The sequence below is a fragment of the Uranotaenia lowii genome, chromosome 3 (assembly GCF_029784155.1).
Source record: "Uranotaenia lowii strain MFRU-FL chromosome 3, ASM2978415v1, whole genome shotgun sequence".
Lineage (NCBI taxonomy): Eukaryota > Metazoa > Arthropoda > Insecta > Diptera > Culicidae > Uranotaenia > Uranotaenia lowii.
The window spans coordinates 48,546,896-48,618,984 of record NC_073693.1 but is presented as its reverse complement, the minus strand read 5'-3'; the positions used below and the strand labels follow the sequence as shown (position 1 = coordinate 48,618,984).

The 72,089-nt window shown below is 32.1% G+C and overlaps 1 protein-coding gene across 1 annotated transcript; it reads left to right on the top strand.

The window, feature by feature from the left end:
- Positions 1 to 34,115: 34,115 nt before the first annotated feature.
- LOC129752152 (myb-like protein Q) lies at positions 34,116 to 70,653 on the top strand. Its single transcript, XM_055747944.1, has 4 exons — positions 34,116 to 34,190; positions 43,744 to 44,055; positions 51,078 to 51,508; positions 68,213 to 70,653. The coding sequence occupies exons 1-4, from the start codon at positions 34,116 to 34,118 to the stop codon at positions 69,339 to 69,341; spliced, it is 1,947 nt and encodes a 648-aa protein (XP_055603919.1). The 3' UTR covers positions 69,342 to 70,653.
- Positions 70,654 to 72,089: the final 1,436 nt, after the last annotated feature.

Below are 72,089 nucleotides of genomic sequence, written 5' to 3'. Positions count from 1 at the left end.
CCTGAAATTTCAACTTGCACAGTTCAATTCATTTCTCCACAAAAAAAAATCTCTGATGGAATGTTTTGGTCAGTACCCATCTCTGGGCCATAGTTTATAAATAAAATAAAATATAATAAATTGTAAAAACTTTAAATATCTAAAAAATTAAAGTAATTCATAAATTCTACAACTTGGCAAGAGAACAAAAAATTCAAACCCAAAATTTACGTAATTTGCATTTTAAATTGTTTGATGTTTTAATATTTTCCAATTAGCTATGGGAAAGTGGGGAATCATGGGCCATTTTTTTTTCGTTGTTCCATAACTTCTTTATTTTAAAAGATAAAATGAAAATAAAAAATGGTATGGTTTTCTACATTTTAAAGGTATCATAAGGTATTTTTTTTTAATTTTTAATAAGTTATTTTCACAAATTTTGACTGCTTGAAAAAAGCAATATTTTTTGGATTTTGAAAAATGGTGGGGAATCGTGGGCCACCAAATCCAAATTGACCAAATAACATGCAAAGTTTATGAATTTACCCAAAACTGTGATTTCCTAATTCATTTCGTTATTTAAAAGCAATTTCAGATGATGAAATAAAAAAGAAAGCTGTGTATGATCGCATAGATTCCAAAACCGGGCTCGCGAACGTTTTGGCAAAATTTCTTATATAGGATGGACAAAATATTTTCGGTTTTATTGAGTTCGTCTTTGGTTAGATAACCGTACAGACTTTGACTTAAACCTAAGGAAAACTGCTTAACACTAATTTAAATCCACGCTTACACATATCAAAATTAAAAAGATGGTACACTGAATTAAAAAGTTCACAACATTTATATGTAAGGGGAGTCGATATGATTTGTTAAGACATCAAAAATAAAAACTTGTTGTAGTTCAGTCCGACGTTTTTCTAGTGAAGCCATATTTATCAGGGCACACCTTTGCTCGTAAGGCGGGAGTCGAAGTGGTTCGTTCTAAGGAAGGCGCCGTAGAGCGTACCTCACGAAGCTTCGCTGGACACGTTCAAGGCGGTAGCAGAGTGTGCTCTGTGAGGAAGCCCACACCTGGGCGGCGTATTCCATATGCTACGAACAGAGGAGCAGTAAACTGCTTTGAGCGCATAAACGTCGTCCTTGGTGTTGCGACGCAAAAATCCCAGAGCAGCAAATCCCTTCGCGGACGTAAGCGCGATATGCTCAGCGAATGTTAATCTACTATCGATTTTCACACCAAGGTCGAGAATAGATTTCACATTCTCCAAAACAGATCCAGAGAGTTGATAGTCAAGATTCACAACGTTGCGTGCACGAGTAAAGTTGACTATCTTACACTTATTAACGTTTGCCGTCATTCCATTGAAAAGGCACCAGTTTTCTAATCGTCCGATATCAGTTTGTAGCATAACACAGTCAACAGCACTGATAATCTTTCTGAACAGATTCAGGTCGTCGGCATAGAGCAGTGTGTCGGACTGAAGCGTTTGACACAAGTCATTCACAAAAATTATGAACAGAAGAGGTCCAAGGTGACTTCCTTGCGGAACACCAGATGGCGTTGCGAATGTTCTTGATCGAGCGTGTTTAATTTTTGTGAAAGCATGACAGTGAGTAAGGTATGATGCAATCCATTCGAGGGACCAAGCTGGGAAACCTAGTCGATCCATCTTTGCAATTAGAATTCTGTGCGGGACACGGTCGAAAGCTTTCGCAAAGTCGATATAGATTGAATCCACTTGGCATCCTTTCTCTAAGCTATTACTGAGGAAACTAACGTAGCGCATCAAATTGGTAACAGTCGAACGTTTCTTCACGAATCCATGTTGGGATTCCGAGATTAACGGTTTTACAGCAGCATACAATCGTTCGTGCATCAGGACTTCAAAGATTTTCGAGTTTGAGTTTAAAATTGAGATGGGGCGATAATTTTCTACACAGTGAGCATTACCCGATTTATGTATCGGAGTTATGGCAGCAATTTTCCAAGCACTAGGAAAAATTCTTTCAGCTAGAGAGCGGTTTAGGATGCTACAAATCGGGGCAGCTAAAAATGCAGCGCAATGTTTTAAAATCACTGGAGATACTATCAGGAACAGAACCTTTAGTTGCGTCTACTGTGGACAACTTCTCATACACGTCTTGTTCACAGAAGCGTGGTATGGGCAAGTTTATATCATGAGAATCCAACGTTGCGAGGTAGTTTCTATCAGTGCCAATACTCACCGAACAGTAGACGCTTTGGAAAAAATCAGCAAACATGTTTGCTGATTCAGTCAGGTTAGATGCAGTGACACCGTTAAAACTCACATAGACCGGAATAGTGGCGTTACGCTTCCTGTTGTTGAAATGTTTCCAAAACGATGACGGATCATTTTTCAGGTTTACTTGGAGACGCGAGACATACTGTCGGTGGAGCAGGTCATTTAAATCTTTAAACTCGCGTTCCAGCAGCCGCAGATGACCACGATCAACTTCAGAGCGATTTCGATTGTAACGTTTACGAACCTTTCTTAGCTGATTCCGGAGGCACCTAAGTTCAGAGTTCCACCATGGATGTCTCGTTTGTTCGAATCTCTGGGGACGTTTTAAGGGTACGTTGTTTTTCAAAACAGAGTAGAGTTTCACGTAGAAAATCTCGACGGCGGAGTCCACATTGTCAGCAGCTCCTACAGTTGATCCGAATGAAGCGGCAACCAGATCTAAGTCGCACTGTTTAAAATCAAAGTCGAGCTCTCCAACGGGCGCTAGCTGAGTACTTTTATAGTGATCGACCTCAAGACATAAAATATACGGCTTGTGATGGAACGATCGAAGTGGGTGATTCAAAAATGTTCACGTTGACGGGGTCGTTTGAAAAGGCAAGGTCCAAGAAACGCATATTGTTGTTCGGTATACCGCAAAGTTGATGTAAACCAGAAGAAAGTAAAGTTTCAGTTAACGCGATTTCGACTTTACTTGAGGTGTTAGTCGGCAGGAAACTATTGAGATCGCCATCAAAGGTCCAGTGAAGGTGTGGAAGATAGTAATCACCCACCACGATGACGGAATCTCGTGCAGAAATCAAGCTCATAATTGTGTTGAACGGCGGCGATATGAGATTCGTAGTTGCTGAGGCAGCTATTTGGTCTTAAATAAATGCAACATAGATAAAGAAATCTCCAACCTAAGTCGATTTTCAGAGCGGTTTGGTCTAAATGTTCACAGTTATCTAAAACCAAATGAATTGCGTTTAGTCCATTTTTCACGGCGATCAAGACACCTCCTTCTCTTAGTGCTGGGCTCGTCTCTAAGCTGCGATCACAACGATAAATGGAGTAATTCGCAGCTAACTTACTGTTACGTATACTATCGTTCAGCCAGGTTTCTGTGATAAGTATAAAGTCATGGTCGCTTGCTGAGAGTGCGTTGTAGAAAGCCGTAGTCTTGGTGCGCATATTACCAGCGTTTTGATAGTACAACGAGATTGTTCGGCGAGAAACTTGAGTTGGAGAAGGAGTAGTTGAAATGACATCATTAAAATTCGGGTGAACGGGAGATATAACCGAGGGTTCCGTCAATACTGGGGCTATTGAGTCGGGGTTATGTACGGAGTTGTCTGTATCGTCGTGTTCAGGGTCAGGGACTGCTGCTTCGGGGCCCAAAAAACCTCGCTGTTTCCATTTCCGGTAAATCTTAAAATACTTAAAACTTAACTTTTATGTAATTCAGGTGAAATGTTATATTTTGTTCTTAAATATATTCGTTCTTTCTTCAGAAGAACCGAGCCTTCTAATTTTTTTATACTAATTTAATAATATTTGAGGATATTTTCTGTTTAAACATTTTTATAAGATCCAAATTTCATATCTATTTATTACCGAACTCGGTAATTTTCGTTTACTGTGTAGGTATTTCAAAAAAACTATTTCAAATTTGTCCTCGTTTGTTTTAAATTTTCTTTCTTTAGAATCAAACTCATAATACATTGTATCAAATGAAAAAGAGTTTGTTTCAGTAGAATATTTTTTTTTTTAATCAATATCTTTTTTCTTTTGGTTCAAACACCAAGATTTCTCTGCGTGCACATAGGCACGGAAGGCGCGCAACTAAACGAATCTTGCGCGTGATACAGGCGAAAAATGTCCTGATCACTCGAGTTAAGGCAATCATTCGAGTACCTTGATTCTATAGGTGCAGACCCCGTTCGTTTTTGGCAACATTCGATTTTATATGGGCTTGTGATATAGCTCAGTTGGTAGGTCTATTGTCTTCTGAGCCGATGTCCGCGAGTTCGAGCCCAAGAGTAAACATCGAGCACAGTTGTACCGGATGAGTTTTTCAATAACGATCCGCCTAAACGAACGCCTAAAATCGAAACAAAAAAAAACATTCAATTTTGGCACATGTGCCAAAATCGAACGGTTTTAAGAAACAACATCACCTTGGTTTTCGTGCAATGTTTTGCAGTCGCAGTTATCCGTACAAAGATTGACTGACAAGAGCTTAGCGTGTAAAACTCCGACAGATTTTACACTGATTTGACAGGTCGCACGAATGTACAAGTTCGCACAAATGTCGCAGTCATGAGTGCGCAGTCCAATTTAGTGCGCTGCGATTAATAAACAGAAAAGAACTACAAGTTGATGAGTAGGATTTCGTGTATTAAAAAAAACCAATTTAACTGTTACACTGAGTTATTGCTTGGAAAGTGTAGGCATGAAGAACAAAAGCTAATCCAAAAAAAGTTAATAATTTGGTACCTTTAAACCTACAGATGTGACATTTTCACCTTACTTTGAAAATTTTATTAAACAATTTGTAAAAAAAACAATATTGATTTTGAGGATATCCTAGAATAACGTTGCCAAATTTTTGTCAGTATGTATACGGGCCGGGCAAATCCATGTTATTTAAATAGCAAAACAGCAAAAACTGGCGAAATCCGGGCATTTGATTTCATGATTGTTGACCCGAATCAGGGCAATATCCGGGGGAATTTGGTCAAAACCTAGGAATTACTCATCAAAAATTAAGGAAAAAACTTGTAAAGAAAAAAATTTTCATCAAAATTTATCAGCAGATTTTAAATCGTATTTTAGGATTAAGAAAAGCCTCCCATGACTATTTTCATGAAACTTGATAGAAAATTTTCGATTTGGACGCAAAAATAAAAAGAATTTACAACACAATTTGTATTTTTCAAGTTTGATTTGAGAATATCCGGGCAAACCCGGACAAAACCGGGCCATCCGGCAACCTTATCCTAGTAGACTACATTTCTCAAACACACTGTAAACCAAAGCCCCCTTACTTAGAGTTAACTGGATGATGTGTGTGCAAACTGCCGCTACCTACTTCTCATGTTATTTATATTTTGTAAATAGCTTAAATTTTATTTTCTCGTCGCCACTCTCACTTCCGCCAGTATTCCTCTCCAATTGTGGTCTTCAAACCAGCAAGTGAACCACCATGTGCTGCTTTACGATGGCCAGAATATGTTTTGGCGACCCCTTCTTCCTGTAAGACGATCCCTTCTGACTAACTCTGCTGAAAGGGTACAGACCAGCAAATGGAAGAAAAAAAAATTCAAAGTTGCTGCGGGTCACAAAACTAAAGTTCGAAAAAAAATGAGTAAAGTGCCCATACGACATCGAAACGGTTCCAAGCTGCGCCAGTTCTCGGATAGCTTTCTCGTTGTTCTGACTGGGACTGGAGTGAGTTTTTTTGTTTGTGTCCGGTTGATTTTAATTTCCGTTTTGTTTCATTTGTAACCAGTTGATTCCATTTTTTGTGCTGCTCTCTTGTGGATTAGTGAAATCTGTTGTTGATTTGCAAATCTCTGTCAATCCGTGAGGATTAATGTGTCCAACTACAAATCGCCGGGCGCTGATTCAATCAACGATGGAGCAAATTTTACGAACACGAATCAAGGTAGGGAAGTTCAGAAGAAAGTGATTTTATCGGAAGCTTCATCAGTGGCCCAGAAAAGAAGTTATTAAATCACTTCTTGAAAGTAAATTTTTCTCCCATGTGTCACTTTCGGGTTATAAATGCGTCTGTGGGTGCAAAACGATATGCCTACATTGAAACACTTTCGTGAGCATAATTCATTGCAATTCATGCATTGTAAAAGTGCAAAACGGGAAACGTCCTCCCCGTTTTTTTTCTTCATTCCACATGACTTAGCAGCAGCACCACCTTCAAGATTCCGATGCTGCGAAAGATAAATTCTGTGCAAGGCCTTTCATGCAGAGCCCATTCATGGAACAATTCTCGCATGCAGACTGTTCCGGATTCCGAAACCGGATGGTGACTTTTAAAAGTATGCGAGCAATTTCTCGATGCGAAGGTTGGTTGAGGTCTTGGAACCTTTTAGCTTTGGGAAGGAAAACAACAACAAATTGCGGGCTCCAGTGAACCAATAAGTGGTTGATAAAATTTGCAATCGAAAGAAAAGCTAAAGGTCACCCACGCAATCCCGTAGGCATCGAAGTACATTTTTGCTAACATCTGTAGGCGTTTTGCCTTCGGGTGGCGCCAGTCAATTGACATAAATCACTTGAACTGGATCGATCCATCGTGGGGGATTGTTGCAAAAAATAAAAACGTATGCACTCTGGTGCGGCATTAATGAAATATGGCACAATTTGTCACTTTTGACACCCGGGTATTAATGGAAAACCATTATCGATCTGGGGCCCTGTTTTGTGTCAGTGAAATTGACAGGTTTGATAGGAGGAACTTAATAAATATAAAACGTCTATATAAAGCGTTCTATTTAAGGGATATGAGTTAATTCAATTATAAAAATTGGTATGCAACTGACGATTAGCCGATCCAGAATTGAAATGATGAGATAATAACAAAATAAAAAACAAAACATTGAAACATTATTCAATATCAAAACAAGAGAACACTTAGTACAAATATCTAAAAAAAATAAAAAGTTCAGAAATCATTTGCTAGATTTATCTACGAAATACCAACTTCTTTCTTTGGAAATTAAGGAATCTTTTTATTATCTATTTTTCCCGAGTTATTTCATAGTTGCGCTAGGTTTACAGAAAAAAATTTCAATCAACCTCCTTAACAAATTACTCGTGCGAAAAAGCAAATATTTGAGATAAGTTATTGACTACAATTGCTATAAATTTTAAACTAATTTTAAAACAGTAATATTTCATTGAAATTTGAAAAAAAAATTCTGAATAAAAACTCCGAAATAATGTGTTTTTTTTTCAAGCTCATTGTTAATTGTGAATTGAGGCCGAAAGATTTTTTTGTAAATCTAAATTTAAGCATGAAATAGATCTATTAATATAGATTCAAAGGTTTGAAGCTTTTGAAACTCTATTTTCATTGATTTGCTCTGGAATATTCAGCTGTCTTCTTGATTTTCAACTTTACTTATAAAAACCTGTACAACCCAACCCACGAATTTAAAATTGGTAATAACAAATCCAATTATTTTTATTTGCCTACTTTTTGCACAAAACTTTTCAAAACACGTTCACCCAGCAATCCATACTAATAAAAACTTTTTGACAAGCAGGTGTCAAAAGCAACAGACTTGTAAAAAAAAGCTTTTGATAGTAAGGAAGAAAATTTTCCATCGTTCTGATTGATTTTTTAGAACATATTACTTTAAGTTAACTAGAAAATATGAATCTAACATAAATCTCGTCTACAGGTGGAGTTGGAAAAGAACGACATCGAATCGAAAAACATGTCCAATATTCACTTTTCGTATAATGAATATATCTCAGTTATTTGTGGAACAATTCTGACAAATGTGATATCAAAATATAGGTATGAGTCAGTATCAATATGTATTGAAAATTTAGAAAAAAATAGTTGAAGTTTGTAAAACTTACAATCGCAAAAGTACTAACAGCTAACTTTTTCCGACACGAAACTATTGAAATGTTAACTCTTCGTTTAGAATAGTAAAAAAAATTGCAAAAAAATGTATGAATAAAGTTTGAAATTTGTTTTTGTATTCCTTGAAGAACACCCTATTTTCAGTTTTTAAAACCGATTTTTTTTAAATAGCACAAGCCAGCAAAATCCAAATTTTTCGGGTAACAAAAGTTATTTTAAACTGATTTGAGAGTGCTGATTTTAAATATGCATTGAATGTTAATATATCAGCTCTGGTTACAAATACATTGAAAATAAAGGGTTTGAATCAAGGATCAATTTTCTCGATGACTACATCTAGTTTTGACTCCTGAGAAAGTTTCGAATGTTTTCTTTTAGATTTTTTTCCAGTTCTACAAATAATAAGAAATTTCAAGAAAATAAAAAAAAAATTAATCCAAAATGAGTTTTAGATATTTTTGAAGGCAAAACGTTTTTGACGATATGACTGGTAAGAATCTTGAAACCCAGCCGTGTTGGTCAAAAATTACTTCAAAATCTTTCGAGTGTTCAACTCGAGCAATTGCCTCGTTGCCGAGAAAATAGTCCACTGAGAATGGGATAGCAGAAATAATTATTGTAAGTAAAATAATTTTTAGCTTAATTTAAATGTGTATCGCCAAAACACTAATTTCGTGATTTTAAGCAGTGATTTAAACACATATTATTCCTTCTTGACTCTGAATCATTTCAACTCGAATTATAAATCTTTAATATTTTATATTCGATTTTTCGATCTGTTTTGCAAAAGCTACGTTTTTTTCATTTAGATTATCATCATATGAATATTTAAAACATTTTAAAAGGAAACGTTTAGAGTTTCATTATTAAGTTGAAATTGCTTCACTAAATTAGCTGAATCTCTGACAATTTTCATTGAGAAATCTTGATACTAGTTCAACGATGTAAAAATGTTTTACCTAGTACCTGACCAAGTTCCTTCCAATAACGATCAACGCAATCCAAACTGATCCCAGTTTTAAATGAGCTTCGTTATCGCCCAACAGATTATTTCATTCTTTTTTGGACAGATGTTTGTATGGAAAACATCGTTATCAATATTTTTTTGGTTTTTTGTTTCACAAAATCAATATTTATAATAAAAAAATGTTGCAAATTGATAGAAACTTCATTCATGCTTGGTTTAGAAATAGAAATTGTTTCAACAGAACTGGTATTCGAACACAAGAGCAAATATAATACTCGCTTTAATTGTGAATCAAATTCGTTCATCAAAAAAATTAGCAAGTCATTTCTGAAACTCGGTTCTTCTTATTCTGAACTCTGTTGAAACATTTTATATTCCTAAAAAAAGCACGAATGAAATTTTTTTTTTAAACTAACAACATTATTTGTGATACATTTTAATGTTGTGAATGAAAAACCCCTAAATAAATGGATGACGATGTTTTTCATACAAACATCCGTCCAAAGAAGAATGAAACCGTCTGTTGCATGATAATGAACCTTATTTTCTACCCGGCACCAGTTTAGATCGCGTTGGTCGTTTTTGATGAAAATTGTCAGATATACAGCAAATTTACGGGAATAATTGTATCTTTGTTTTCATTTATTATAGAGATTTCACATTTTGTAGAGCGTTAGTTGGATAGTTGAACTATATTTTGTGAAAATTTCATGAAAAAATATCAACCGAGAGAGAAATGTCAGCTTGTCAAAATTGGAAAGGGATGTGTAGCTTCAAGCGATTTCATTCTGTTTTGAACCTAACTGTAACTAAAAAACACACAGCCCATTTTTCTCCATTAAAAGTGTTCCAAAATCATTTTTTTTCAAAATCGCCTTTTTCGCGTTCACTGCCGTATTTCTGCTTTCCCCGATGTATCTTTTATGGATTTTTACTCATTACTCATTAAATTTTTTTTTGATTTCCCCTAGTGAATTTTTTGAATTTGACTTTGTTTTTAATTCTCTTATTTAATTTTAAGGAATTTTGCCAAATTATGAAAAAATTAAAAGTAGTTAGTCAGTTTAATTTTATTTTACACAGAAAATTAGAGGCTTTTGAAATACTTTCTGTCAAAATCGAGACTTTCAATTTAAAGGGTATCGAAAAATTTAGAATTGAAAAATATTTAAAGATTAGTACACGAAAAAAATCCACAAATCAAAACCTTTCACTTCAAAGTTTTTAATTTTTCAATTTATATCATATTTAACAGGCAATAAAAAACATTTACGGAAAAAATTTAAAAGAAATTGTTGTTGCCAAAACTTGAACATTAAATTTTACTAACCCTTAAGAAAACAACTCCGCCTTTGAAAGCGGTTTGTTAAAATCAGCATTAAATTATTGTTTCAAGTTACTCCTGCAAAGAATGTGCCATTTAACCATTTTTAATTAATGAAAACTATTTGAAAAACAGTTGTCAAATGCTACACTTTAGAAAAGCTTAAGACATGAAAAAACTGGAAATGAACCTACTGTGCGAAAAAATGTCATTTAGGTAAGCGTCACAAATTCTTTGATGTGTTTTTTTTTTATCTAAAATAGCTGTTGACAGTTAGGTCTAAACCCTACAACCAGTCTGGATTGTTTTGTTTTTAGAAAAACATGATTTTATGTTAGTAGATATAATGAAATCCAAATGCGTTTAAAGGCGAGGTTGGGAAAGTGACTAAAAGTGACGAGTGTGTTTAATATTTGCGACCAATTATTTTTTTAGCCTCTGTGTTTATAAAATTTTTGAAAAAAAAACAATTATAAAATATTTCTTAAACGATAAAATTTATCGTTAAACTTAAATTGTATGTAACAGGGCTGTTACGGCCACGATTCCCTCGGGCTGCCATGACAATGTTTTTATATAACATTTTTGCTAGAAAAATGCATACATAAAGAATAGTTAGAGAAAAAGTGATATCAAGACTATATTATAATTTGAGTTTAAGTTCTGTTATATTATGATATGGTCAATAAAAATTATTACTTTCGAAAATAAGTTAAAAAGTGTTCAGATTTGTTGCCACTTTAAAAAATAAATGAGGGATCTTGAAACTATTTGGGGATCAAATCAGATATATTTTAAACTCTTTGAAACTCAATACAATCAGATTATAATTTAAATCATTGTTTATATCTTCAGCTGAATTTTCCTAAACTTGAATATTAAGTACAAGCTATTTTATCAACAAAAAATTATCACAAAAAAATTATTTTATTATTGAAATCCTGTGAAAAAAATCAAAAAACTTAAATTTATTTTTTAAAAAGAGCGAAATCATGAAAATGAGTTCAGAACTTATATTTTATCTTATTTAATAAAAGTGGGTTTTATCTGTTTTGCGTTTTGTTTTGGGTAGTTTGGAATTTAAATTCTGAATCTGAATTCTGGATTTTGAACCTTAATAAAAATTCTGAATTTCTAATTTGAAATTTCTTAATCCATATCCCAAACAAAAATTACCAATAATTATCAACGGAACAAACAGAATCGTGAACCAAAAATCTATTAATTGATTTTTTAATCTTTGTTTTTCGAAATAGACTGGCAAAATTTAAACAAAAAAATGAAAAAAATGATTGTTGACAAAATTGACAAAATTGACTAAATTGACAAAATTGACAAAATTGACAAAATTGACAAAGTTGACAAAATTGACAAAATTGACAAAATTGACAAAATTGACAAAATTGACAAAATTGACAAAATTGACAAAATTGACAAAATTGACAAAATTGACAAAATTGACAAAATTGACAAAATTGACAAAATTGACAAAATTGACAAAATTGACAAAATTGACAAAATTGACAAAATTGACAAAATTGACAAAATTGACAAAATTGACAAAATTGACAAAATTGACAAAATTGACAAAATTGACAAAATTGACAAAATTGACAAAATTGACAAAATTGACAAAATTGACAAAATTGACAAAATTGACAAAATTGACAAAATTGACAAAATTGACAAAATTGACAAAATTGACAAAATTGACAAAATTGACAAAATTGACAAAATTGACAAAATTGACAAAATTGACAAAATTGACAAAATTGACAAAATTGACAAAATTGACAAAATTGACAAAATTGACAAAATTGACAAAATTGACAAAATTGACAAAATTGACAAAATTGACAAAATTGACAAAATTGACAAAATTGACAAAATTGGCAAAATTGACAAAATTGACAAAATTGACAAAATTGACAAAATTGACAAAATTGACAAAATTGACAAAATTGACAAAATTGACAAAATTGACAGAATTGACAAAATTGACAAAATTGACAAAATTGACAAAATTGACAAAATTGACAAAATTGACAAAATTGACAAAATTGACAAAATTGACAAAATTGACAAAATTGACAAAATTGACAAAATTGACAAAAATGACAAAATAGACAAAATTGAAAAAATTGACAAAATTGCCATAATTCAGAATTAATAAATTTTCATTTTTTAAATAATTGTGTGCCATATATATCCGAAAATAATTTACAGGCTGTAAGACAAGCTACAATCCACTGTGAAGTGTATTAAATCGGATTTTTTTTAAATATGTTTTGGTAGATTTCTTTTTTGTTCGGGTTAATTTAAAATTCAAATGAGCAAGGCCATGCGAACGGGGGGGGTTTAGGGGTTTAACCCCCCCCCCCATGAAGATTTTTTCAAGTAAAATTTTCTGATCAAAAAATGAATTTACTCTAGTATTCAGAATTTTTTTACCCCAAAAGGTGTTCAAAAATAAGTTTTAACAAACATATCGGAAAATTGGCTCAACTCCGGCGGAAGTTTTCCCAAAATCACTCTAGGCCGAAGACGTTTAATTTTACGACATTATCTGACCTTCACGAATTGAAACTTATTTTTCTATTGCAAGTTTAGAGTTGCAATTTAGTAAACCTTTGGTATAAAAACTCAAATCTTGACACACAAAAATCCTACCTTAAGAATGGGTTTATTTAAAAAAGTATAAAATTGTTTATGTCGTTTCAAATTTTATGCTAAAATTAAATATTCACATTGAAAAGGGTTTTGATAAATTACACAAAGCCACAAAATTCACATTTTTTCAAGGTGCAAAGAATTCAAGAACTTATTATGATTGATTTGGGAGCCCTTAATTCAAATATTCAATAAGTTTTGTTTTCTATCAGCTTTTAGTTTTAAAATAACTTTTGAAAATAAGTAAATTTTTTGAAAAATTTCTGCTCTTTTTGGCAAAACCTCTAAAATTAAAAATAAAGGTATTTAACTAACAATCAACTTTCCTATTCTGTGAAAAAAATTTCAAAATAATTTCTGTTTGTTTACTTCACTTCAATTTGTAAAATACGGGAGTTTTTCCGATTTTTTTAAAAGAGTTTGATCAGAATGAATTTTAGATAATCCTTTAAAGCAAACATCAAACCGTTTTGCAGGATTTAAAAAATTAGTTGAGTGCAATAAAATCTGTAATGCGAGCTATGATAGTTTTAATTTTTTTAAACTGTTTAATTTTCAAGATCAGTTATTATTTTAATAATCAGAACATTACTCCCTAATTAAATAAGTAAAATAAATAAATAAAGGATCAGTTTAATTTATTTAACTAAGTTCATCAATTCACAATAATTGATCTCACTCAAAATTCAACTTAACTTCATTTTAAAACTCATAAACATCATTTTTCTACAACTAGAAGTGTCAGACAAAATCTGACAAAGATTAGAGTTCAGGACGCTTAAATCTACCTACCATTTTTTTTTTAAATCGTAGGCTTCAAAATGCTGTTTTCTTGAGTAATCAATTTCATTCTTTAAATAAGTTTGTAAAAGGTCAAAATATATTTATTGAAAAATTTCCTTCTGAATTATTAAAAAACTAATCTGTTCCATTTTCATATTTAGATTTAATTTCCAAATAAATTAACCAAATTTTAAAGAATCGTTTTTTTTATTTTTACCGAATTTTTCAAGGCTGACTTTAACAAAAAAAAGTTAGTATTTATATTTATGTTTGTCTTTTGTTTCTCATCCTGAATTTTTGTGTTTGGAAAAGATAATCATCTTGGAATCCTATAAATCTGAATTTTTGTTACGAAAAATATTTTTTTACATTTTGTCCTTAGAATCAATATGCCAAAAGACGATGACAAAATATTCAGTGCTTAAAAATCGCCCTCAAAACTGAATAATGTTTGACTGTTTTTTTTAAATTATTTTTAATCATGTTTCTTAAATCAATCATTTTTTTTAAATAATTTATGCAAAGTTCGGGAAAAGATTCGAAGTAGCAGCTGTAAAGCTAAGCTTTTATGTGCAATGTAAAGAAAATTAGTATATGCTTCGTGCTTTCAATATTTAATAAAACTGGGAATTCCATATTTATTATTCTATCAGTTTCTTATTGAATTCGCACTCTACTACTAAAAATTTATTTTCTAGCAAATTTCTAGTTCAGAATAAGGACCATCACTGAATAGTTTATTTATCAATAATTTATCGGAAGTCGCAATAATTTAAAACGTTGATTCTGATTTATTTTGAATCGTATCAGTTAAACCAGGGGTGAGCAACCTTTTGAACCAACGGGTCAATTTAAATTTGAAATCTTGTCGGCGGGCCGCACTTAAATTTTTTTTTTGATAATTAGCAGAGCTTCGCGTCGTTTTTTTACAGCTCACGTGTTTATCATCAGAATTTCAACACGACTTTTCAATATCCGATATTGAAAAGGTACATCACTAATTCTTTGTCATTTTGTAAATTCCCTCAATTTTTTTAAAATATTTTTGGCAAACATTCGTTCTTACAACATTCTTGTTGAAATCGATGACTTTCTGGAATTTTTTTACAGTTGTCCTTGTGACTTATGTCCTCAAAGCTTAAATTCTTTTTCCTCAAATGGTGAACACCCCTTTTTTGCAATTTGAATTTGAGCAAGGTTGCCAAAATCACATAAAAATGCTCAATTTCACATATTTTTTAACAACTATCTTCAAAACTACATTCCTAATTGTAGTTCAGATTTTTATAATTTTTGATCTAATTCAGATATCATTGGGATAACTTTGATGCCAGCAAATTCAAGTTGATACAAAATCGAAAAACGTTCACTCAGGCTTTTTTTATAATCTTTCGTAATTTTCGTCAATATACAGAAATAAAAATTATTTCACAAGGTTTTTGTTTAATTTTTTTTGCCAGTATTTGAATAATAACAGAACAAGCCTTTTCACCGAATTAGATAGAATAGTTTGAAAAAAAAAAATATCTGCAGAGCCTATTTTTTATCATACAACTTTATTTTTGCTTGAAACGAAAATAATGACTTCACTAACGGGCTTCGAAATTCCTGTCATCATGTGTAGCTTTCGATTTTCAACTGCTCTTCCTCACTCTAATGGATTTTGCTTTTCAAAGAGGTCGGAGTTAAATAATAAGGAAAAATGTATCCCGAATAAAAAAAAACTCCAACAATACATTATCCCAAAAAACAATTTGTATGTATGCCTTGAATAGAACATAATAAATGCTTAAAATGCTAGAAAAAAGGTTAACAATTTGAATGGTTGTTGGGAAAATGCAGATAGGTGCATATTAGATTTAAGTCATGTAAATTTTCCAAACAATAATCCATTGTAGAAACATGTTAAAGCATGAAAATTTGAAAAAAGCTTCGCGGGCCGCACCAAAGGGTCTCGCGGGCCGCGGTTTGCTCATTCCTGAGTTAAACTATTATTTTTTCTAGCATTTGTTATGATCATACATACATGTGTAAGAAACTGGTTTTAATTATAAATGGAGTCAATTTCACTTAAAAAATCTGAAATGATCGTCGTTGAAAATCCTTTAAAAAAATGGTGTTAGAAATCAATTTGCTTTTTCGTTGTGCATTTTTGGTATTGTTATTATTCCTAGCAGACTTTAAATTTTGAAAACCCCCCCCATGGACGGGTCCTTCGCACGGACCTGCAAATAAGGTAGCAAAAGAGAAAAATTATGATTCTGATAAGCAAGAATGATTAGGTAGTCCAGAAAAATAATATCTGACTTTCTTAAATATGTGATTGTGATTCATTTAAACCACTCAAACTATAGATTGTGGATAGTTTCTCTCATAATATGATGTTCAGAATAAGCGATGAGGTAAGCGACTCTTGAGCTGTGTTGCCGCTATTCTTCTCTCATGTAAGTTTTCCTCTTCTGTCTCCTGATATGTATTTCCTTTTCGGATCGGCCATAAAAACAGAGTGAAAACAATTCATGCAAGTTTATGCATTGAATCAAAATAAACTATTTCAGGGAGCATCCATAAGCAGTGAACAGAAGGCTTTTAATTTTATTTTCTCAGTTGAAACTTAGGTCAAAATAAGGTATTTGACCAAACAGAATTTTTGACATTATGATTAAAGTACATATTTCAAAGTTTTGAAGGATCCCAACTATATAATTTTTTGATGGTCTTGGTATTCCCCATAAATTTGCATGAATTTCTCAAATTAAATTGGTCAATTTGTTGTGTCTGGTTATTAACATATGCAGCTCTGAGATCAAACAACCCAATTGCCCATATAAAGTTGTTCCAACTCACTCAGCAACTAGCAAGGGGGGAAATGTCCTCAGGTCTTTGGGGCTTGTTTTGTTTAGCATACTGTTGCAACATTGTATATCTTCTGCTCACGATTTCTGTTCGTTACTTAGACAGCCCGATCGCCAAAGTCTAACCAATCCATTTTCGTTGTGGGCGCAAAACTTTTGGACCAACCTGCCCGCGAATCTAAAGACAAACGCTAATGATCCAAACATCGGGTCAGTGGACAGCGCAGTGGGATAACTAGGCTAGGACTGATTGAATCTTGGGACCAACCCTATAGGAAATGTGGGAAGTAAACCCAGACCGCTAACCAGTTGGTAATGTCCATAAAAGTTAACCAATGCAGGACAGCGCCCGGACAGGTGCACAGTTTCTGTAACGGCTTGTCTAAGCACCACGAGGAATTGCAACCACAATCGTCGACTGATTCGACTTCATCCACCCACACTCGACACATGTTGGAACTGCTTCCTGTCGCGTCTCGTTCGCCGAGATCAGAACCTATTTGCTGCCCTCTGCTCTAGCTTGTGTGTTTGTTTTGAATCTATGGCACATTCTTCTAGGACGGCGAATGTTGTTTTCCCAACGAGGAAACTTTGTAACGAGTAGGTAGAGATAGATTCTGCTGCAATCTTAGACAGTAAAACACCCGCCGAGATGGGCGACTTCTAGCGGTCGAATTCAAAAGGGCTTAACCCGTAACTATTCAAATTAAATTTCTAGTCCTCTTCATATCACATGTCAGGTGAATAAATCACGTAAAAAAGTTGTCAAATTTAAAGATTTCCAATTCCGTTGACCCAGCCATTAATTATCCATTTATCTTAGGAAATTTATTGGAAGTAGTGCTGTGCTGTCTGGATCGAGGCGATTTGTTAGCGTATTGCGCAAACAGACGCGAGACGCGAGTGGGAATGAAGGAATTTTCCTACTTAGCGCGTTACAACGACTTCGCATTGTCGCTCTCCGTGTGTCCCCGGCTGTATAAACTTTCAAACTGTTTGCATTTGACCATTAAGACCGTAGAAACAAAACGGCGATCCCGGTGGGTTGAAACATTGGCACAAAACAACAGCTTGCTAGAAAGCAAGTGATTAAAAGAGGCTGATTCAAAACACAAGCTGAGGTCAAAATAATCCCATTCGGAGCATCCATCGTCTTCGTCGTTAGGGGGAAGACATATTGGCGTAGATTAACGAACTTGCTGCTAATGGGTGTAAATGACTCATCATGTGGGATATTTCAAACAAAACAGTTGGAAAACTTTGACTTTTCCTGTTTAATTGTTTTGTGTTTCACTAACAAAAGCAAAAGTATCTAGTAAAAATTTGCTCTTAGAGCAATGTAGACTTCAATTTAAAATTTTTTTTCGAAACCTACAGTTCAGATTCCAATGAGTTTTTCACTTCAAATAATTCAAAAAATATTTGAAGCGTACACTTTGTCTCAACTCCAAAATTAAACTAGAACACATCCATTGGGTGTTCCTATTTTGCAATGCAAATTGGACGTTCCATGGATTAACCCAGATTCCGAAAAACGTTCCAATTCTTTCGTTACACCTTTGATCATAATCAGTGTGGAAAATGTTCCCATTAACCCGGTGAATTTTAAGCGATCGCACATGTTGACTTCTGTTACTGCTTGTGGGTGGTTTAGATGACGGGTAACTATACGGCACACATCGTATTTTCTTCTTCTAAGCCAGCCAAGAACGGGAAATGACAGCCAAAGGCGTTGCAAAAAAAAAAATTAAAGAGCACGAGCGCACTTCAGGCCGCATTCGAGTGGTAGTGATTCCGGATGATCTCGATTTTTGGGACCGCAACCAATTCCCCTTCAATTTCCGAATGGTGTTCGCGAAACCGTGAAATGTTTACCATCATGCTCTAGTTAGAAAATTTTCATAATTTGAGGTTGAAAGGACCAATGAGTGAGTTTTGATGACCTATTACGTTATAAAATTGGAAGTTCATTTTAAATTAAAAAATTTCGATAACAGAAAAAAAAACTTCCTCGTTTCCTATATATGTGCTGTGCCCCATTCTGAACACGTTAAGAACAACAAAGATACATATGCTGGGAAATGTCAATTAGGTAATTTGTACCTCAGAAACCTCTGAACCAAATTATACATATTAATATCATTGAGTTACCATAAGTGTTGTGACTAATTTTGTCGAACATAGTTTAAATATTGAATTTAAAGCATTTGAATTATGTTTCTAAGTCAGCACACACACACATCGAGCAAAAAAAAATAAGTAGTTACCTACCTTGTTTGTGTTCCGCATTGTGTCAATATTTACCTGGCCAAATCAGGGTAAATTCTCTATTTAGAATCTGACGATAACAAAACATATTCAAATTCAGTATGGGAGAGAGGGGAATCATGGGCCATTTTTTTTCTTTGTTTCATAACTTCTTTGCTATAAAACATAAAATGAAAATCAAAAATGGTATGGTTTTCTACATTTTTAAGGTATCATTAGACAATATTTTTAAATTTTTAACATGTTATTTTTCCCAAATTCTGAGTGTTTTGAAAAAATGCAATTTTTTCAAATTTTGAAAAATGGTGGGGAATCATGGGCCACCAGTTCCAAATTGACCAAATAACATGTTAACTTTATCAGTTGACCATTAGACCGCTGCAAGCTTTGTATGAAAATTTCAAATTCTTAAATATTTACACCTCCCATGACATTTTTTGGTTGTTTTTGCTGCCAGAAATAGCAATAAAAATTTTGGAAGCGATCCATCCAGTCCTGAATTAGCGCAACGAGTTTTAATTTTGTATGGAAATTTGTATGGGAAATCAAAATTTTTCATTCAAAAATAGCCAGAGCTGTACTGAAAGTTCCAAAAAATATAACTTAGGATGAAAAATTCTCCTTGATTCTTGCAGTACAATTCATGTGAACAAACCAAAAACCTAACTTTTAACCCGGAAATGATATTCGATGTTATACAAAATTTTTGTTTTCGAAATTATTTATTAAATTTTAGCGTTTTTGACTGCTTATTTGAAAGCTGTGAAACCGTAGGATGAGAATAAAAAAACTTAAAAAACTGTTTTGCATAGCCAGATAATTTATTGATTTGTAAAATATTTGCAAAATTATTTCATGAAATTATTAAAAGCTCTAGCGAGCAAAGTCTACTATTTTTGAATATTGATCAATGGATTCAGATATTTTATTTTGAAATGGTTATAACTTTTTTCATAAAATTCTTAGCTGCTTGTCATGTTTGCAAAAAATGTATCTTAAGAATAGTCAAAACCAAAAATTAAAGACCGACTTCATTTCAAATTTATTTGAATTTTTTAGATGATTTAATGTGCAAAAATTTCTTCTTCCATACAAATTTCCATACAAAATTGAAACGCGTTGCGCTAACTCAGAAATCAACCAAATCATCTCAAATTTTACACTGATGCTTAGTGACCCAAAAGGCATCGAAAAAACATATGGGAGCAAAAAGTCATTTTTTGCAGCGGTCTATTGACCATAACTGTAATTTCAAAATTCATTTCGTTGTTTTAAAGCAATTTCAGATGATTAAATATAAAAGGGAGTTGTGTATGATCGAATAAATTCAAAACCTGGCACGGGAAAATTTCTTATGTAGTATGGACAAAATATTTTTAAACGCTCTTCCTTTAGCATAAGAAAACTTTACAGATAAGGAAAACGTATTCTAAGTACTGAATGTGTATAAAAACATAAAAATATAGGTGGTTTAAGATGTGTGGCCCACGATTCCCCACAAGCTATGATTTGCAAATTGTTTGCGTTTGTGTAACTTATTGATGTTTCAACAAAAATTCCTTTTCCACGTGAAAGATCATGACAAAACTAAGATTATAAGCGTATGAGCATATTTTTGCTGTGAACTTCAGGTTCCCCAGCGATGCAATTGCCGGGAGCTTTTTTATTTATGTTAGTAATTTTTTTAAACTTTTTAAAACTTGATGAATAAAAGAAGCATATGGTACGTATTTAAGTCAACAACATACAGAAAAATACGCTTACGCAAAGCATCAACAATGACAGTTGGATTGAGATTTTTATATCAACACACATCTGAGATATTAAAAGTGGCCCACGTTACCCCGCTCTCCCCTATATATTTCTAATCATATCACTTGCATTTGAATTTTATTTTATTTTAAATTTTTTTTTTCATGATTATCTTGATGACAGCTTAAAAAATCGTTTTTAACGTGAAACCAAATATATTATTACTACCAAGTTAATTTTTATCGAAAAATTTAAAAAAATTAAGAAAGCAAATGGTGATAAAACTCCCATCTTCCACAATCTGTTTTTTTCTCTTGTAGTCCTTCGAATATTTGATAAATTTTTCAAAATTTTCATATTATGCATCAAACTTTGAAGGGGCGGGTGACAAAAGAAGAAATTTATATTTGTTCCGGCCTTATTGTTTATTGTTTATTTTTGTTGACTCTACTCCAATAAAGAATTTCCTTGGAGATGGAATTATCGGTATAAAACTACATGCTGGACCGGCATTAACAAACTTTCCAATAACTGACATTGTCCTTCCTGCGCAACCGCATTGCAGATGTCTGGAAAAAACTCAAACAAAAAAAAATCCCATATCCTTTCACAAGACAAAGCAGGATGAAAAAAATCAGGATATTGTCGAATGATGTACCGAGCGCTGTGTGTATGTATTTAAACCAGCATTAGCAAAAAAAAAACCTTTGTTTCCCACCGACGGCAAAAAACACCACCAAGATGAGCTTCGCGTGTACTAGCTTGGTTGGTTGGCTCCTCCCAAACAACAAAGAGCCGGGAGAAAACAACACTGTTTTTAGTTCGGCTCCCGAGTGTAATCCTCTTTCGCTGATCGTGCTTCATTCTTTATCCAAGTTAACACGAGCCGTAAGCGACTCGGACGGCAAGTGTGAGAGCTTTCGCATCTGAGTGGGAGATAGAGAATTCTAGCCAAGAGTTCTCTAGTGTTTCAGTCATACACCTCAGTGTAAATGAAGAATAAATAATTTTTGACTCCTACCACACACCGTACAAAAACTAACAACAATTCTTCCCCGCTGTTGCATTGCCAGGTGGTTTCGTAAAAAATCAGGACACCGCGAATAAAAAAAAATAGGATTTTTCAGGACATCAGTAGAATGGTGGGAATAAAATGCAGCATTTATTTGATTGCACAAATTAAGGCGAGAAAACGGTGCTGTAGACGCCTTCATTTATGCAACAGGAGAGATAAACTTCTTAGCTGGCTTGCCGTTTGCATCGATAAACACAGTTTAAATATCATCTAAATCGAAGATTAACATCAGTTTAAGAGTTTTATTACTGATTCGTTTGATGTTCTCGTCATATAACCACTAATAAAATTTAACTACAGATTCAATTAAAATATGAAATTATTTTATCGGCTAAATCGGTGAAATTCTTTAAAAAAGAATATTTAAAAATTGAAAAAATATAGACGGATAGAAGATTAGAATAAGATGAAAGATATTGAAAATGAGTGGCAGGGTAATTTTAATTCGAAAAACTTTTCATCAACGAAGTTTGTTCGCACTGCAAGTCTTCCTCTTGTGGGGCGAACCACGCTCGGCCTACTATTGTGTGGTGGTAGGCTACAACTCTATCTGTATCTACCACTGCAAAGTAGTAGGCCTGTTAGGAACAAAAGATGAAATGTGATGAAAAGTTTTTCAAATTAAAATTACTCTTCCGCTTGTTTTCAATATCGTACATCTTATTCTAATCTTCTATCCGATTATAATCTTCCAATTCCTATTCATTCTCAAAGACTATAACATTTCATCGATATGACCGATAAAATAATTTCATAAAATTTATTTACGGTAATTAACTCTTCATTTTGGTTCAATTGTAATTAAGATTTTTTTTTAAGAATCAGGAAAATTCATACATAAGTTTTTTTTAAAACTGGGCGGTCTCTCCAAATCCGGACAAATCCTGAAAAATAAGGGCACTTCTGACACATCTGCTTTGGAGGGCAGCGTCTTTTGAACTTACCAAGAAAAAAAACTGTATAAGCTTTCGGATTTCTCCTCAACACAATGCGCAATAGATTTTTCCCGAGAAGGGAATTCTCTTCATCAGCAAATGTGAATGCCCAGCAAACATGGAATCGTATCAGAAATGATAACTTAAGTAGTTTACAATGGTGTTGCGAATCGTATTTTCAACTGCATAGTGAAAAGATCGTATAGAATGTCGCCTGAAGTTAGTTTAAATCGGATGTGATAGAAAGTCCGTCATGTTTGTAAATTTTGAAATGTTTTTGTTTCCGCGAGGGCTTAAAGTAAGAAAATTATCGTAATGTTCTCTCAGCGACCAGCAGTGCATTTTGATGGCTAAAAATCAGATCGAAATTGGCCAATGAGAAAACTGGAAACGATTTGAAACTATGAGAGCAAAACCTTGCGTTCTCTTGCGTTCGTTCGATAGAGACGAATAAGGTTTCGGATAGCGCCCAATTGATAGTTTTCTTCGCTTTAGAAAGAAATGAAATTTATGTATTTATATTGCCTCCACATTGGTAGGTATATTTTTTAACTTTAATACGATTATTTTATAATGTATACGAAATCTATAGCAAAAGAATAAAGCTACAAAAATGTTTGCTGGGTGCTCTCGCTCACTCTTATGTGTTGACAATCTCACACTTGATTGCAGTGCGATTGATGGCTCCCCGCACAGTTTGGGGGAGCAGACGAAAAAAATTGCACTCTCTTTCACCGGACAAACCGATCTGAGGAGTTTTTCCATCCTGGCTGATGGCTGAAAAGCTATGACAAAGATTTTCGTTTGCTAACCGACTCAGATGATGCATTGGATAAGTTATCAGATTGGCAAAGCCGAGAGGAGATATTTCAGTGAGTTCGATTCTTACAATATTTTATTTGGGATGAATTTTTCAATAGGATGAAAATCCCATCAAATATTTTTAATGTTTCGCTTGAATGTAATGGTGCATTGTTTTGCTTTGGTGCTAGAGTCGTTATGCCAGTAGTGCTTTTCTTTTCATATCATCTTTGGTACAGTACACTTTTCAGCGCATTTTCGACATTTTCGGCAATAAGCATTGAATTTTTGCAACTTCTTCTATGGGTGTAGAGTAGAGCCATTAAAATTAGTATAATTTTCAATACGGCCCAAAATCGTTTGATTATTTTTTGGTTCAATTCTGACCAGTCTTGTAAACATTTTATAAATTTAAAAATAAATATTTGGCCGGATCTAAGTTACACTATTCGATGAATCGAATATTCGGCTTAACGGTTTTTGGGCGGATTCGGCGCCGAATATTCGGTACATCACTATTAAAAAAAACTATAATTTTAGAAATACAAAAAAAAATTCAAAAATCTGTGAAATCTGTAAACATTTCCCAAATTCCGAGATCTGTGACACATATTCTGTGCTGAAAATTCTGTGAAATTATAGATTGCGAACATTGCGTTTTTGGACGCAAAAATTAGAAGAATAATATATAGGGGAGAGTGGGGATACTTGATCCCCTTTTCTTATTTTCACCATATCTTTTTGGAAAAATTTAGCAACTCGCCGTCTTTGACATTTTCTGACAGCAGGTAACTTCAAGTTTCTATGCTCCAAAAACTAGAACGATACTTGAACCCGTTGATGAACTAGAAGGATTTTCGTGAGAGTAAAAAAATTGCGATTTTTCTGAAGTTAGGGGAGACTTGATCCCCTATTGAAGGACACTTGATCTTTTATTCAGGAAGCCCTAATCCTTGTATAAAAATCAAACAAAACCCCAAGATAGAACGTTAATTGACTATTTTGGTCATGTTTGTTCTCATTTCACAATTTATAGCAGACATAAGAAGAAAATTCTATAACTTTGTCTCAACGCTAAAAACATTGCATACTTAAAGGCGCTATTTTCTATAATTAAGAGAAAATTAATTATTTTTGCTCTTTTCTTCAGACAATTGTTTGATAAATATTAGTTTTTGGATAAATATTAGTAATTTCATAATCAGCAATCATAACGATCAATTCAGAAGAAGAATATGCCGTTTGGAAGGGGGATCAATTGTTCCCAACTCTAGGGGATCAATTGTTCCCATAATCAACATTTTAGAAAACTTTTTTTGAAAAAGGTGAGAGTTTTCCATTGCTTTGAAAATATGGCATTATGAAGTTCATTTTACGCTCGAACGATTGATACATTGGAACAAATATTTTATCATAATTTTCCCATGTAAGGAACATTATCAAGTGATGAAAAAAGATCTTCAAGTTACATTTTGTGAAGTTTTTCAAACAAAGTTCAATTACTCAAACAATTATTTTGTTAATTTTTTTAAACTACAAACATTGTTATTTTGCTCATTTTGGCACATTTTTCTACAACATTTGATCTTTGTAAGACCTTCAGTTTTGAGATATAGCCAAGGAATCAAGTATCCCCAGGGATCAAGTATCCTCATTCTCTAGGGTTGCCATCCGTCCCGCAAATGCGGGACATGTCCCGCTTTTTAATTGAATGTCCCGCTGTCCCGCTTTTTCACCAAAATGTCCCGCTTTTTTTTTTTCTTGGAAAACTTTTACATAGTTGACTTACTTACACTGGAAAAAATAAAATTTTAGTCTCAATTTGAATTCATTCGTTCAACACAGAAGCTTTCAAAAACTTTTTTCGCTCAGAATGAGCAGCAGTTTTTGTGTTTTATATAAGACTACTGTAATGTTCTTAGCATTACAGAAAGATTCTGATTAAGTCACCGTTCTCGGAGCACGTGCAATGCAAATAAATTTGGTATATTGAAAATATGGTTAAGGTTGCTTCCAAATGATTATAGATCTGAATTTTTGGACCGGATCTTAATTATACTGCCTTATATTATAAACCACTCAAGACTCATTTATCCAAAGTATACAACGATGGAAGTTTTCATGATTTTTCAAGTATTTAAAACAAATTTGAAATATATTTATAACTACACGATAGTTTTATACGCCGCATAAAATCCTCTGTTAACATGTTGGACTTAAAATATTTCCTCTCAAATTCTCGAGATCCGTAAAAATTAAACGTTCTTGTAGCAAAAACCAGGGAAAATAGAAGTCATGTGAAAAAAAAACTGAACAAAATCATTTCGCGTTAAAAAAGAACCTTAGTGTACTTTCTATAGATAACTTTGGATGATGTTTGGCTATACAATTAAGCTGTTTTTAAAAGTTTCCCAAATGTACCGCTTTTTTCGGCTGTGTCCCGCTTTGTTATCGTGGAATGTCCCGATTTTTTCTGAAAGTATCTGGCAAGCCTTCTTTAGACCCAATGCTTCCTTGGAACTATGGACGGTGCTACGAGGGGATCCTATTTTTTGGCCACATCTCGAACTGAGACAGGCTTGTTACCGGCGTAAGCACGTATAACTTTTCGGTCCAAACTTTTGTCTACAAGATTCGGTTTCCGACCAGATTTTATTTAGTCCCAGATTCCGGATCGCATTTTGAACCGCTCCACTTCTACGTCTTCCATTTTCGTAATTTGACTCAGTGAAAATTTTTTTTCACCATTTGTGCACGATACTTTTTTTTGTGCTCTTCTTCTTCAAGAAAATTATGAAAACTTGAGCACCTACGATACTATACACAGAGTTTTAAGTTGATCAGTAAACAACAACACACAGTGGATATTAGTTGTTTAAACACCATCCAAAATAAGCAGGGTTATATCAAAATCATGTTTAGTCGTAAAGGGACTTGGTATAGTTGAAAATAAATGATTAGGTTTCTGCTACTTTTTTTAAAGTCAATTCGACAAATACCCATAGATTACATAGGTTTACAGTATTTTGACAATTTTTTAGACTTAATTTATGTAAAAAAAATTCATTGAAGAAATATCGCCCTGCATTATGTTATGAAGATGTAGTGACTAAATATTTGCTAGGTCAACTTAATGGTTGTATCACTGTGACTTGCTAGAGTTTAAATATGGTACAAGAAGAAAGCACAAAGCATAAAAGAACAGTTTAAAGATCAGCTGCAACGCATCGTCAAGTTGACTAGACTAGTCAATTACGAGTTACGGTAGCTCGGGTGACGTGTTCATGTTTCAAGTTTAACATGCATATACTTGGATACTTGGATACTTGAAGAGGCTTAATTCGACTCGAGTCAATTTTATTAGGTAGGTACCATGGTTGTTTTGTCGTCTTCAGACTCCCGGGGTTTAGGATGAGTGAAGGTAAAGGGTAGTGAGGTTATGTGTGCTCAAGAAGCGGAAAACTTGACTCAATGCCTAGGCAGGTATTTGCGACCCGGTTGAGATGTGTTCACGTTTTGTTTACGATTTGGTTTGTTTTCTGTCTCTAAAGATAGGCGGTAGGAAAATAGAGGCTAAGACAATTGAATAATTGTAAGAACCGCTATCGATACGGTTCATTTGAATGTCACGGTTTCGTTTGAGGAAACCGGCTTTCCGGACTTGGACAATGGTTAGAGTTGACCTTTCTTTGGGATCTGGGAACAGTTATTCGAAACAGGTGATATAGAACGTTAGCATCATGAGAATTTGATCATCTATATAAACTTAAAAACAGTCACTGAAAAATCATTGGGAAATGTCAAAACCGAAGTTTCCCGATAACATAAACCATCTGCTCCCGAAGACAAATTCAGATTAATTGCTTCGCATTCAAATTCCTGCCCTGTCTAATTGCTGCAATGTGGGGCAAATATCATTGCTCTAACGAGTCGCCATTTTTCCCCACGGGGGGCCCTGGACGGATTCCATCCGCTCTACTCGCAAATCCTAACCAATGCAAGACAGCTAAGGGCTCAATCCTGCACTAGTCCCTTACCTACCCACATCTAGTCGAAGAGTTTGTTAGTTCTGCATTTCCTCAATTTAAATTGGCCAGAATTAATTAGCTCGTCTAGCTCGCGGGCCGGGTTCTTTCGAATTCCAAACTCGATGGTGACGACGAAGACGACACGCGAGACCGTGTAAGAATGAAATTTTTGCCAAAAGCCGTTTGCCGCCGCCATCGGATGAGAAGAAAGTCATTTGTCACCTTTCAGTTTACCTTTCACTTAAGTAGCCGGTGTGATGTGATCTTTAGTTGATATGATTGCAAAAGTGGACGGATGCTGGCTGATTAGTTGGTTTGCATTTCGTCACCGTCATTTCGTCAGTTTCTTTTTTTATAATGTTTTTTTTTTTGCATTTTGTCAATATGGGTGATTGAACTTAACCGTTCGATATATATAACTTCAAAATAAACCGAAGGGAAGTTCCGATACACAGTCAATTTATGAGATGATTTTTAGTATCGAATCGAGACGCTTTTGATTTTTTTAAGAGGAAAGGTGAAGAAAAGCTTATATATAAAATCAACATAAAATATGGAGCTCTACTAAATTACTTGTGATTTTGTTTTGAAATCTGCTATATAATCAAATATTGACTGATGAGATGATACGGAACGTTTAGTTTTTTTTCACGTGGTTTGATTTTGCTAAGTTTTTTAATACGGTTTCTTTTTACACGGATTTTCCAGGGATACGGTTCTTTCACATGCTCTCGCAAATCAACACGTTTTAGCAAAAACATTGCATGTTAACGACGGACTTCATACCGCTCAAAAAATCTAATGTATTGGTTGAAATTTTTTTTATAAATTCAGATTAATTTTTACCTTTTAAAGCACTTCCTTCCCTCTTTTCGGTTAGTGGAATTTCTATACTTATTAAATTATCAAATTTTGATGAACGGCCAAAATAATTCAAGAGTAACAATCTCGACTCAGAACTGAAGCCAAAACCTTGAAATCTAATCCCAGGTCCACAATTCTACTTCAGTTTTTTTTTCAAATAATTTCTCACTGAAATTTAGAACCGTACCTATATCAAATTTCAATAACATAAGAGCTAGCTGGTCAGATTGCCCAGATTTTGCATGATTGTTTCCACTTTTTATTTGCAAAATTTAACAAAAATTTACGAATTTTGCAATATTCCTTTATAAAGTTTCAAATATTTTAGATATGCCTTGAAGAAGGCCGAGACCAATGACCGAAACGTCGGCAAATTGTAAATTTTGTATTCGCTTGCTTTTGACTGAGGTGCCATTTAAAATTAAAATAGAGCTTTTAGAATTGTGTATTTTGCGTCGAAATTTGTTGTGAAAATTTGTATCAAAATCAAAATAAACGTTTTTTTAGAGTATGGAATTGATGTGATTTATTAGAAAAAGAGGAAGAGGGCCCGGATTTGCACTCGCGGTAAAAAATCTGGAAAGCTTAGGTCAGAACCATTCCGCAATTTGTAGTTTCATATTTTGTTTAAACATAAGAATTCAATTTCTGTGATCAGATTTTGGATTCTGTATGCAATTTATTGTTTTTGTAATTCATCATCAATTCGTCATCATTCGCATAAAATCCAAAATCAAATCTTGGTTTTCCTTTCAAAATTAAACTAATTGCATATTCAATATTCCATATAGATTTGAAAAAAAATTCTTATAACTCTTATGCAGAACCGGAACTTTAAAAAATTCATTGCTCAATTCATTTTTTATATAGTTTCACAAGTCGCATTTTGAATTGATAACTGAACTGATTGAACTAATTTTAAATCGAAAAAATTTTGCAATTCAATAAAATTCTTGTATTGAAACTGAAATCTTGACACACAAAAATTCTACCTTGTCTTTAGAATGCCATTTTAACCTACAAATTCATGTATCGAGCACAAATTTTTCAGCTATGTAACAGGTGTCACGATAAGCAACAAAAAATTGAAACTTTGTATCCATTACTTCATAACTAATCACTTTGATTCTAAAAAAAATCGTTTATGTCACTACACATTTTAAACTGATATGAAACATTCTTCAAAAAACAAATTTCAGCTTCAATTTTAATTTTTTAAATGTTCAACTCCACATCCAAAATAAACATTTTTCCTATACTCAAGTATTGAAAAGATAATTTTGATTGATTAAGATGCCCTGAATCCAAATATGCATTTTTATCAGCTTTAGCATTCGAAAAAAAAAATTGAAAATTAATAAACTTTTTTAACAAATTTTCTGCATTTTTTAAGAAAACTTTCAAAATAAAGATTTTAGTTCAACTATCAGTTTTTCTCAAGACCACACATGAGTTGAGTCTATTCTGTAAAATACGAGAATTTTAATGTAAAGATTTAAGATTTGCCGCAGCCCGTAGCCTAGAGGATAGCATTCGATTCTTCTAAGCCAGCAGGCATGAAATCGAATCCCGGTCACGGCATACATAGTACACTTTGTGTGGGTTGGTGGTTTTAGCATTTGTAAGATGCTAGCCATCATATTCTCGAAAGATGTACACTAAGAGTTAAGAAAGAAGGAATCTCTTCGAGGAAACATCAAGTTTCATTGAGATCCTGTCTGTGTTTGTGTTCATTTCTAAAAAAAAAGTAAAGTAAAGATATTTTTAAAAGCAGAAATTAAACCGTGTTATAGGCTTCAACAAGTTTGTTAAACTGAACTTGCTGAACTGATTTTGACTCCTTGACAATCCTTATTTGAATAAAGTATTATAAACAATTTCAGAATCAGCATTTTTCATTGGGTAGATTTAAAAGTTTATCAGTTATCAATGATTGATTTAAATTAAAACTGATTTATTTCTAATATTATAAACTTCATATTAACAAAACTAGAGGTGTTAGTCAAGATCTTACAAAAGATTTGATTTAAGATCGCTAAAACCTATCAAATCAATCGATAAAACATCACCAAAATGAGTTCCATTTAATTAAATCCTATAAATTAGTTTTTGAAATAGTAAGACGTTTTTATTTAAAAAAAATCCTTCTAAAATGTTAAAAAAAAACTTATCCTAGTATTTTGATTTATCCTTAAAATTTATCTACCAAAATCTATTGGTTAATCTTTGTTGTTCAATTCTGATTTATTTTGTTCTGAAAACATAATCTTCTTGGAAGCCCATAAGAAAAACATGGTTTCTATCTTTCGTAAACATTTCACTTATTTTTATTATTGTCTTCTTCATTAATGGACTTTTCAAACCTTTTGTTTTGATAACTGGAATAATTTCAATATAAATAAAACATAAAAAATGATTTTGAGCAATAAAAATTTAATACTTTTTTATTTTTATTAAATTATCCTTTAACCATGAACAATCCATTGGAATGAAGTTCAAAATGAAAATTTATTTCCTAATCGAGAACTGACACTTCAAATCGTGATTTTATCTTTTTTGAATTCGAGATTTTTGAATTCGAGAAACAGCATTTATTATCCATCAACCCTTCAATTGAAAATGAGTAAAAGAAAAAATAATTAAAATGGTTAACAGTTAAAAATTAGTATAATTTTGCCTATCAATTTTAAATCATTGTTAATTTTTAATCTGATCTGGAATTTATTACAGAATTTTGCTTTAATTTCTAGTTTTTTTCGGTGTTATTATTTGTGTATTCTATTTCTATGCACTGATTCTAATGTCCAAAGCTTTAAATTATGATTTTATTCAAAACGTTAATTTGGATTCGATTTCTGGTGATTTGGAAGTATTTATTTCAAAATTGTAAAATCGACTGCGAAAGGTCAGTTTTTCAGCAAATTTCTAATTTAGAATTAGAAATATTTGTTTTGTATAATTTACCAATGACTTATCGGAAATAGAAATGACTTGAAACTTTAATTCCGATTTTTTTTTAATCGTATGAGTAAAATTTATTATTTTTCGATTCTCAAGTAAGACCATGGTTTTCGAAATCAATTTCCTTATTCATTGTGTATTTTTGGTATTGTTATTAAATTTAACTCAATTTGGATTTCGAACCAATCCCCCTCGCCCCCATAGACGGGTCTTTCGCACGGCCAGGTACAGAGAATTTTGTACAAATTTCGCTTTTTGGTTTATACCAACGGGAATTCCTGTCTAGAACTTGATTCAAAAATCGTTTTCAAACTCGGAATTCAAATTTTAAGCTCAGGCTGAAAGACAGGATTCTGATTCGGAATGAATATTAAATTTTCAGATTCAGATTCACCTTGAATTTAAATTTTTTAATCAAGATTCAAATTTTAATGAAAGAATATCATAAAGGATTCAAATTGCTGGAGATTGTAGATTCAAAATTTCGATTTGGGATTCAAAATTGAAATATAATATTCAATCGGAGTCAACTTGGAAACACAAACCAAAAGAAATCCCAAATGTGTATAAAAAGTTTGGATTCATTTCAAATATTCCGTTTTTTGAAAAATATAGATTTTGATTCAAAAAAAATATTCTCAGATAGATTATTGTTGGTCCAAAAACTTGTACTTTTTCTTTAAGTGAAAATTCAACTGTAAATATATTTTATTCATTTGTTGTTTAATATTATGTATCTATACATATAAAAAGCAATTTCTGTATGTTTGTTTGTTTTTTTGTCTTCTATAGACTCAGTCGTCTTAAGAGCTAGAGGTCTGAAATTTGGCATGGATACTCATTAGGACCAGGAATGATGAAAAATGTTTTCAGATTTTCGAATGACCCTTTTTGAAGGAGGTCGTCCATACAAGACAAATATTGATTTTGCGATATTGACGTTACTTTTCGTCGGAATGTGTTGAAAATTTGCTCATGAATGTTTTGAAAGACGAGTGATTAATTTCAGGTGTCAAATTTTATGTAAGTGGTCAGCCAAAGGGGTCGTCCATATTTACTGTTCGCTGTTTTTTTTTGCGATATTGACGTTATCATACATCGTATTCAGCTGAAAATTGGTTCACGATAGTTTTGAGTGACGTGCAATCGATTTGAAATATCAAAATCAGTGTAAGGGGCTGGCAAAAGGGGTCATCCATATCAATTTTTCAATATCTTAATGAATCGAAAATCCTCATAACTCTTATGTTATTGTTCATTACAATTAAAAGTCAGAATTTTGGTAGAAGTAAGGTTCAAGTAAGTTCAAAATGTTTCATTTGTTTTGATTCCATCTATATCAGTCTTTAATATAACACATTACGGACCAAAGACAAGAAATCTTGGTTTTTCACTTGTCAAAAGTGTGCTTCACTTGTGCTACACTTGTACAACACACAGCATAACTCAAATGCTATAAATTTTATAATTTAACTTTCTACTTCAAAATTTAACACAATATTTTTGGTAACTCTAGCATACTTATTTTGTAGACTTTGCTCCAGTATATACAATGTCGAAATTTTGTGTTTCACGACTTAAACTCTGCGGTATCTAATGTGTTAATCATAAATTGAAACCTGCAGTTTAATATGGAACTTTAACTCAATAAACGCAATAAATTCTAAACAAAATCGGAAGAGCCACAATCCTGATGATAGAAAAGGAATACTCAAAAAGTAACAGAGTTTTACTTAATGATTAATAACTTTGAATTTAAGAAATCAAGTCTTTTTAACTCTTAGAAATTAGATATTTAACATTCAACTGGACTTTAAAATCATGTTGGTTTCTTATAGAATAATTTCAAAAGAATTCAAAAAGAGAATTTGTTTTCTGAAACTAAATTTTTAATGGGGATTAATATTTTTTCTATCTTATTCAGAAATTTTTTGTTTAAAATTGTTGGAGATTTCATTTATCAGAAATGTAGATTAAATTGTAAGCATATTCTGACTCTTTTCTATAATTTTTAAAACATTTCCACTGAGACTTTTCTCACAATAAAGGTTGAATTCTGTTACAGAAATAAGATCGTGAGATAATCAACTGAGCCTTTTAAAAGTTTATTTTAAATTAAATTAAGCTTTTTTTCATCCTTAATTTGTAGATTCATCACAATTCCAGGTTTGAAATTCATTTGTATTATCTTCCTAACTTTTATTGAATAAAGTTTGAAGCCGATTTTGAAAGGCTGTAAATTTTAGATTCAAAATAAACGACAACAAGAAATTAAACTGGAAGCAAAATTTCAAATGAGGGTATTGAAGTCAAGCTAATTCATCAAATTTAATCGAAAATCTGACGAGATTTAGATCTAAGTGTAGAGGGAATAATTCAACTTCCACAAATCATTTTATAGTAGAATCGTATCCTTTTCCAATATAGATTTGTACACCTCTTCGTCTAGTCTTCGACCCCATTTTTTTATATGTGGGTTAAATTTTCTGAAAAACAGCATTTTGTGAGGGTACATCGTTCTTACAATATCAATTTAATATATCTTTAAATGTGTCTGGCGAATTGGGGTTCGCACGGGATTAGTAAAATTCTGTATAAACTTCTATTTACTCAAGGAACTAAAAATGGCTGTTCCCTTTTCCATCTCTTTCATAAGGATTAATCTACAGAGCGTTAATTACAGCAGCATTTAGGACTTATGCATCAGGTAAACCTTGAGCAAAAAAAATCCACCCCTTTAATTTGTCCATAGCATCGGTAAACAAACAAATAGGTACAACTTAATGGCGGGTCTACCGCATAATTGTACCTGCAAGGTGTTAAACTCGATTTGTTGAATAACAGTTTTTTTCGGTCATTCGGTTACTGGACACATTCAGTCGAAGTTGAAGTGTGATTGGAACGAAAAAAAAACTGTGTGGGTTGGTGTCTTTTAATGGTTATAATCCCAGTGCAAGCGTGATAAGTCAAAGTCTAGTTTTGGTGAAATGTCTCGGATTAGCATCGATGACTTCCGCAAACGGTTCAGCAACGTGCCGGTACTGCGGAAGAAAATGCAAAAGGTTAGTTTCGTTTTGTGTGTCATTTGATAATTGGAATTCTGAAATAAATGTTTTACGTTCGAACATTATATTTGCAATAGAAATTCCGTAACAACTTTTAAGATGGGATTTCCTTCCAAAGAAAACATACTTCATACTAGGCACCGTGCCATTAACCGACAGAGCATCACTTTCTTCTTGATCAAAAGTCAACAACCCGAGGATGATGCTGTCAGCAGATGACTCTGTTTTCCTTCTCTCCGAATCTGGTTCTAATGACCACGGAAGACATTCTGCACCCGTCATAATCACCTCGGATGGAATTCATAATTACGTACATCAGTATCTAGTAGCTTAGGTTTTGCGGCACTCTTTTTGTCACGCCCAGATTGCCGGCCGGCTGTCGATACTTGTGATGCTCCTCAGTCAGACACCATTCACCAGATCCTCGGGACTTCGGTCATTAAGGGTTGTCTCGGCTTTTCATCAACAAAGTATATCAAATGATGATGGTTGGCTACTTTGCGGAACACATCTATCTAGCTGTCTATCAGAATGGAACCGTTACATTGGTACCTTCGGCGATCTGACATAATCATAATATTTTTGCAATTGTTAACCCTTGAGGCTGAAGATGCCATGCTGAGTAAACAGGAAATTCTATGTTGAAAACAAACATTGAAAAACTTTTTTTGAAAGTTTGTTCCAGGACAAGATATCTGAAGAGATTTTCAGAAACAATTCATTTAAAAAAAAAATTTGATTGGAAATTTGACTCAAGTTAACAGAAAAACAATGGAAAACAAAATTTACATTTCGTTTTTTATTTCTTGGACGACAAAGTAATATTCAAAGTACTTTTGTTTGAATAAAACACAGTAGAATTTTTTTTTGGTATTAGAGCCGTGGGAAAAGGGTAAAACATTCTATGGAAGGAAAAACCGGATTGTAGCATAAAAAAGTTTTTTTTATCATACCAAGTGTTTTTTTTTGTATGAAATGAGGACACAACAGAGTATGTTAAATATGTTGAAAAATTATTAAAATCTTTCGGCTAGATTGTTTTTTAATCTTTCAGTAGATTGTTGTTCGCAAGAGTAACTAACAATCCAGTTTTATAAAAACTTGTTATAAGTTATAAGTCTTCCTATTGAAAAATATAGAATGTGATTTAAATTAAGTTGATTTTAATCTTAATTTTTACAATTTAAAATTAAATATGAGGCTGATTAAATTGTTGCTTTTAAGAAATCATTTTCTGGCTGTAAATTTTAAACCATAGGTGGCCAAACCATGGCCCGCGAAAATCTTTTTGAAAATACTATATTTTTCTGAAAAAAATGTACCTTAAGCTACATCAACTCCTTTCACAATAAATATCGGATAATCCTCCTTGATTTGGTATAATGTAATTATATTAAAAGGTTACCGTTGCTGAATGAAGAATCAATAACAATTTCAAAATTTTTAAATTCTCAAAATTAATACAATATTTGACACATTATCTGTAGTTGCCAGCATATATTCGTCAACGTTTTCTGATTTTTTATTCATTCATTGCATTGGTTTTTTAAAATGATCTCTTCAGAGCATTGGGAAATTTCAAGCGGAGACTTGTTTAATTTTAAAGATTCTTGAGTAAGACGGTCTCAAGAAGACAGATCATATCAAACTATCGATTCAAAATAATTAAAAATTTCCACCGATAACACAGTTTGTATTGGAACGGGCTTTGTATTAATGTGCTTTAATGAAAATAAAGATGCAATGATTATAAATAACCGAATTCATTATTATCCCGTTTGTGTTTATTAGGTATTATGAAAAATTCTTAAAAAATATCCATTGAAATTGTGTATTTTTATTTTTTATTTTGTACGAATAAAAAAGTGTAAATTTATAAAATCCAACTCTAAAATGTTGAGCAGGCCCGTGCTAATGAAAATCAGTTTTATTTATGGTTGAATTAAAGCAAGTAAAAATCATAAGGCAACAGAATTTAAAAAAATCGAGATGCAAACAATCTGTGAGCTACTTTTGAATAGTTTAAGCGCACTGATTCTATGTATTCAAATAGTTTTTTTTCCATCAGCTCTAGTTTTTGAGATTACTTATAAAATACTTATAAAAATAGGTTTAAATTCATTTAACAAATTCCTGCCTTTTTTAGGAGAACTATAGAGCATTACACATATTTTTAAAATAAAAGGTTTTAATTCAACGATCAACTTCACCGAAAACCGCAAATAATTTTCAATTTAAAGAAAAAAGTTGTTGGAATTAATTTTTGTATTTTTTTCCAATGCGGCAAAATACGAGAATATTGAAGAAGATTTTAAGCAAATCGAATTTGTGTTATTTCTTAAAGCATAAAACAAACAGTTTTGCAGTCTTCAACGAAATTGTAAAATTAGTCAAAATATTCAATTTCATATATTTCCAATTTTTCTCTCAAACTAAAAATTCACCGACAGTTATTTCATAGTAAACAGTTTAAGTTAATCATTTTACAATGTTTTCTGCCAAAAAAATTAAATTTCCTACAAAAAAACAGCAAATTAGAGCCAAAAATGCTCCGTGTGACACTTTTGCGTAGAACCAGAACGCATGCTGATGCTATTTCAACGAAAAACCATCACACGACTACAATTTTTCTATCCTTTTTAAAGCTTGCGTAGTCTTTTTTTTTCCCAAAAACTCATGCTGAACCGTAATTTGAGAAATACGTTCCTCTTTGTTTATAAAAATGTATAGTTGAGTATGGATCTTGTAAGAAGTGCCTACCGAAAAGTTTCTAGTGAAAATTTCTCAGAATAAAACACTCAAGGCTTCTCGCTCCTCCTCTGCCCTCTATTTTAGTGTTCTTTTCATTAAACATTAAATTCAACAGTTTGAACTCATCTTAAGACAATTTTTTGATAAAATTTGCATTTTTCATAGAATTTTCTCAAGTGTGACATTCTTGCGTAGAACTATCATCATAGAGACAACCACCTTGATGAAAATTTCGTATAAGTTCAGAACAAAGTACACTTGTTTGTGTTTTTATTCGAAAGTTAACACTAAAAGAGACCGTTTCCACCAAAAAAGTGAAAATGACCCAAAAGTCACATGGGACATTCTTGCTTAGAACGGCAGTGTACTTCTGAAACAAAAATACCCAAGCAAAATCTCATCCTTTATGAATAATATACCTATAGGTTTGAAATCTGATTAAAGTTTTAATGTAGGTTCATTCGGATCAATTAAAAAAAAAATACACACGCGATATCACCAAAACTAGAGATGATAGATAAAATTTTACGATTGATTTGTTTCAGAGCACCAAAGTCTTGCAAAAAAGCCAAAATAATCACCAAAAATTCTATTCTCCTGTGTAAATAATCTTTTAAATGCTGGCGCTGTTTTTGTTTAATTTTACTTTAAAATAACATATTTTTCTTCGGGAGTACGATAAACTTGACTGAAATCGACTTAATGTCTATTGTCATAATAATATTTGACATTTAAGGGATACATAATGAAGGTTTCAAATCCCTTGAAAAGAAAGAAAAACATTTGAAATATAATTGAAGAAATTTGCGTGTTAGTGCAGCGTTATGCGTTTGTGAGTTCGTATGCAATATTTCAACAAGTTTTGACTAATGAAAAAAAAAAAACTTCTATCAAAATTTATGAAATTAAGATGAATATGAACTTGAGGTTATACAGGTTATGCAGAAGTTGATAATTTTTTAATGCGTATTCACAAATCTGTTTTTATATTTTTTTTTTGAAAATCAAAGAAAAAAAAAGTGTAACCCGCGAGTAAATCTCATTTCGAAAATTTGGCACGTCTGTTGATAAAGTTGGCCACCCATGTTTTAAACATTCTCTTTAATTTGAAATTAATTTAATTTTTGATGAAAAGATTAAATTCTGTTCCTTTATTTAATATCTGATATTTCATCAAATTTAATGCTTACTTTTTCGTACTTTATTTGTATTCTGTAAACTTTTTCTCAATCTGTTACCAATTTTAAGGTTAAGCAAGAAATGTAAACAGTGCCAAGAAAATCAATTTTTGCTCCTTAAACCTATAGGATTAAGCCGTTTCAAATAAGTGATAAAAAAATTACGCTGATTATTTTTGGAGATTTCAATCATATGCCATACTTTGGCTTACTCTGCAAAAAAACAACTTCTTTTGATGAACAAAAATAGAGTATCTTATAAATGAAAAATTAAATTATATTTTTCTACTTTGACGTACAAATTTATATTGTGAACTTTCTAGATTTTTTTTCCGGAAAATAAAAGAAAATAATGGATTAAAAGTAAAAAAAAAATTAACATTATATTAACCTTTTAATTTCAGTATAAATTTCTTGAACTTTTTAAAAATTCAAATCGCATATGAAAATTTTATTCAATTTCATAATCTGTTTTTTATTAGAGAATAATTTTAAGGGTTTAGAATGATATTTAAGGTTATAGCATTGCATTTCATGCCATTCATATCAAAGAATCTGAAATTCAAACTCTGGATTTTACGTTCGCTATGTGGAATCTTCTTTCTCGGTTTGATAATGCATTTCAAGACATTGATTTAACTAAATTTGAATTAAGCTAAGTATGAAAAAAGTTGAAAATTTATGCAATTGGTCCTTACTTTCGAATACTAATTAATTAAGCACTTGCTCAAACTTTTTTTTTTATTAAATTTTGATTGATATGATCACGCAGATGGACTTGGTAAATAGGATGTGACCGTCTTTGACGGATGTTTTTTTTCACAGCCAATTTCTGCTCCTAAAAATAAAAAAAAATCGATAATAGCAAGTTCACTGGTGTTGGGAAAAAGTGGTAGAAACTTCATAGGGGAGGTTTAATCCAAATAAACGCGCCCCGAATTTACCCAACTACCTACATGGTAAAAATTGTAAACCTAAAGTTTTTGGTCACACAAAAACGAAATCACAAAAAAAAATTCAATAGAAGTGCTCAATTTTACGTAATTTGTTATTTTTTGTTTTTTATGTTTTGAGAAATACTTTGCATTTTGTTGGCATTTGTGACTTAATTTAAAAATAAAATCATAAAACTTCATTAAAATTTTTGATTAATTTTTTAATACTATTTTGCTAATTTCTACCAATTATTGATAATAAGGCGAAGGAAGATAAATGTGATTGATTGAGTATAAAGATTTTGATGAAATTTCGTAATATGAAGAAACAACAGGGAAGACTTCTATTTAAAAAAAAAACCTATTTTGATTTTTCAAATTTTTCTTGCACATGGTTACAAATTTTTCGTAACTTAATCAAATATTCCCTAATTAAAAAACACGAGTCAACTACTTTTAATCTCAAAAAATTTTTTTGTGAATTATTGATTCAAAATTAATATAAATATCTAATTTAAAATGTGTTTAAAAAACACTCTATGCCTTCAAATGTTTTGAATAAAAAAAATCACAAAGTTTTTCATCAAAAATTTTAAGAAAAAAAACCTATTAATTTTCATTTCAATTAATTATAAAGTCTTCAGAAGTCCTCGAGAATTGCGATCTCGCAAAATATGGCATAACCAATTAAATTTCCGAGATCCTTCTCAACATCATCTGTCGAAAATGTTGTTTGAATAAATACGGTAGTAATTGTCTAAATTGTCAAAATTGTCAGAATTGTCAAAATTGACAAAATTCCCAAAACTGTCAAAATTGTCAAAATTGTCAAAATTGTCAAAATTGTCAAAATTGTCAAAATTGTCAAAATTGTCAAAATTGTCAAAATTGTCAAAATTGTCAAAATTGTCAAAATTGTCAAAATTGTCAAAATTGTCAAAATTGTCAAAATTGTCAAAATTGTCAAAATTGTCAAAATTGTCAAAATTGTCAAAATTGTCAAAATTGTCAAAATTGTCAAAATTGTCAAAATTGTCAAAATTGTCAAAATTGTCAAAATTGTCAAAATTGTCAAAATTGTCAAAATTGTCAAAATTGTCAAAATTGTCAAAATTGTCAAAATTGTCAAAATTGTCAAATTTGTCAAAATTGTCAAAATTGTCAAAATTGTCAAAATTGTCAAAATTGTCAAAATTGTCAAAATTGTCAAAATTGTCAAAATTGTCAAAATTGTCAAAATTGTCAAAATTGTCAAAATTGTCAAAATTGTCAAAATTGTCAAAATTGTCAAAATTGTCAAAAATGTCAAAAATGTCAAAAATGTCAAAAATGTCAAATATGTTAAAAATGTCAAAAATGTCAAAAATGTCAAAAATGTCAAAAATGTCAAAATTGTCAAAAATGTCAAAATTGTCAAAAATTTCAGAATTGTCAAAACTGTCAAAACTGTCAAAACTGTCAAAATTGTCAAAATTGTCAAAATTGTCAAAATTGTCAAAATTGTCAAAATTGTCAAAATTGTCAAAATTGTCAAAATTGTCAAAATTGTCAAAATTGTCAAAATAGTCAAAATAGTCAAAATTGTCAAAATAGTCAAAATTGTCAAAATTGTCAAAATTGTCAAAATTGTCAAAATTGTCAAAATTGTCAAAATTGTCAAAATTGTCAAAATTGTCAAAATTGTCAAAATTGTCAAAATTGTCAAAATTGTCAAAATTGTCAAAATTGTCAAAATTGTCAAAATTGTCAAAATTGTCAAAATTGTCAAAATTGTCAAAATTGTCAAAATTGTCAAAATTGTCAAAATTGTCAAAATTGTCAAAATTGTCAAAATTGTCAAAATTGTCAAAATTGTCAAATTGTCAAAATTTTCAAAATTGTCAAAATTGTCAAAATTGTCAAAATTGTCAAAATTGTCAAAATTGTCAAAATTGTCAAAATTGTCAAAATTGTCAAAATTGTCAAAATTGTCAAAATTGTCAAAATTGTCAAAATTGTCAAAATTGTCAAAATAGTCAAAATTGTCAAAATTGTCAGAATTGTCAAAATTGTCAAAATTGTCAAAATTGTCAAAATTGTCAAAATTGTCAAAATTGTCAAAATTGTCAAAATTGTCAAAATTGTCAAAATTGTCAAAATTGTCAAAATTGTCAAAATTGTCAAAATTGTCAAAATAGTCAAAATTGTCAAAATTGTCAGAATTGTCAAAATTGTCAAAATTGTCAGAATTCACAAAATTGACAAAATTGACAAAATTGACAAAATTCTCAAAATTCTCAAAATTCTCAAAATTCTCAAAATTCTCAAAATTCTCAAAATTCTCAAAATTCTCAAAATTGTCAAAATTGTCAAAATTGTCAAAATTGTCAAAATTGTCAAAATTGTCAAAATTGTCAAAATTGTCAAAATTGTCAAAATTGTCAAAATTGTCAAAATTGTCAAAATTGTCAAATTGTCAAAATTTTCAAAATTGTCAAAATTGTCAAAATTGTCAAAATTGTCAAAATTGTCAAAATTGTCAAAATTGTCAAAATTGTCAAAATTGTCAAAATTGTCAAAATTGTCAAAATTGTCAAAATTGTCAAAATTGTCAAAATTGTCAAAATTGTCAAAATTGTCAAAATTGTCAAAATTGTCAAAATTGTCAAAATTGTCAAAATTGTCAAAATTGTCAAAATTGTCAAAATTGTCAAAATTGTCAAAATTGTCAAAATTGTCAAAATTGTCAAAATTGTCAAAATTGTCAAAATTGTCAAAATTGTCAAAATTGTCAAAATTTTCAAAATTGTCAAAATTGTCAAAATTGTCAAAATTGTCAAAATTGTCAAAATTGTCAAAATTGTCAAAATTGTCAAAATTGTCAAAATTGTCAAAATTGTCAAAATTGTCAAAATTGTCAAAATTGTCAAAATTGTCAAAATTGTCAAAATTGTCAAAATTGTCAAAATTGTCAAAATTGTCAAAATTGTCAAAATTGTCAAAATTGTCAAAATTGTCAAAATTGTCAAAATTGTCAAAATTGTCAAAATTGTCAAAATTGTCAAAATTGTCAAAATTGTCAAAATTGTCAAAATTGTCAAAATTGTCAAAATTGTCAAAATTGTCAAAATTGTCAAAATTGTCAAAATTGTCAAAATTGTCAAAATTGTCAAAATTGTTAAAATTGTCAAAATTGTCAAAATTGTCAAAATTGTCAAAATTGTCAAAATTTTCAAAATTCTCCAAGTTGTCAAAATGGTCAAAATTGTCTAAATTTTTGAAATTGTCGAAATTGTCGAAATTGTCAGAATAGTCAAAATTTTCAAAATTTTCAAAACTGTCAAATTTTTTTTAATTGTTAGCTTGAAACTTGACAAATGTTCCATCTTGTTCCGAATGTGAAAATGTTTCTTGAATGTAGACAAATCAACATACGTTAACTGTCATCGTCATCCAATAGGACTCATTCCTAACTAGAACGATTTTAATGGATACACATTAGGGAGGTCATGAAAGCTATTAGAGTGCTCCGAAATTATGTAATCATCTTCATAGGGATGGCTTGATGATTCTCCCCCTAGACATCTTTTAAATTTTTTCAGATCAGGTTGAGACGTTGTATGAAGTTTAATTGATTCGAATTATGAATTCAATTTTTTATAGTTTTTTTTTTAAATTGAATGTTTCGTAACAGCAGCCATATTTTCTATGATTTTTGACCATCCCTAGTAATTTTGTCTCCGTTTGCTTTCTCAACAGAGACTCAAATAAGAACAATGTTACAATTTCGAGAAACAGTTTCGACTTTCCATCTCCGCCTCACTTTGGAACAACAAGAAAGTTGCAACAAATTTGCATCTAATGAGCGGATTGCATCTTCTCATGTTTACAGCTCATAATCTATCGTCTGTCGTTGTTAGCTTCTTTTGGACCGGACTAGACAAGTGTTTGGTATCCCACTTTACTACCTCCTGATGACATGAGTACTTTTGTCGATTTTCATAAATGTAGTATCCATGAACATATCTAATGAAGGAATGTGCGGAAAAGATATTTTAATTGGTAAGGTGATTTGTCGTTTCTGTTGCGAAGCTGATATTTACTTATGGGTTCTAATTGGAAGTTGGCATTTGAGGATTTCTTCAAATGACTTACTTTTTTGTTGTTATTATAAACTTCAGTTTACACAATCCTAGCTTATTACATGGAATTTGAATCAAAATTTGTAATTTCTATTTTTACTAGAAAACAGTACTAAACTTATTGGGTGTGCTAATCTGTCTTCAAGAGAGCATCCGAAGACATTCGCACTGAATGCCTTCTTGCGTCTAGACATGCGGTTCCCGTTTGCCGCTTTGAAGTTACGCAATGCCTAATTAAGATCAAATTGATTCGTCATGCAAAAGTCAAACAGTGTGACTGGGTATTCGTTGCCTTTTCCCTCTCTGGTTTTCCACTAAACAGTGCAAAGATTGCTTCCTTCGTTCGTAATGTTCTTGCACAAGAACATCAAGACGGTTCACAACTCATTTGAAGATAGAACATGTGCTGCCAACATCTCAAGAAAATCTTTCTGTTATTGTTTTCTCCCAGCTGTCAACACTCAGACCGACTTGAGTGATTCCAATCCAACCATCTAGAAAACCCGCAATTTTGCGCCTAATCTAATCTGTGTTCCTTTGTTCTTTTTTTCTTCCCTTTTTCCAGGAATGCCAAAATCTGATCGAGGAGAATCGCCGTCTGGTGAATCTGGCCGCCAATGGTGGATACGCTATGAACGGCAGCATGTTGATGAATGGCAGCAACAACAACGGAGCGGCAGGATTTGTGGGAGTCGGAAGCAGTCTGGGTGGTGGCAGTAGTAGTGGGGCGAGCAGTCTTACGACGACACTGGGGCTTGGATTGGCTGGCGGTGGAGGAGGAGTGTCGAATGGAGTTGGAAACGGGGCCGGTTACTCCAATGTGGAATCTGTGATCCTGCAAACGCAGGTGGAAACGCTGCAGTGGCAACTGAAACAGGTAAGAATTTTTTTTTTCCAAAACAAACTGGAATCTAGGTTTATCGATGCGTTATTCGTCGAATGATTCATTGTAATGTCCCTGAAAAACAGCATTTTTTTATCACTGTGTTACACCTCACAGCTACTGATTTTTAAGAAATTTGTCATTTTAGTTTCACATCTCACATTATATTTTTCTATAACTCTAATTTTGGTTCAAAGATTAAAAAAAAGATTTTATGACCATGGGTCGTATTTAAGGAGTGTATTCGAAAAAATAATTCCACACTTTGTTTTTTTTTGTGAATAACATTTGAATGCATGAAGGGAAATTAATGAAATTTTCAGTGAAGCTGCCCAGTAATATAGTGTTTACTTGTGCAAATTTTTGTCCAGTGGTTTTCGACATAGCGTCCAATGAAGAATTTTTTCGACTTTTGGTACCATATGCGCCATCTATAATGTTTACTATCAACCACCCTCCCACCCCCCCCCCCCACCCCAGCTGTTTTTGAGGCAAAATCGGCCTATGGTCTTGTACGGCAAGAAGTTTCCTCATAACACTCTTTTAGCTCATTTTCAACCCCTTTCATGCTTACTTATCTATTCTATCCGTCTATAATTTTCATTACTTTCATTCGATATTCTTCCTATTAGAAATTATACCTGACAGAAATCTTATTAATCATTCAATTAGAAGTATAGGACGTTATCTAAAAAACCAGTTGACAGATTGGCTCCAAATTTTGCACACGTAAACATAACATTACTAGGCGACTTGAATTTTCAAATTTAATGGTCACCTGTTTCAATCATGCAATTTTACTCCGCTTTGTACCATATTAAAGGCGAAGAATAAGTGCACACATTCCAAATTGTTTGATTAATTTAACCCTCTTGCTTCCCTCCCAGCTGGAATGTTTTTAACATCTTTTCAAAAAACGAGCTTTAATGAGTCTTAAGTTTGGGATCGAAAAAAGTGCATTATTTTCTTTAGTTAACAACTTTTGAACTTTTGAACTTTGAACAACTTTTGTATGACAATGGATGAAATTTTCAGTGATAATGTCTTGTAAAATTATGTTTATGTACAAGTGCAAAATTATGTGGCGATCTGTCAAGTGGTTTTTGAGACAAAGTCTCTGAATAAGTTTTTTTTTCGAAAAATAATATCTTTTCTATCGAAGACACGTTTGCTGTGATGCCCAAGGAGTCGAGTGATTCCAATTCTATTTTTTAATTAGAGAAGATTTTAACAGAAGCTGTCATTTTTCTATGATGTCGAGGGAAATTTTTCGTCTTCCTGACGGAATTCCGCTTTCCTGGTTCATGAATCGATCCATCTTACAGTTTTTGGGGAAGAATCTTATTTTACTTATTTAAACACGTGTTTTTAATGATATTTACAAGGTCCAGAAAAAATGTACGGCTTGAAGTGCTTTAAGGTTAATTCAAATCAGATGCTTTATTTGGTTTTTGTAATCTAGTTTTAGAGATACAACCCCGGTCAAAAGTCTTATCTAAATGAAAAACATCAATAGCATCTTCTCGTGCATTTGACAATAAATATATAGGAGAGAATAAGGATACTTGATCGTCGTTTTTGCATTTTCTGACAGTGTGTTATTTTAAGTTTATTGAAAAATATTGAGATATTTTGAAAGTTAAAGGAAACTTGATCCTTCAATGAAGGAGACTTGATCCTTCAATCAGGGTGCCCTAAGTTTTGTTAAAAATCATGCAAAATCTAAAGATAAAAGTTCCATTGTCTTTTTTAACCATATTAGTAATAGTAGTAAAGATAAAAAGAATTCTGAAAGTTTGTCTAGTAGCCTTCATTGCATACCTTCAGGCGCAATTTTCGAATTTTCAGATAAATGCACTTTTTTGAGTCCTTTTTAAGTAAATTATTGGATTATTATAAGTCATTGAATAAATATTAATCATTTCGTGCTTAGAAATGATCAACATTCATTCAGAAGAAAAATATATTTTTTTGGACTCTAGGGACCAAGTGAACAAATAACGTTTATTTTAGAAAACTTTTTCTTAATCAAATTGAGAGTTTACTATTGCTTTGAAAATATGGCATTAGGAAATACATTTTATACTGTAACGTTTGACAAATTGGAATAAATATTTTTAAAAAAATGTATTCGTGTGGGAAAATTTTTAAAATGATAAAAATAGTCTTAAAATCTCATTTTGTTAGATTTTTAAACCAAGTGCAATATATCAGAAAAAAAAATTTAATTTTTTGAGAATACAGGTTTGTTGTTTTGTTCTATTTGACAAATTTTTCTAGAATATTTGAGCTAAAATACATTCCAACCAAGGAATCAAGTATCCCCAAGGATCAAGTATCCTCATTCTCCCCTATGTGTAAGCATAAGCATTTCAGAATTTATTTTGCACGTATCCCGGCCGGGCAATTTTTATTCTGAAAAACCTGGCAAAAACCGGGCATTTGAGTTCAAATTTTCCAACCAAAAAAATGGGCAATAACTGGGGAAATTTTGTCAAAATCCGTGTATCATTTGAAGCTAGGAATAAAGAAACCTGCAAGAAAACTTTCCACATTTCAATTTTTCATCGAAGCACTTCAGGAGCGTTCAAAACACATAGTATTAAAATGTACTGTGCAAAAAAGAATAATAAAGCATCTACGAACTGTTTGAGTAGATAACTGTATTTTAGGCGATTTCTAGTACTCCAAAGGTTTTAAAAAGGTTTTTAAGAGATTTTCCTCTGGCTCTAAGGAATTTCAAATTTGAACTTTAATACTTTATCCAACTGCAAAATGTCTTCATTTACCCTCCTAAGCTATCCGTTTTGGGGAAGATTGACTTGTAGCTTGTTGTCGTTCCCGTGGCTGCAAATGTTTATCGATTTTGATGATATATTTCAAAATTAAGTAGATTTGATTAACCAGGTTTTCTGTAGTTGATTCCGAATGAAAAAGTAAAAAAAATTACTATTTAATTTTTGAATGGCTTGTAATTTCTGACAACTTTCCATTATTTAATTGTTTCTTCGATGTTTGTGATTGTCAAGAATACATCTCTTTGACGATGTATAAATTCGGGGGTCCGATGCAATATTTGTCTTCTATCCCTGATTCTCCGTTTAAGAAAAAACTTAATTAAAAAACAACATCTCATTTTGTCTTTGCTTCATTGCTCTCTCAAAGCTCAAAACACCAATTTTCTAAACCCAAATTTTAGTTTTTTCCTTTTATTTTGATTATCATTTTCATAGAACATACTTGATGTTTTAAAGTTGTCAACTCGTCAGTATATTGGAATGATGGTTAAGGTGCTTTGAATCTTCGCTTTGGGTCAAATTGACCCGAACAGCTTTGGAATGTTACATGTCGTAAAATTGAGAAACAAGCGTTCGCGGTTAGTTTTGAATTAAGAAAAAGATTGGAATTCTAAAACTTTGATTTTTTTTGTGTACCACACTTTTTCCAGTTCATGTGCTGCCATCTTTAACTGTTTTTTGGATTCAAATTGGGCCTAGAATGTATGCATCATCATTTCACACCATGTGAATCAAAAAAATTATCAGTATTATGAAGTATTATAGCTCAAATGTAAATTTCCTTAGAAGAAAATCTTTGGAAACCTCTTTAAATCTTTGGAATACTAGAAAACGCCAAAAATGCTAAATTTTTCTTAGGAGCATTATTATTCACTTTTTCACAGTAAATTTAAAAAAGTAAGATTGATTTTTGTAGAAAAACATAAGTGATACTATTTTTACTTCGCAACCAAGCAAATCATATAGTCTTGTTTCGCTCACTGTATTAAAAGCTTTTTTATGTTTTCTATTTGATGATTTGATGAAAATACTCTTAAAAAAATCCTTTTTGAACCCAAAAATCTAAACTTACCATCACTCAATTTGAGTTTTTTGCTTAATTTTTCATAAATTACCAATAGATCTGGCCTCATTTTCCCACAAAAACCGTGCACCCGCGTGCACGGCCCGGCTCGGACTTGTCATTAAATTTTCACTAAATATCTGAGCAAGCCCGGGTGAAACCGAGAAATCCAAATTGTTTATGTTAGCATTTTATGACAAAAACGAGTATTTTGAGCATTTAAAAAGAAAAGGAAGGCCGAACCGAATTTCAAAATGCAAGATACGCTTGAACACTTATTCTATACTTATCAAAAGTTTTGATTTAAAACACATTAAGTAGGTAGAGACAGAACACTATATATTAAACACCATCTTTGGGATTCAGCGAATTTGTGGGCTACTGAAAATACGAAAGGTTTTTGGAATTTTGATAGTGTAGCTTAAACTTGCTCCACAACTTCGAATCTGTATGATTTTTTGGCGGAAATATGTTTTAAAACCATCGTTTAAGCCTTTTTGTTCGAATTTTTTTCTGTCCCAATAATTGAACAAGATGAATTGAGTATTGAACAGTCATTATTTCAATTAGCAAAGACGTTTACATTTGAAATCATTGCATACATTTAGGGGTATTTCTTACAATAGAATAAGTTGCCGGGGCAATTTTGGTTTAGCTAGCAACCAAGAAACATTTTATACAAATTTCCTATCACCTTACCGATGTTTGTTCAATAATTGGTTCCTACATGCATTTCTTCACGAAACGACTATGACAAAATTGAACTTTCGATAATTGAAACATTGGCATTTTGGGTAACCCACACTACACACACTAATTTGAAAAATTAAAAAAAAACAGATAATAAAGGCTGGCTCTCTTCCAGAAATCATTAATGATTAATGATGAGAAGACTTATTGGGAAACAGTCGTGGTATCATTTTAGAGTTTTATTTTATTTATTCAATTTCCCCCCAATCAAAAAAGGCTGTTTTCTTCATTCGGTCAAAAAATCATGTCAAAATTTGAACAAATATTAAAGTTTCGCAGATTGTAGCTCTTAGAGTCCGAAATTTTTGATAAAAATTTGAACAGATGTAGAAATGGCTTCAACAGTAGCTCAATTTTAGTTTAATGTTTCCGCTGCATATTATTGTTTTAAGCGGTTTATGTTTTACTAGTGTTTAGTATCTGGTATCTATTCAATTACTAGTGCTTCTATCCTATTAAAATTTTGTGCATCATATTTATTTGGAATCAATGGAATAGATAGTGATAAAAAATTTAAGATCGCTCCGCAGTGTCTTCCAAATACATATAAAGCCCTAGAATCTTAAAAAAAAGGTTGGTTAAATTTAAAACCCCCGAAAAAAGAAATGGGAGGGGATAAGCCTTCGAATTGAAAATGACATGATTAAACATAATTAAACTAGCTGGATTTTTTCAATATTCCTTGAAAATATTTCTCATTATTTAACAAAGTGAATGATAAATGCTAGAGATTAATATTTGGAATATGTACTTACTCTTGCAATCGTGATAAACATATTGAATTTGAATTCAGATGTTGTTGAAAAATTGGAATTCTATATCATTAACTCAATATATTTCTTCCAAAATGTACAGAGATTTTTGATCTGTAAAACAACCCAAGAAAAGTTATGTGTGGTGTTCAAATTTCTTAATTTGAAATTTTCCTTTTTTTATTCTCATGACCTTAAAATTTATTTAAAGATCTTGGTCATTGCAAAAAATCGATTACTAGAGATTTTTTTTGTAATGTTTGTATGGAAAATTGCCTAATACAACAACTTAAAAACGCATTTTCTCGAAATTAGCTTTCATGCACTTATACCCAAGGTTGCCGAAATCACACACAATCCTATATTTTCCCAGAGTTTTGAGAAAATTTTCATCATAGAATCCGTGCTACAGAACACAGAATATTCGTAATATTCAGAGAATTCATAGATTTTATAAATTTTGTACGTTTTATCCATATTAGAATTTTTATGTCCAACAATAATAATGATTGATTTTTCTGAGTTAAATTGTGGAAAAGTTCCTATTTTTCATGGCATCTCCATGTAATTCATGGAAATCACATCACAGAAATCAATCACAGAATTTTTGGGTGACATCACAGAAAGTTAGAATATTTTTTCGCAGAAAAACACAGATTTTTTTCGGCAACCTTGCTTATACACCGTTGGCCCCAATGGCCTCAAATGTCTTGTTATTGCTCCTCAATATAGATATTCTTTCCCAAACTCGTTGAGTAACTGCTCAGTGCTCAGACTTCAGAAAGTGAAAAGATAGCTTTTTACTCCGGCCTTATTTTTAAACCCTGATATTGGACATCTAACCTGGTAAAAATTGAAAAAAAAAACGGTTCACATTATGTTATGGGTCGATATTAAAGAAAAGTTTGAACTGACAATTGAACTGACTGAGGCTTTTTCAACGATCATTTTTAATTTTTGGTTTTATAAATCGGTTTAGCAATCAAACTTCTTTCCAGTCTCATTCAAAATCATCAAGAAACTCAATCTGAATAGTAATAATCGATCAAAATCAGAATGTTGAAGGCTTTAAAATGCTTACACTGATACAATTGAAAAAATGACGAAAATCAGGTTCGCGAAATTGTATTCGAAATTCGCCAGCTTTATATTCATAAAAAAAATGTTTCAGAGGTGAACCAGCCTGTGGCTGAAAACCTCTCAAATAAAAACAAAACAAAAGTACAAGGAGCTTGTCAACAGATCGAATTCTTCCTACAACCTACAACACCTCGCGGCGAAATTCGAAACCAAAACAAAAAATTGAGATTATCACGCATGTTAATCTCAAACCTCCCACCTTGCTATCACGAGGAATATTTTGCTTGTTTGATTCTCGTGTCATGCTTCTGTTTAACAGTTGCCGGTTTTACGAGAGTTTCTCTCGTTACTGGCCTCACCTGTCCGAATAGCAATAAAAGCGGTAGCAAAAAAAGAATGCTTCCTATTTTCGTTTTCTCTGGATGTTCAGGGATAGCACCAGAGATTTGTTTTCGAGAAATTCGGTTAACAACTTATCCCTGAGGCTATTGTCCCCGTTTTTTTTTCGTACTATTAAAACGTATCAACCTACTAATGATTCTTAATTCCTACTTCTATTTCTGTCCCGTACAGGTTGACTCCAGCCGGCAGATGTACCGAGCCGTGATGGAAGAGGTGGCCCGTTATCTGGAACGATGCTACCGAACGCTCGATGCCCTGCAACCCACCATCATCGGGCGGAGCAAATCGGTCCTCCAGGTTTCCAAGAGCACCATGAACCACGATTCGGACAGTAGCAGTGCCAGCGCAAGTCCCAGAGCTAGAAGCAGCACCAATCTGATCGATGTCCAGAAGTCCTACACCAAAAAGCAGCAGGAACTGCTACTGCATCAACAGCATCAGCAACAGCAGCAGAATAAGCATCATCATCATCACCAGAGTCACCTGCAGTTGCATCACAAGATCAGCCCCCTGGTCGTCGGAAGCTCCTCCCTAATTCTGGACGAAGACTGCGCCCCGCCCTCACCAGCCGGATCGTACAGCACCTTCAGGGATTTTACTTGGTGAGTCAACAATATTTTGATTATTTTGTTTTTAAATTCAACAATTTGAATTTTTTAGTTTGAAACTCAAACCACAAAATGTTTTTTTTTTTCAAACTCAAATTAAAAAAATTAAGTTCTTAAAATACACACTCCAAAGTCAAAAAAATCTTCAAAATTTTCTTCGATCGAAATTTCAAAAAAACATTTCAAGTCCACCAAGGGAGATAAATTCCTCACCGTCGACGACGACAAATAGGCGTCGTCGAACCTGTGCAATAAAATTGGATTAGTGTCGATCGAAACATATCTACAGATCGTGAACACCCAAGAATGTTTTGTTTTCGGAAGCTGACTGTCTGACGCTGAAGATGATCGTTAAACTTTCTTGTGTCAAACAAAAGTGGACCGGGTTCGGATCAATGGGCTCAAGATTTTATGGCACTTTGTATAAATGTTTTCTGTCCCTGGTTCATTTTTTTTAAAGCGCCAAAGCGGAAATAGTTTTCTGAGTTTGGTTCTTGTGGAGTCCCGGGTCTAGACCTTATTAAGATCCAAATCCAGACTGCCGCACAACTGACTTGATTGCTTGCTACAGTCTACAAAGGTCAGTTGTGCTATCGATTGCTAAACATCGTCGGTTGAGTTGGGCGCTCATATATATCTGTATGGTCTGTATGGTGGGAGCGCAAAGACGATTTATATCAAGATACCACATTCTCCCCGTTCTCAATAATTGCTTCATTATTATTATCATCATATTATTTTTATATTGCCATGGGCTGAACCCGGCTCTTAACAATATACCGACGGCCATGGGCTAAAACCCGGCTAACTATCGGTTGCCATGGGCTGAAACCCGGCTATTATTCTTCTACCGATGGCCATGGGCTAATACCCGGCTTACTTTCGGTTGCCATGGGCTGAAACCCGGCTATTCATCTTTTACCGATGGCCATGGGCTTATACCCGGCTCACTATCGGTTGCCATGGGCTGAAACCCGGCTATTAACAATTCGACGGCCATGGGCTGAAACCCGGCTCACTATCGTTTCAGTATTTAAATATGGTTTACATTTAATATCAAATAATAACACTCACTAGAAGCCCAATCAGGGCTTGCCAATTTAAGGATTTTGCCCTATCGGGCGGTCGAATACCTCTTTGCCCTATCGGGCGGTCGAATACCTCTTTGCCCTATCGGGCGGTCGAATACCTCTTTGCCCTATCGGGCGGTCGAATTCCTCTTTGCCATATCGGGCGGTCGAATACCTCTTTGCCCTGACGGGCGGCCGAATCCCTCTTTGCCTAAAGGCTTTGTATGACCAGCGCTGGGTTGCCCTCAAGCACTGGCCCCATTCCTCCCTCCTCTCTGAGGGGAAATGCAAAAACACTGGCATGGATCGCCAATGTGGAGTCCCGGGTCTAGACCTTATTAAGATCCAAATCCAGACTGCCGCACAACTGACTTGATTGCTTGCTACAGTCTACAAAGGTCAGTTGTGCTATCGATTGCTAAACATCGTCGGTTGAGTTGGGCGCTCATATATATCTGTATGGTCTGTATGGTGGGAGCGCAAAGACGATTTATATCAAGATACCACAGTTCTATAAAAGTAAAGTGGGTCAATCACGTGGGAGAAGTTCGGATCGGAGAGAAATGATGTTTTGGGATTTTTTTTGGGATTGACACATCAATCGGATCACCTAAAGATCGATCGACAATATAAATATTTGGTACCGTAAATCGTTTTTTTTTTCTTCAAACTTTACCATTCTAGCCTTTTTTCCTAGACTTATACTTGGAAAACGTCTCAGTTTTTTAATTATCAAAAAATTTATCTCAAACTACAACAAAAACTAAACCAAAGCCAAAGATTGACTAAGGAAAAAAGTTGAGTGATCAACTTTTTTTCCTTAGTCAATGTATAGTTTAATCATAAATCAACCTGTTTACTTCTAAACGCTTTGATTTCACCAGCAAGGGTGTTTCTTTGCGAGCCTACGAAAAATAAGATATTTCAAGATTTTTAAATTACATTTTTTTCCTACATTTGAAATTTTCAAAAACAAACCAAGTTTTTCCAATAAGAATCTCAACTTATAGGTTTTCAAACGCAGAAAAACTTTTGAGATATTTTAACTTTAGACTTAGTTATTGATAATCATGTGGGAAAATTTATGTTTATCAAAGTTACCCCGGTGATCAATGTTACCCCATTTTACGGTATCTACTTTTTTAACTTATTTGGAAGAAGCTCACTTTTTTTAAGAAAACTTATTTTTTGTTTAAAAACAACAATATTGATATTTCTACGCGATATCCGTTACAGGTTACAGGTTGATTTTGCCCGAAACGAATATTTTGCGAACAGCTTTGGAAAGTTTAACAAATTCCGTTAGCCAAATCTTGTTTGATTTGCAATCTTTTGATTGTGCATTAACAAAAAAAATGCAGATTTCCTTGTTTTATTCAATACTGAAAATTTTTTTTAGAACTTGATTATTTGATAAACACAAACTCAGACTTAAAATTCATCTCAGTTTTTGGAGGGTTATTATTTACGCATTGAATATAATTTTTATTTTAGTTCAAAATACAAAAAAAATTCTGAATTCAGAATACTTTAACTCAGAAACTGAAAAACAAAGATTTCGGAAGTAAATTTTCGAATCAAATTGCAAGGTAATCGGAATCATATTTCCCTTTCAAATTTTAGATTAACAGTTTGAATCCAGAATCCAAGTTCAATTCAAGATTTGTTTTTTCAAATTTTAAAATTTAAGATTTGGAAATAAGTTCGAGATTGAAATTGAGTTTTGGTGCTACGAATTTGAAATTCCGACTCATAAGACGAGTAATGATATTATCGTGAAACGAAAACAATCATGAAATAGCACATCAAATCACATTAAAATTCTATCAGCTTTTCGGATATATACTTGAAAAAAAAAACAGTACAAAAATTCTACATGGAAAAATATAAATAAGTTTTATTAAGCGATATAAATGTTTTGCATTAAAAACCCAAACTAATCTAGAACAAGGTTGGCAGATGCTTTTCAATGCGTATCTGGGCCGGACAAATCCCACAATATCTAAAATTGAAAGAAATGTTTTCAGCACGTATCCGGACCGGACAAATTCGGGTTATTTTATCTTAAAACCCAGCAAAATCCGGGCATTGATTTCAAAATTGGTGTTTGAAAATCTGGGAAATATCCTGGCAAATTTGGTTAAAAACCAAGGATTGAAAAATCAAAATAAAAAACCTGAAAAAAAATTTTTTTCATCAAAATTCATCAGCAGACTTAAAATAGTATTTTGAGTTTTTAAAAACTTTTCATGATTATTTTGTAAAAACTTGTTTATATTTTTTTGTTTCGGACGCATAAATACAAAATTTTACAACACAGTTTGTTTTTCTCTAGTTTGATTTGAGAATCAGAATAAACCTGGGCAAAATCGGGGCTTTTTCATTGATATCCGGACAACTGGACTTTTCCAAAATGTTACATAAAATATCCGGGGAAACCCGGATAAAACCAGGCAATCTGGCTACCTTAATCTAAAAACCTGGCAGAATCTGGGCATTTGAAATTAAAAAAATTGTGCAAACATCCGGGCAATTTTCGGGCATATTGGAATAAAAACCCAAAAATTAATCAACGAAATTCAAGAAAAAAAAAAGTTGAAATGATTTTTTTTAATCAATACTCATCAGCAGATTTTAAATCGTATTTTTGGCTTCCGAAAACCTTTCATAATTATTTTTTTGAACTTGCTCCTAAAAGTTAGTTTTGCGCGCAGAAATATAAAATTTCTATAATCAAACTTGAATTTCCCTGATTGATTTGGCTAATGGAATGAAAAATCCGGTCATTTTTCAATGAAGTCCGGGCAACCGGGCTGAACCGAACTTTTCCCAAATTTTGTACTAAATTTTCGATCATACCGCAGGAAATGCAGGAAATCTTGCCAACTTACTCAGAACGTTAAGTAGGTACTTTTCATCCAATCCTGTACATGTGAGTGCAGTTGTATGAGAATTGTTTGAGAATTGCTGCAATAGAGTTTTGTTGCCATTATTTCTTTAATAACTTTATACTCCATTTTGGTGTTAAAGCTGCAAAATTAAATGGGCTTTTTCGCAGGTATTTTTTACAGTATGATACAAACAATACAGCGCAATTGAGATATAGACATCTTGTTTTACGAATAAATTCTTCAAGAGGTTATTGAACCTAACTGCCTAAATTTTGATTAATATGCATCCTTCTATTTTTAAAAGTTTTTTTAAAACTTTTGTCGGCACAGCCTAGCCCTGCTTGAAAATTTGCCACCCTATTTTTTTTTATTTGTAATATTAGAAAATTAGGATAAAAATACAGATGGTAGGTAAAAATTACATAAAAGATCAAACGTTAAAGCGACGCGACATATGGGTTTATCTAAACTTTCATAACTTTTTAACCTAATGAAACTTTAATGATGTTTTCTATCGAAGAAAGATTACCTAGTAAGTTTGAAGACAAACAGTACCCAACCCTAGTCAAACTTAAACATAAAACGAACTTTAAAATGTGAAAAAGACGCTTTTAGAATAATGAACACCTAATACAAAAATGATGTTTACCATCCAATAGTTATTTTCTAAATATTTATCCAATATAATCTTTCATGTGTTTCTGTCGATGCAAACTTATGTAACATTAAATCCATAGCTCCTATATTTTATCACCTTTAATAGACGTTCATTAACTAACTTGGTTGAGAACACGGTTGCCAATGTGCCTGATTTTTCAGGAAAAATGACCAAAAAGACAAAAAATGACAAAAATCACACAAAATTCACAAAAATGACAAAAATGTCATAAAATGACAAAAATGACAAATATGACAAAATTACAAAAACACAAAAATAACAATAGATAGCTACAAAAATCACAAAAATGACATAAATCACAAAAATTACAAAAATTACAAAAGTGAAAAAAATCACAAAAATAAAAAAAAAATAATTAAAAAATCACAAAAAACATAAAAACACAAACATCATAAAAACCTCAAAAATGACAAAAACCTCAAGTATTTCAAAATTCACAAAAATCAAAAAATAAAACAAAAATTACAAAAATCAAAAAAATTACAATAATCACAAAAATTACAAAAATCACAGAAATCGCTAAAATAACAAAAATCTCAAAAATCAAAAAAATGACGAAGATGACAAAAATCATAAATGCAAAAAAAAATCATAAAATCCATACAAAAATTGATCAAAAATTACCCTGAAATTTCACAATTATTACACAAAAACGTGAAAAAATGACACAAGAATAATAATAATATTTTAAAATTTGCCCAAAAAGCTTTACATATTTATAAAAAAAATCATGAAAATGTTACATAAAAGAACACAGAAACATATAAGTTTGAGGAGAATCGGAGCATAAATTTTATATGGCGACGTTTCTTACCAAGATTATATAATTTAAGGCGAAAGTCCTCAAATTATCTCGAAGTTTTAAAATTCTTCATATTTTGGCAACATATTTTTCTCAGATTCCTTTTACTTCTGAGTTTTCAGATTCGGGAAATGTAAATAAAAAAAACTTCTATAACTTTTTAAAGAAGTCAAAATTACTTGCCCTAATTATAAGGTTTCAACCATCGAGGAAAGTAAATCTCCTATTTTGTTACTATTCGGTGATTGAATTTTGTAGTAAAAATTGTAAGTTTAACCTTCCAAAGCCGTTCGCAAAATATCCATTTCGGGGAAATTTGAGTTGTAGTTTGATTTCGTTCTCCTGGCTGTAAATGTTAACCGATTTTAATGATATTATATTCAATGTGTAGGTAATTTATTCCTTTTATTCAACATTTCAAGATAAAACGGTATGTATTACCAGATTATCAGAAACTGGTTGTTGTTGTTGTTGTACATTTATTTAAAGAGGGTTTTTAGTCTTGAACTTTTACCCTCACATAATAACTAATATTAATTTATATTACATTTTTTCGAATAAGCTATTTCTTTTAAGAAACTTCACTAGATTGTTCATACACTCAATATTATTATTGATTATATAACTGAGATTTTCACTAATCTTGAAATGTTTTCTTGAAGCGTCGTATGTTTTGCATTCCGTTAAAATATGTTTGATGGACAACGAGGTATTGCAAGAGGTGCAAACTGGTGCAGGATGTTTTGCTATCAAGTGTCCATGAGTCAATCGGGTGTGCCCTATACGGATCCGGGTGATGACTCGTTGCTCATCTCGGCTTGATAGGTCTTGCCATTTTTCAAGTTGTGGTTTTATCCTCTACAGTTTGTTTTCTGTTCTGGTTGCCCAAACTAGTTGTTGGGATACAAATAACCGAGATAATGCCCATGTAATCGCATCTTTGGCCGGAGTTCCAGTATCCCAGAGTACGTCGCTACTTCTCCCAAACTCTGCGAGTATGTCTGCTTCTTCATTTCCAGCTATAGAACTATGACCAGGTACCCAGACATATGTGATGTTTTTCTTGTCAGAAACTGGTTCAGAAAGTAAAAAGTTCGAAAAATCATTTTATTTTTAAAATACTCGTTACTTCTGACAGCGTTTCTGTATTTAAGTGTTTCATTGATATTTGAAATCGTAAAGAATCCGTCTATCTGACAATGTATAGAAATCGTTGTAGTCCAATGATTTTTTTTGCCGCTATCTCAGATCTTCCAGTAGAAAAAAATCTTATTTAAAAAAAAACGACATTAAATTTTGGCTTTGCTTAGCTGTATTTCATTTCCCAATTAACCGATTTTCAAAACTCAAATTTAAATATTTTGTCGTTAACTTGATTATTATTTTCATTTAACATACTTGGTCTGTCAAAATTTCCAGATCTTCACTATATTGGAACGATGATAAAGTTGTTTGAAATAAGCGCTTCGGGTCATATTGACCCGAACAGCTTTGGAGGGTTAAAATTCTGAACTTGTTTAGTTTTAATTTTTAATAAACACCATTTTTCATATGCTCTTCTGATTGGGCTAAAGTTATTGATGACTAAATTCCTCTGGAGGTGAGCCAATTTTATTTCTTTTTTTGTTTTTTTTTTTAAATGCATTTTGAGATCAAGTACTTTCTCTTCACATTGCAAAATTTATGTCTTGAACTAAAAACTTTACTTTGAAACGTTTCCTCGAGAGGAAGGGGGGTAGGAGGAGGTTTAAACCCCTTAAACCCCCTTCGTAGACACGGCCTTCGGCTATGTATTTTTTTTTGCATTTTTAGCTGCTCTTCAAAACTTTAACGCAATGATTTTTATCAATTGAAGTTGGGAGACATTTGAGATATCACAGCTTCAGTTGGAAAACGTAATATTTATAATGACAAAATTGTCAACTTGCATAACTTTGAATACAAAATTGATCAAAATCAAAATTCATCAGCATCGTGGAAAGATATGGAAGGCTTCATTTAAAAAACAAACGAAATTTGTCAAATACACCACCCGCTATTGATGATTACATTCCGTGTCTGATCCCTTTAACTTCTATTCGACTTCGGAAGCCACTTTAGCACCAAAGGTTAAATGATATGACATTCCAAGGTTCCATTTCCCTTCTATTTTTTTTTTTTTTTATAAAAACGGATTGAGACACATTAACTCGAAGAAAATCAAGTAACGTAATTTTTCCCCTAAGGTGTTGAGACCATTTAAAAGCAGATCAGACCACATGATCAGACCAGACATAAACAGATCATCGCGATCAAATTTCTTGGGCCGGCATATTGACCGGATTTTGGATCAAGAGAGTGTCTGTCGAGACTTTTTGATGGGATCTGAAGTTGAACTACATTAAATGCAGCTACTGGAACACTCCAGGAAGAGGTAAAGTTACTTTATTAATCCTCACTTTACCGGAAACAACTAACTAGTAGATAGACGACTTAATTAGCCGTCTATGTTGATGGCACTTATTTGAGATTTGAGGTAACTTCAGCCTAAATATCACATTCAATCGTCAACTTTGTCGAGGTCCTTTTAAACATATTACAACTTAAAGAATTCAGAAGAATAAACTAAAATAAGTACACCTCGGTTCTTAAGTGTAAATATTTGTGAATCCAATTGGACAATAAATCTTGTGAACAGGTCTCCATACAAACACTTTCAAAATAGAGAGAAAAAAAACACACAAAAATAGAAGCACCCGGAAAAGTAAATCCGAAACCAATAAAACAAGCTGCCGATAATTTATGCCGGCACCTAATGGGACGAATTAGTTAACGCGTTTTTGATGACGATATGTATCGGGTTTTCGGAGGCGTGAAATATCGAAGAAATGCCCCTCTCCTGCGTGTGCGAGGTGGCCTAAACTGCCGGCTACTCACGTGAGCAGTAAACAAACATACATACAAATCGGTCGTTAATTTATGGATTCCACGTGTTGATCTTTTGGAGCAGCAGGGTATCAACACGCATTCATTCGGAGAGGAATAAAGTCTTGACTCCCGATGAATGGAGCTGCTTTCTTCTGGCATTATTGTCAGCTGATGCACGGTTTTAACCCGTCTTGATCATTTGCGTTCATTTCTTTCTTAGAAAATAATCATATTTTTATGAAGAATCAATCAAAAGTCTGAATAGATTTTTCGCCATACGACAGCAAAAACGAATCTTAAAAAAATACAAGTAAGTACGAAATCTTAAAACAATTTTTTTTTTAATTTGAAAAATTAGACAAAAAAATTAACAAACATGAATATAATTTCAAGAGTAAAACATGCAAAACTAGTTCAAACTGCAAAAAAAACAAATTTCTAATATTGTAAATACTATGAAAACAAAAAGTATTTGAAAATACCAAAAAACCTTGAATGTGAAAAAAAGATAAATAAAAACTTTAAAAAACCAGTCTCCAGAAATGACAAAAATGACAAAAATGACAAAAATGACAAAAAATAACAAAAATGACAAAAATGACAAAAATGACAAAAATGACAAAAATGACAAAAATGACAAAAATGACAAAAATGACAAAAATGACAAAAATGACAAAAATGACAAAAATGACAAAAATGACAAAAATGACAAAAATGACAAAAATGACAAAAATGACAAAAATGACAAAAATGACAAAAATGACAAAAATGACAAAAATGACAAAAATGACAAAAATGACAAAAATGACAAAAATGACAAAAATGACAAAAATGACAAAAATGACAAAAATTACAAAAATGACAAAAATGACAAAAATGACAAAAATGACAAAAATGACAAAAATGACAAAAATGACAAAAATGACAAAAATGACAAAAATGACAAAAATGACAAAAATGACAAAAATGACAAAAATGACAAAAATGACAAAAATGACAAAAATGACAAAAATGACAAAAATGACAAAAATGACAAAAATGACAAAAATGACAAAAATGACAAAAATGACAAAAATGACAAAAATGACAAAAATGACAAAAATGACAAAAATGACAAAAATGACAAAAATGACAAAAATGACAAAAATGACAAAAATGACAAAAATGACAAAAATGACAAAAATGACAAAAATGACAAAAATGACAAAAATGACAAAAATGACAAAAATGACAAAAATGACAAAAATGACAAAAATGACAAAAATGACAAAAATGACAAAAATGACAAAAATGACAAAAATGACAAAAATGACAAAAATGACAAAAATGACAAAAATGACAAAAATGACAAAAATGACAAAAATGACAAAAATGACAAAAATGACAAAAATGACAAAAATGACAAAAATGACAAAAATGACAAAAATGACAAAAATGACAAAAATGACAAAAATGACAAAAATGACAAAAATGACAAAAATGACAAAAATGACAAAAATGACAAAAATGACAAAAATGACAAAAATGACAAAAATGACAAAAATGACAAAAATGACAAAAATGACAAAAATGACAAAAATGACAAAAATGACAAAAATGACAAAAATGACAAAAATGACAAAAATGACAAAAATGACAAAAATGACAAAAATGACAAAAATGACAAAAATGACAAAAATGACAAAAATGACAAAAATGACAAAAATGACAAAAATGACAAAAATGACAAAAATGACAAAAATGACAAAAATGACAAAAATGACAAAAATGACAAAAATGACAAAAATGACAAAAATGACAAAAATGACAAAAATGACAAAAATGACAAAAATGACAAAAATGACAAAAATGACAAAAATGACAAAAATGACAAAAATGACAAAAATGACAAAAATGACAAAAATGACAAAAATGACAAAAATGACAAAAATGACAAAAATGACAAAAATGACAAAAATGACAAAAATGACAAAAACGACAAAAATGACAAAAACGACAAAAATGACAAAATTGACAAAAATGACAAAACTTTTCAATTGTGTTACGATAATAAAAAATAAAGAGGAAATCAAAAATTAAAATTAAAAACGTTCATAAAAATGGCAGAATAATTATTCAAAAATTTCACTACACTACAAATTACACATAAATTTCTAAATTTTTACAAACATAATAAAAATAGAAGAAACCAACGAACTTAAAAAGTAGTAAAAATAATGGATAAATGATACTACAACTTTATTTGCAGAATTTGTCTTATCATGTGTGTTTTTTGTCGTACTGTATGATTTTCATTTTTCTTTTCTTAGATCTTTTTTGTCTAAAACAAATTTTCTTTGTTTTTACATATTCATATTCATAAATTTCAAATTATTTCGGTCGAATACTCCAGTGAGTTTTCAATGAAAGTATAGCCAAAAGGGATTAATGCAATTTCCTTTTAGTTCTTCCATTTTAATACCCCTCATGTTTTTGAGTCGATTTTTTTAATGAAATTAGTCAAAATCTTTTTTAAGTGGGGGTCTTTCTGATTTTCAAAATGTCACCAATAACTGAAAGGACATCCGATGAATTGTCACTTCTAGGATGTATATCACCAAAAATATCTGGACCCTGATAAATCTGGGACAAAACGTGTCAATACAGATGCTCAGCAATTTAAAAATGCATATTTGATATTGAATTAGATGAAGCTTGAATTTGAGCAAAATATCCCAAAAATTGTTGTTAAAAAGAACGAAGTACCGTAAAACGGGGCATCATGCAACAGCGGGGTTAGATGCAACATTTATATAACACCACACTGAATTAATTTTTAATTTAATGTATTGTAATAAAGTTATCTTTTAATGATTACAAAATGATGGTGACATAATTTCTCGCATCTTAAGCAAGTTTTTTAAAGTTTTTTATTTTTATATAAAATTTGAAAAATCTAGCTATAAATGAACAAATTTTAACGTTTTTAGATGCCGAAAAAAACTTTACCCAGTATGACGGATTGGCTTGATAATATTATCTACAAACTTTTTACTTTTACTTTTTACCAACACTATTGGTGTAAACATATTTTTAAAACAATCACCCATTTTTTTTTTTCAAATAAATATTTTTATAATTCAGTTGGGTGTCTGGGGTAAAATGCAACAAAATGCAAATCAAAGAAACACCTTATAAATTTCGTTTCCATGTGCTGGAATATGAATTTTTTGCATTCCGTGTTTGTAAACATTGCAATTTCATTCATCCTAACATTTATTTTTATGATTCCAGCTTGTAGAATTTTTCGTAGTATAATTTAACCCCTAAATGTATGCAGCATCCTTATTTTCAGAAAAAAAGTGAAAATTACTTTTTACAGGCAAAAAAAATTACTGCAATTGATGTTTTCATGCATTATGGTCTTTAAGGCATCGCAAATATATTGAAAACAATAAATTTACGTACGTGTTCATAAGATTTTCCATTAAAAACAAAGTTTGTTGCAAGTTACCCCATTTTCTAAGGAGGGTGAAAATCGCATGATTTTAGAAAATTGAAAATAGCTAATGAAACCAATAATTTTTCTAACTACGCCAATTTCATGTCCCATCACCCTTAAAACTTTTGATGCAAAAGAGGTAGGATAACCTGTGAACATAAGTTTTTTAGAAGCCATTGAAGTTGAAAATTGTTGCATGTTGTCCCAGTTGACGGTATACCATACTTTCTACTACACGCATCCTCATGGTTGGGCAATCTAAGACGATTTTTTGAAAAATTTCTAAAAATAATAGGCAAATCTGAAAAAATGAAGGCATTATTCTCAAAAAACACAAGAAAATTACTTGAAACTGAAAGTTTTCATTGAATCACAGCCGCAGTGTTAAAATTATATCTAAGGGTAAAAATTTCGGTTCATTTTGAAAATTTTTAAAATTGTTTTAGTACACAAAATCTTAAAATTTGTAACAAGAAATTAAGTTTTTAATTTGATTTAGAAAATTATCTGAATATATGTAATTGAATTTATGTGCAAGCAGGTCCGGATTAAGCCATCGGGGAGGCCGGGGCAATTTTTCTCGGTAGGCCCACATGATTCAATTTTTTTTTCACATACCATCTCAGAGAATATATTATTTTTTGAACATACTAAGGAACTGTAAATGAGTTCAACATTTTCAATTCAAATAACCATTATGTCTGCATACAAGGCAGTTTCTGGAATCTCAAACCAAAATTTGTTCAACCACCAAGGTGCAAACATCATGAAACAGTAAATAAATTATTCGAACATGGAAACTCTGATTAAAGCTGATGAATGCAGAATTCAATTCGCAATTTATTTAAGAATTCTATCACTAGTTAAAATTCTCTGTTTAGGCAAAATTCAAAGATAAACTAGAAAATGTTTTCATTTCATCATTGTGAATCACAGTAAATGCTTTATCGATAGCAGAATGAAATTGCGAAGTAACATTAATATTTCTGACTTAGAATTCAAAATTTGAAAAATTAAACAAAATAATTCAACTAATATTCCATGAAGATACAGTTAAAAAAGTTCAAGAGTAAAATTCAAAATCATAAATCAGATTCCATCCAGAATCAATTCAGTGTCTCAAATTCAAATCACAATTTCAAATCCAATTCAGACACGAATGCTACAAGGATGAAAAAGTGCTGTTAGGTAAAAAAAACACACACACAGTAACATTTCTGAAAAAGTTCTTCTAAATGTGACAGAAACTGAAAACACAAATTCTAAATGATTATTGGATGTATAAAACATGGAATCAGTATTTAAGTAATTCAAAAATCAAATAGGGAAACCAAATAAGTTTGGTACTGAAGGAGCAACACAAAGCTTGAAAATCTCAATGAATTTTATTTCTGTTTTCAGATCTAGAAGAAGACAAGATTAGAAAATAAAAATATTTATATTTGAAGAATCACTCATGGAATTACGGAATTCAACTACAAAAATGTTTTTATGATGAACATAATTTGAGAATGATCGGTCAATTGGAAAATGATATGCTGAATTCAGGATTTTTACTTCAGCCGAGGATAATTTTAAAATAGAAGCACGTCAGAGTCAATAGTAGGTATAAGACTTTGGTTTTATCAGCTGGAAAAATTCTATTTGAATTTCAAATTTGATACGGGATTTGGAATAGAAAATCAATAGAGAAACTCAGTATTGTTGATTTGTCAAATTTAAGCAACTACACAGCAGTTTTTTCTATTCTTGTTGTTTTTTTTTTCAAAATTGATTATCGGAAAGAGGTTGCATAAATTAATTTTGCATTTTTTATACTTTTGTATACTTATGCATTTAAAGTAAGCATTCTAGATAGCCCATTTTTACTTATTTTATTTCCAGCTAAGCTTTAGAAAACTCATAATATCGAATGATTTTCAATGTTTCTTTCACTTTCTTTGGTTATTTTTTTTATTTTGATGAAACTTAATTTGTACCCTGATATCGTCCGGTTTAAATTCTGAAGTATTGAAAAAAAAAGACTTTTATTTAATTTAGGTAAACATGATGCTTACTATAAAATGCATTTTGTAAAGTTCCTCACAAATAATGTAAGTTTTAAGCTATCTTTTAATTTTAAATGATGTTTGTACTTTATGAAAATAAGAAAATGATACTTTTAATTCTACATTCATTCTCCCAAATCTAATGATGATTGTTAGTTATTCAAATTTCGACAGAATCATTCCAGTAATCGCAAAATTCGTAACATTGTTTATTAATGTGAAGAAAATATTTCAAAATCGAAACCTTATGTTTGATTAGCTGGAATCTCCTTAAATATATTCCTAAACAAATAGGAGAAAACAATATATATTTATTGTAGGGGAACATGCTTAGGTTTTCAAAGTAAAGTGGACAAGTGAAGCAATCAACACGGTCGCCAGAATATTATCAAAAAGTTCGTATTTAGCTGGATTTGTTCACATTGAAAAGAAACCGAAAACTCAAATTGTGCTCAGTTTTTTTAACTAGTTGCCCAAATATTATCTAAATTATTGTTCTCAATTGTTTCAGATTTCAAATCTTTCGAGTCAGGGGTCGGCAAAAATGGTCGTCCATATTATTTGTTCACTGTTTTTGCTAAATAGGGGGTTAATCTGCGAGTCGAGTGACGTGACTCATAAAATTTCACTTCTTTATCCTGACTCCAGGAAACGTTTCAGAGAAGAAACGTTAGTATGAATGAGCTCCAAAAATCGATCACAGGACATTTGAGCTGAAATTTCTAGCCTAGAGTGGTTTCTGGAGTCGGCACAACGATGTGACGATTTCATACATCACGTCACGTGACTCTCAGAATAAGCCCCATTGTCTTGATTATACATCGGATTTTAATGAAAATTTGCCCATGGAAGTTTTACAGCACATGTAATTGATTTCACACGTCAAATTCTGACAAGGAATCAGTAAAAGGGTTCGGCCTAATATTTTCGAGTTTTTTTTTGCAATAATTACGTTGTTAGACATCATATCGATGCAAAAATTTAAACACGAGAGTTTTGCAGGACGCGGAATAGATTCCTGAAAACAAACTTTCTATTAGACGACAGAAAAAGGGGTCGTCCACATTTACTGTTTAATTTTTTTTGCAATAATTGTTCTATTATGCATGAGATCCAGACAACAATTCATTCACGAGTGTTTTATAAAACGTACAATTGATTTATGAATTAAAATTTTTAATCAGACGATAATCAAATCATAATTTCGTTGTTATCCGAAAAAGATAAGAAATCGAACAAGGGTGTTCATTTCGACAGTCAATCAATTTCTTATTTCAAATTTCCGTTTGGTAGACAAGCAAATAGGTCGCTGAAAATTCTGTTTAGTATTTTAAGCAATTTTTTAGTGAAAATGCATCCAAATTACCAACCAAATACAAAATCATCAGCTTTAAAGTTAAAAGCGAAACGAAGTTCGTACGGGATCAGCTAGTTTATAATAAATCTTAAATCATTTTAAAATTTTGACAAATTTGTTATTTTATAAATTCTAAAAATAAATATACGGCGGCCTATTCGACCTATTCGGCCGAATACTTAGCTCAGCTGTTCGGTGAGCCGAATATTCGGCTTAACGGCTTTTGGGCGGTATTCGGCGCCAAATATTCGGTACATTTCTAATTTTTACCTTTTTTGGTCTTAAATTTTTTAAATTTTTTGTCAGACGACAGACGATCAGTTCAAATTAGTCGGTGAAGCTCATTTAGTTAGCATGTGGTAATCTACTCCTCCACCTTTTTTGGTACCCACCAATAGACTGAATCAATTTGGGGTAATTTTTGAATTTCTCAAACCCTGGGGTCTAAAAACCTTCGTTTTGGTCTAATTTTTGCAAAATTTTAAGTAACGTTTACATGAGTAAATTTGCACTTTTATGTTTGTTTGGGAAAATTGAATATTTTGTTCTGAAAAATCAACATAATAATTCTTTCTTCTGTGGAACCGAGCCTGCTCATGGTTTTAAGGCCATTTAAAAAAATATTTTAAAGTATTTTTCCCCTGAACAACTTTGTTGAAGACCGTAACTTCGTATCTTATTGAGCTGAAAAGTAATTAGCTGTTTAACAAAGGTATATCTTTTGGCATTGATAAGCGCATTTAAATGACATTGCTGCTGGTGCCTCGCGAAATTTTGCATAAAAAGAATTCATGCAATACTTCGTTAGGCGCTCAGCAGTGATGACAATTGAATTTATTATTCTTCAATGTCAAAAGACACGCCCCAATAAAATAATTAATAGCTTTTTTGTCTAATAAGATACGAATTTACGGTCCTCGACAAAGTTGTTCAACGGAAAATTTCCTATGAAGAATTTATAAATTGAAACAGAAACCATTAGCAGGCTCGGTTCCACAGAAGAAACAAAAATTATGTTGATGGTTCAGTACAAAATATTCCGTTTTCCCATAAAAATCTTAAAGTTCAAATTGAATCATGTAAACGTCACTTAGAAATTCAGCAAAATATGATGGATGAGTTTTGAATCAAAACGAAGCTTTTTAGACCCCAGGGTATGAGAAATTTATAAATGATCCCAAATCGACTCAGTTTAATTCACCAACCTACTTTGAATATTAGCTTGATTCTTTAAGCCTCATTTCCATTTTCTTTTAAAATCTAAATTTCATGATTCGAATTGTATCAAGCAATACGCACGAACTGCACCTGTTATAAACTTTGAAAAAAAATTTGACAAACCGTAGTTGGTAAATAGGGACAAATGCCCCCTCAGAAGTTAAAACTTCTAATAAAATAAATTTATAGAAATTGTTTAGTAATATGACACTCATAGAAAACTTTTTCTCCCTCTCCAATTCCAGGCGCCGCTCGCCGAAACGGCTCCAGACTCTGCCAATTTCTGCCAGCGCCGAAGTTGACCCGGAGAAGCTGGCCCAGGAAGCATTCCGTCTGCTGCGGACGGTCCAAAATCTGCTCAACACCCAGGAACCGTCGCTGTGTCCTTCATCTTCACAGACGTCGTCGTCCCAGCCTCAGTCCCAATCCCAGGTGTCCAATAACAGTTCATCTATGGCTAATGCCGCCTTGGATGGTCTGCTGTCGGCTGCCGGAGGATCTGTTACCGGAAGTACTTCGACCCTGGTGGGAGTTGGAGCTGTTGGTGGTCCGGGTGGAGAAGTTTATAATACCAGGAGCAATGTGGGATTCATCAGAAAGATCAATATGCGTGGAAGTCGGCTTTCGCTGAGGAGTAGCACGGATGATTCGGTACATTCTACGAGTTCGTCCAACAAGACTGAAACGGACGAGGATAATACGGATCGGCCTTCGCCGCCTCCTGGAGGCCATCATCTATTGGTGGGTCATCATCAGCATCAGAACAGTGGAAGCAGCAGCAGTAGCAGCACCAGTAGCAATAGTGGCCATTTGGTTAACCACCGGCATAGTGCAAACATCGAACGGATCAAGGAGATGATGATCTCGAGTTCGGCTGAGGATGAGAGTGGTTTCAGTTCGATGAACTCGTTCCAGGAGATTGGACTGCCGTTGGTAAACTCGACGATGTTGTCCTCATCTTCTGCGGCTTCCTCGACCACCGGAGTTTGTTCAGCAGATTCCAACTCGTCGGCTGCTTCCTCGACCGGATCTGTGTCACTCGTTTCGGATGAGTCTTCCGAACTTCGGGAAAATACTGTGGTTCAAAAGAAGATCGGCAATGGGACCTCGAATGCCATAAGCCATGATTCGAGCGAGAACAGCAGCAGTCCCGCCAAACACGGGAGCCAGCTATCGGATAAGCTGGGAACTCCTTCCGCGGCCAAACAGTCGGATATTCCGTCCCGGGTGACGCAATCGCCCGCCTACGAACATCACAGCCATTTCGTGAACCATCGCCGGTGGGATTCGGCCCCGGTTGTCCCTTCGAAGTTGAAGATCCATGGCGATTCCAGCAGTGACGGTGGAGTTTCCTCCCGGGTCCTGTGGGTGTAGCATCAATAGAACGGCGATCACGGCAACTTCGGGAAGCCACCAGCTGCTTCCCGGCCAAGTTGCCGGACGTCCCTTGCCCGCACTTTGCTGCGATCCGTTTGCTTCAAGTTCAAGCCCAATCGTCCACCGGCGATCGAACGATTGTAAGGAAAAAAACCCCGGCTAAGGGTTGTCGAAGTTCCAGGTGTAGCAGTATTTTAGAGCCAGGTGTCCCCCAATTTGCTTGCATTTGTTCTAAATATTGGACCGAAAATTTTATCTCACCGTATAGCTGAAGAAGAAAAATGAAAAAAAGAGTGTGTAATATTTTATTATTTATATGGCTTCCCCGTTTCCTTCCAAAGAAGAGACAGAATCGAGTATCATCGTATAAAGGATCATTGCATTTATATGACAGTTACTTTTAAGCTTCCACAAGCCGCTTCCGCCTGAAACAAACAAATGAAGAAGAAAAAACACGGGATTCAGAAACATATTCTGCAAACAATGTTCAAGTATTTTAAATTAAAGCTTAAATAGTTAAACGAAACCCGCGCTGCTGTACAGAAAAAAAGCAAAACCGTTTACAAGAAAAAAAAATCAAAAAATTAAAAAACTTAAAAGGCATCCCTAGCCAACTGCCTTATAAACAAACAAACAAACAAACCGATCATTACCAAAGCAAAAGTGAAGGATTAGTAAGCAGGAAATAGCCTTACCCAAGCGAAAAAAAATCCATATGTGTTTTTTAGGAAAATGACCGCGTAATAGTTACATTAGTAATAGCCCGATAAATGGAAAAGAGAGCATTTATAACCACCACATGTACTTATAATTGATTAATGAGAATAATAAGCAGAATGAGAAAAAAATCAACAAAAACAATAACAACTATTCCTATTTTAACCAATGCGTCGATTATTCTACCTATTACACGAACCATTGCAAGCTATAAAGCTGACTACTATAAAACTAGGATGGATTGATTCGAAATTTATTTTTTAAGAGAACTATTTTTTTTAAATGAAACTCGCTCTTATTTGAGTCCAAATTCGTCTGAAACCATCAACATTGCATTAATTTTTTTTAATGCTGCGGTAGAGATTTCCTTAAAAAATTGATTCATTTTTAACTCATTTAAAAATAATCGATAAAAATAAAAATTTTCCTTCCATAATTTAGAATATTTTTATCACAAGTATTAACCCACATATGTCCCAGGAATTTTAACCCGTTACAGTCGAAATTGTCAAAATTGTCAAAATTGTCAAAATTGTCAAAATTGTCAAAATTGTCAAAATTGTCAAAATTGTCAAAATTGTCAAAATTGTCAAAATTGTCAAAATTGTCAAAATTGTCAAAATTTTCAAAACTGTCAGAACTGTCAAAATTATCAAAATTTTCAAAATTGTTAAAATTATCAAAATTGTCAAAATTTTCAAAATTGTCTAAATTGTCAAAATTGTCAAAATTGTAAAAATTGTCAAAATTGTCAAAATTGTCAAAATTGTCAAAATTGTCAAAATTGTCAAAATTGTCAAAATTGTCAAAATTGTCAAAATTGTCGAAATTGTTAAAATTGTCAAAATTTTCAAAATTGTCGAAATTGTCAAAATTGTCAAAATTGTCAAAACTGTCAAAATTGTCAAAATTGTCAAAATTGTTCAAAATTGTCAAAATTGTCAAAATTGTCAAAATTGTCAAAATTGTCAAAATTGTCAAAATTGTCAAAATTGTCAAAATTGTCAAAATTGTCAAAATTGTCAAAATTGTCAAAATTGTCAAAATTATCAAAATTGTCAAAATTGTCGAAATTGTTAAAATTGTCAAAATTTTCAAAATTGTCAAAATTGTCGAAATTGTCAAAATTGTCAAAACTGTCAAAACTGTCAAAATTGTCAAAATTTTCAAAATTGTCAAAATTGTCAAAATTGTCAAAATTGTCAAAATTGTCAAAATTGTCAAAATTGTCAAAATTATCAAAATTATCAAAATTGTCAAAATTGTCAAAATTGTCAAAATTGTCAAAATTTTCAAAATTTTCAAAATTGTCAAAATTGTCAAAATTATAAAATTGTCAAAATTGTCAAAATTGTCAAAATTGTCAAAATTGTCAAAATTGTGAAAATTGTCAAAATTGTCAAAATTGTTAAAATTTACAAAATTTTAAAAATTGTCGAAAATATCAAAATTGTCAAAATTATCAAAAAATTTAAAATTTTCAAAATTTTCAAATTTTTTAAAATTGTCAAAATTGTCAAAATTCTCGAAATTGTCAAAATTGTCAAAATTTTCAAAATTGTCTCAATTGTCAAAATAATCAAAATTTTCAAAATTGTCTAAATCGTCAGAATGATCAAAATTTTCAAAATTTTCGAAATTGTCAAAATTATCAAAACTGTCAAAATTGTCAAAATTGTCAAAACTGTCAAAATTGTCAAAATTTTCAAAATTGTCAAATTTTTTAAAATTGTCAAAATTGTCAAAATTGTCAAAATTGTCAAAATTGTCAAAATTGTCAAAATTGTCAAAATTGTCAAAATTGTCAAAATTGTCAAAATTGTCAAAATTGTCAAAATTGTCAAAATTGTCAAAATTGTCAAAATTGTCAAAATTGTCAAAATTGTCAAAATTGTCAAAATTGTCAAAATTTTCAAAATTGCCAAAATTGTCAAATTATCAAAATTGTCGAAAATGTTAAAATTTTCAAAATTGTAAAAATGTTCAAAATTGTCAAAACTTATAAAATTGACAAAAATGGTTAAACTT

Bases quoted from the DNA above. Each gene is read 5' to 3' on its own strand.
- LOC129752152 (XM_055747944.1), top strand. From the start codon at position 34,116: ATGTCTCGGATTAGCATCGATGACTTCCGCAAACGGTTCAGCAACGTG. The intron at 34,191-43,743 runs GTTAGTTTCGTT...CCCTTTTTCCAG, and splicing joins TGCGGAAGAAAATGCAAAAG to GAATGCCAAAATCTGATCGA. The intron at 44,056-51,077 runs GTAAGAATTTTT...TGTCCCGTACAG, and splicing joins TGCAGTGGCAACTGAAACAG to GTTGACTCCAGCCGGCAGAT.